The following is a 67,329-nucleotide window of genomic DNA, read 5'->3' as shown; positions in this document are numbered from 1 at the left end:
GTGTTTTACTAATGAACAATTATGAAACCCCTGACAGGCAGAGACAGGTCTACTGACTGCGAACGAGGAAACGCATAGGACACACTCCGCCATCTAGTGGACGTTTTATGAGTGTGTTCACATGCAATAAAAAGTTACATTTATCTGTTTGACCTGTGGTGTTGGAATTTAACAAAGTACATTTCCTCAACTTGGGGGCAAAATCAAACCAAAACCAGATAGACCAGAGAGACCAGAAAGCTGTTTAAATGACTTGACATTCGTACATTTTCTTTTCTGTTCTGCCTTTAATAATAGAAAACAGGGACAAACAAGTAATATTTGTTCCAGAACAAAAATCGCCACCTGGTAATGAACCAGTGCTGCTCTATTTTCAATATACAATATGCCCCAAGGCCAACAAGATACTCTGACACTTTTGAATGTTCGCCAATCTAATTTGAATTACTGCTCCACTTCTGCTTGTCTGCTGCTACCGTGTGTGTTTTTTCAAGGGTGTTAATGTACGGGATAAGGTTGTACAGTGTCATGCCAAATAATAAAAAATAGCAGTCAACACATATCATGACTACAATGTTCTGGATGTGAGAGTCAAATAGAGAGTGTGAGATGAAGATGATGTTACATTTGTAAAAATTGAACTGGGACAAGAGATAAACAGCTGGAGCTTTGTACTGGAAGTGTTACAAAGCAGGGTTTGTAGAGTGTAGTCAGTTGGGTATAGCACGATGTGTTGACATGCTTGTTTTAGCATCCTATGCAGTGTATTTTCTATCTGAGGTGCCATATGTACATTTGTAGCATTGGATCTTATGATCTTTGAGGACTAATAAGGTACACTATTTTGTCATGACATTTCATCAATGTTTACTGTGGGTTTCAATTCAGAAAGTCAGTTGAAATGTATCAAATAAAGGCTTTTAGGACACGTTTTAATCATACATGCTTCTAGGGATGGCTCTGGTGATCAATTGGCTCGTCCCTTTCGTCCATCTGTGCAATTGTACAATATATTTCCTTGACGTATTGGTACAGAAATTCATGGTGCCCAGGGGATGAATCTTATGAATCTGATGTTCTCCTAATTTTTACACTAATACCTACAATATAGTTTAGAGTGATATATCCCTTATCTTTTGGGTGTATGACCATGCATGCACTTTGTTGTAGAAATAGTTATTTGCATCTCTAATGATTGCCTGACTACTCTTCTAGTGCCATCCTTAGGTCAACATTTCAATTTTCTATCAAATAAATACATTTTAATAATACTGTGCGCTAAACACAGATATATGCTTACTTGACCTAACTACATACACACACACACCTGCCCAATTATTCCCCCTATTACCTATTTTATGATTTCAGAGCCCCACTCTCCATTGTTGTTAATGTTGAAAATAAAACTCTAGTTTTCATAACCACTGATTTAAATGCGGAAACTGGGGTTATTCATCAGGATTTCGTAGGACTTAACTTGCTTGACTCTTACCCCAGCAACTTGAGACTTGCACATGTATGACTTACTCCCACCTCTGGTAGGCTATACAGGAGACAGAGGGAGACGGCTCCTGTCACTGCGAGTCTCAGTATGCTCCGTTCGTCTTGTGTTTTGTTTTTTTGGTCTAATTATTGTCTAAACCTTGTTGTGTCTGTATGAAACGTCATTTTGAGAGACCATGCTTTTAAACCTGTGGAATACATTTGCCTTCTGCAGACCATGTCTGGCCATACAACTTTCCAAGACACACCTGAGTGACAGCACGAACAGGTGTGGTGAGGAGCCCCGGCCTCTACGCTGCTACAGCCACGAGGCTATGCTCGAGCTACAATGCGATCGGCCTCCTACGAATACACCAAGCCATCTGTGCTCTTCGTTGTTGGATGACATCCCTCGGGAGCCGCGTAGAAACACCAGGAAAAAGAGACGAGGTCTCTTAACAGGTTAAGACTTCTAGGCATGTTTCTCCCTAGTTAATTTTGTTTTTCTATTCCCTTGTGCTGTTCTCGAAAGTCATACAGAATGTTCGGAGTACTCAACAACATCAAACACATTGAGTGAGTGTGTGTGTGTGTGTGTGTGTGTGTGTGTGTGTGTGTGTGTGTGTGTGTGTGTGTGTGTGTGTGTGTGTGTGTGTGTGTGTGTGTGTGCGTGCGTGCGTGCGTGCGTGCGTGCGTGTGTGTGTGTGTGTGTGTGTGTGCCAGAGAATGCTGGCTTCAGTTGCTTCAATAATAAAATCTAATTAAATATAACCTTGAGTGTCAGTTCATGTTTCCTTTGATATACAAAGTGCTGATTGTGCAATGTCCCCATTGGGATGTTATAAGATTTGAATGTAAGGGCTGACCTATGATGTAGTGCTTGAAGAAAATAACGCCTCACACCTCAGTGTGCAACTAGTACAGTACGTGAGCTTTGTCACATATCACTCTATGAATGGTGTCACTCAAAGCCACCATTGTTGAGCACACGTGTTTGGGTGTGCGTGTCAGTCATTATTGCTTAATAATAGTACATTATTTTTGTTTTACTGAGGGACAGGGGTGGGCAGTGACATCCACATGCAGAGCAGCAGGAATCAAACCCTGTATGTTGCGGTACAATTACGTATTCTTTACCACCTACATTATAACCCAGCATCTCACTACATGTTCAAATAGCTAAAGCACTATAGTAGATACTAGTACAATGATAACACTATATTGTGTTGCATTTACAACTATGGTCAACATAAAGCAAAAATAGTGGTTGTGAATTCTATTCCATTTCAGTATTAAACATTAGAACTACATTGAGTTGAGTCTCTTAAATTATTTCATTTGAATGATACAGCATTTTAATTTGGTACCAAATTAGGTCAGTTGTGTGCTGAGTTATTATTTTGTTATATAAATATATGCAACGTAATGCGTAATGGTTCACTACAGTATGTGATGTGTGCTGCAGTAGCATTTCCATTGCACAGTTGCCAAGGAAAATGTACTACTGAGCAGTGGAGAGCGAACGTGTGGTGGTAACATTAGAGTGCCGTAGAGATTAAGAGGCACATGGTGTGGAAAGGTGGAGAAATGGCTTAGTATGGAGTTGTCAACAAAGCGTAGGCCAGGGGCCGGCTCCAAGTCCTGACGCTGGAGGAGCGTCCTGTGTAGAAGTAAAGAACATAGAACTGTTTGGATCACAGATTTCTTCTTCAGTGCATCTGCAATGGCGTGTGTGTAACTCTAACAATGCAGTGGCAGACTCCAGTGGTAAATCAAAGCTGACAATTTAAAGCTTTGATAACAGATTCAGTTTTTTATGCTTTGTCAACAGTGGGTTGATGGATCTAAAGTTCAAGCTCACTGCGTATTACAGATAAACTGACCATGATCTCTGACCTCCCTGCAGGAGATAAACCAGGAAGCAGTCTAAGATAATTAAGTCTTTTTTTTATTAAGTATGAATGACAGGCTCTGTAATGTTACTATTTTTTTCAAAACTAAATTAATTTTGATGTTTTTTTTAAATCTCTTCCCTGAAAAAACAACATTGGCCATTACATATATATATATATGTCATACTAATGCACCAGTGATTACAATGGTCTGGCCTCCTAGAAGCAATTATATGCATTTTTCTTGTTGTTCTGAGTTTGTATCTTTATGGTTTTTTTTACACTAATTGTAAGTGGCTTTCATAAAAGTGTCAGCTATATGAAATGTATTGTTATGTAATATGCTGTGTAATGTAATCGGATGTGATTGGAAATATTGGCTCTATGTGCTACAGTTCTGTGGTTTCCTGTTGGTTTTCTGGGGGCTGGTCTCAGTCCCCCTCCATATTGGGTCATGGAGATTGTGACGTTAGACTCCATTACTCCTTATCGGCACCTGACCCTCCGCGTCACACTGAGCTTCCAATATGAAAGTCGTGTGATTATTTTCCGAATGAGACCGTGTGCGCATAGTAGACTGGGAGTATATAGCCTCCATGGAGGTTATTTTCCTCATTCAACTGCAAGCAATAGCTGAGAGCACACAGAGAGCCTTGCTGGAGGTTTGTTGCTCCTCTTCCCATATAACATGCAGGTAAGAAGACCTTCATTTATACCTGGTGTACATGTCTTTATTACTTTTATGACTTATCTGACTTTCACTAAAAAGTGTGCCAATAAATTGTCATGATTTTTTGGGGCGAAATATATATTTTTGAAATTAGTTATTTATTATACGTTTGTAAACATTTATTGAAAATTATGCTTATTGAAAACCTAAAAAAATGAATGTCTCCAAGTGATTTAAGGTGTTTTGAAAGACTACTAGTGCGCTTGTTCAATAAGTTGTGAGCAAGTTATGTTCATGTGGCAGAAATAAGAACATAAGGCTTTAAGTGGGATCATACAGTGCCTTCCAAAGTCTTAAAACCTGTTTAAGCTTTGAGTGGCACGCCGTGTTGCATGAGAAGTCAGAGACTGGAAAGTAGTCAGACAAAAAAAACTAAGTCTCATCATAACACAGGAAAGAATCACGTTTATTTTAGCTTTTTCTGTGCCATTCTCCAGTTTAATGTTTTCATCTAAGCTGCAACAATCACTGCGCTCTGTACTCTGCAGGCGGCACCCTGTGCCTGGGGAGCCAGTATCCACGCAGCATCGCTGTTAACAAGTCTGAACCTCCAAAGAGAACAAGGTCAGTTCTGTGATGTCGTGCTCAGACCCAAACAGGACCCGGGTGAACTCTACCCGGCACACAGGTGAGCAACATAAACAGACAAACAAACACATCATGGCAAAACATATTATAAATTCATGTTATTTTGGATGTTATATGTCCAGATGTTCATGATTTTATGCAGCATTACACAAATCCTTATTCCTTGCGCCCCCAGGTGTGTCCTGGCAGCTTCTAGTCCAGTGTTGGCTTCTATCTTGCTCTCTACTGGCGCCCTGGTGGAACTGCAGGCTTCATGTCTGTCTGACTCCGTACTGCCACTTCTTTTACATTTCATTTATACCGGGGATCTGCCATACTCTCGCAGCCAGCACCAGCATCACAACCTGCTCACTGCTGCCTGCTACCTTCAGATGGATGGTCTGCAGGAGGCTCTAAAGGCTAGGCAACAGACTGAGGCAGAAGCCGGAGATAATGCAAATGTATCCACTGGAACCCTTATTAAGTATCTGCCAGAGGATCATCCGTATTCAGCCAATGTGGGCACATGCAATGACATAGATCCATGTAGAAGTAGCAGTAACAATGGTACAAATCATTGTAGCAGAAACAATACAAGCTCTTTGAGGAAGGTAAATACCTGTCATAGTATATCTGAAAGCACTGAGAGCAGTGTCAACACAGGCAACTGCAGACAAGAACCTCAGGATTTGAGTCTAAGTATCCCTTGCATAGTTGAAGTGCTTGGGGAGTCAGGAGACGACAAAGAGGTGCAAAAGGATCAGTTTCATTCAGGTCATTCAGCTGGCTCTGTAAAGCCAAAACCATGGCATGGGAGCACAGATGGGGAGCTAGAGAGGACAGTTGAGGACAGGAGGAGGTCGAATAAACTCTGCACTTCTGAGGATAAAGAGGAGGAGACAAGTAGAAAAGAGAAGAAACAGGGACTGTGTTTGACATTTCTAAGTAAAGCAGAAGACACGCAAACTAACAGAAAAGAAGACACAACTCAGATACGTCACTCTCCCCTGCTTCATTTCTCAACCTCCCATCTTAAGGACAACGTTTCGCCCTCACAGTGCTCCTCATCATCGTCTTCCTCATCACCACCTCCATGCTCTGGGTGTGTGCCTGTTATCCGTCACAGCAGTCGAGCAGCTATGCTCCAGCTGGAAGAAGAGGCACCAATGCCCCCCTACCATCTAGTATCCCAGGCCTCAGCCGGCTCCAGCAGGGCCCCTTACTCTCGGTCAGGAAGCACAGACAGTGACAACATCGATGAGGGTATTACCTCCACACACAGGAATCTTCATGGGGCACAAAATCAGGCTTACATAAACAATAAAGACCCCATTGGGGCACAGAGTTGGGATTACAAGGAAACTTCAGATCAGTCTGACACCCTCAAACAGGATTACAACATTAGCAATACATATCATTTAACAGGACAGAATAGTGAACAGATGAGCATTACAGATCCTAATGATCCTCATTGTGTTTCAGTTAATAAAAAATACATTAAACGTATTAGGGATGATTCACAGAACATGGATTGCAGCAATTTCACCAGAGGGTTAAAGTATAAAATGTATGATACTTTCAAGGATTTCCCCTCCAAACATCAGCGAATGGATTGCTTTGATTACCAAAATGTCTGGATGGCCAATGCAGCAGAGGAACAATCCATTCATTCACAAGATCTGAGGAATAATGTCCCACTTCCTGTACTGGACTCAGACACAGGAAGTGATTCCCTCTGGGAAGATGTGTGTACCCAGGAAGATGTGAAAGAGGAACACAGTCAGGAAGAATGTGAGACAGTCAACAGAAACACAGCCAAGATGGACAAGAGATACAATGTCCTTCAGCTTGTCTCCCGGACACATCAATCATGTTTGGATGATGTCACTGGCGGTCTCTCCAGCTTTGATTGTCTCACATCTGTAGAACCAGAAAATATGCCAGGCATTGATATCAAAGAGCCGCCCTTCACCTTAACAATGCCTGCTGCTCACAACATGTCTGACCCAACATACAGTGTTGTGGGGCCTTCATACCGTGGACACCTTGAGTATCACTGCCTACCAGAGGAGGAAAGACACTTATCACACCAATACTCTGCTCGCAAACACTCCCACCATCATTCATACCCGTCCAGTGATGAGGAGGAGGCTGGGACTTTTGCCAGTCAAGGCTACAGGTCTCTGAGGCAGCACTTTGCAACAAGGACTACTGACCAGATTCTACTGCTGGACATTAGCGCCAAACCTGCCGAGTTCCTATTTGCTAATGCATTGCGCCAAAAGGAAACATTTGGAAACGGGTTTAGGAAGAATAATAGAGAGCAATTAAGTGAAGCAACATCTGTAGCAGGTGTTGACTCTAAATATTGGGCTGGAGAAACAAGTGTTAAAAAAAGTAAATCTGTTGGTAAAGACCGAAGCAGGCCAAAGATTGAGGTTATACATAAATCTGCGGTTGAAAAGAGGGTTTCCAAACATAAAGATGGTGATAACAAGACTCCTGCCATGACAATTTGCTCACCTCCTAATGGGCAAGACTCGATGTCATCAATATTGTCTGTCTGCATACCTTCTTCCCGGTCGGCCAGTATGCCAACAACTATATCTGCTCGAGTGTCTAACCCTGTTCAGCACCCTTTCCAGTGCTCTCTGTGCGAGCGCTCCTTCAGTCAGCGCGGCTCACTAAACAGACATGTGCGGAGCCACCTTGGAGTCCGGCCCTTCCCCTGCCCCCGCTGCCCTATGACTTTTTCCCGCCAGTACCGTGTCACAGAGCACATGCGTGTTCACCAGCGCTGTGTCATCCTGAGTGACTTCTGAAGGCACCCTGCTTCTTAGAGGACAGGCCTCAAAAGTGAAATGTCTTTTCCTGTATGTAGGCCCGTATGGAGCCTACACTTATACTTATACTTATTTTGCAAATGTATGAAAGGCAATTAGATGGACAAATTAAAATAAAGTTCATGGATATCTTTGCACTCCAAAGGCTAACGATGAGAGTAAACAGTGGTCATGTGCAGTGAAATAACATTGTTCATACCAAGTAATGGGAAAAGGGGAATGTCATGTTATGAAGAACAACCAATCTCAACCAGCAGATAAATGCAGTAAATATCAGTCATTTGTAAATATGGAGGAGCACCTTCACTTTAGTGCAGGGCTACCCAGAGGTTTAAGATCGAGTGTCCAGTTTTTACTCTATATTAATTTTATGAGCACCTTTGCTAAAATGTCACACGATCATTAATATCCTCTGATCTCGTGTTTCGAGCGCCAGTGTCCGGCACCCACCCACACATACCCACAGAGCAGAGCTGACAGACCAGAGACAGTAAACACCAAGGGGGAAAAAACACAGTCTGGAAGAGCTAAGGGTGTATGGCTATGTTCGCTGAGCAACATCAGCACCCTTGAATATGGAACAAGAGCAGCCGTCCAACGCATGACTGACATGCCTTGCCTTTTTCATAACCAGGCGATAAAAGACAGGCCCTGTGTTTGGCCCCAGGAGTGATGTGTAGACCGGTTCTTTTCAAAGTATCATGCACTTTGAGTTGGTACATCAAATCAAATCAAATCAAGTTTTATTTATATAGCACATTTATAAACGATATTTGGTCGAGCCAAAGTGCGGTATATAAAATAAAAATATCCTACAGAGACACTTTACAGCAAATACAACAGCACAGATTGTTACATGGAAATATATCGAACCTTTACAGTTCTTTCTGCATAATCTGACGTTGGTTTTTCTGTGACAGTCCGCGACAATACATTCATGTTTGTCTGCTAGTGTTCCCGAACCATAAAAGTTATCTTCAATGCATAACTGTTAGAAAATTATTTGTTTGTCCATTATTACACTGTCAATATCCCAAAGTTAGCTTCTAGATTGTGACCATAGCAGGTACAGAGCAATTTCTCTGCAATGCGAAAACAATGTTACAATGTGAGTGTGTGTGTGTGTGTGTGTGTGTGTGTGAGTGTGTGTGTGTGCGTGTGTGTGTGTGTGTGTGTGTGTGTGTGTGTGTGTGTGTGTGTGTGTGTGTGTGTGAGTAGGTAGGTGGTAGTGCATGTGATTACAATAGTTTACGATATGTTATCCTGTTTTTGCCAACTTTTTATCTTTTGTCAATGCTAATTATTTATCAGATTTACATTACATTTACATTTGACTTTGAGTTCAACAGTGTGTGTATTTACATTGCACTACGTTGTAATTAATCATGAGGTTTTGTTTTATAGACAGCTACTATTTCTTTATAACTTACAGGTTGAAAAGTTACAAAGCCTTTTGTTATTGCGTGTCACATGTGTCTTGAATGTAACTCATACTCCCTGTTTACACCAAGTGGAGGATGTCAGACCTATTACCTAATTCTCCTTCACATTTTGCATTTTATACAGGTCCTTTTAACCTTTGTTTCATGGGAGCCAAAGTGTGTGTAATACAGAAGGGATTCTTACTGTTCATATATTTCATCGGTGTGTCTGATGAATGTGTCTTTATGATAAATGGTGTTTGGTTTTACAAAAAAGCTACATACACTATCTAATGTCGCTGCAACATTAAGACCGTTTTATGTAATGGCATGTATGTTTTATGTGTTAATTTATTCTGTATTTAAACTGTGAAATACTCATTTTCTGATATGCGGACATTAATAATTGTTTATGCTTCTAACCCTAGTGTACACACACTCTTAAAACATATATATATATATTATATATAACATATATAAAGAGATTTTCATTTGTTTTGGTGAAATTAACCATAATTTAAATGAAAATTAAAGTGTTTTAAGAAAACTTAAAGTGACAGTTACACAGGAAGGGTACAGACAATTTATGATTTGAATCACACTTGCCTTCATATAACTTAATTTATGAGTGAAATGTCTTACATGCTGTAAGTGCAGACTGGGGGTACTTAAAGCTGCTGCTGCTGCTGCTGAAACGTGAGCTGACATTGTGAGAAACATCGTCAAGGACAGTGCAGACTGGGGGTACTTAAAGCTGCTGCTGCTGAAACGTGAGCTGACATTGTGAGAAACATCGTCAAGGACAGCCTTGTGGTTCTGTGCAGCTTCTGTCTTGTTCATGCCAAAATCTTCTGTAAGGGATGTGTTAAGATAATAAAAAAATAGAGTTTACAGTTTACAAGAGGCTACATGTTTATGGCTTGAGTTGTTGACATACATTTTCATTTTCAGATGTTACCACTGTGTTGTTGTTTGAATAAAAACTCTCTCTATAAACTTGACATCTCTTTGTGTTACTCTCTGGTAACAATGCAATCCTATAGCTGCCGAACATTAATAAATACTCACATTCTATTGAGCCGTCATGTCTGCGGCTCTAAAATGATTAAGCATTAATGAAGAATTAAGGTTTCAATCAAAGACTTTTAAACGTTTGCGTCTGTGAGTGAGAAACCTTGAATAGTGATAAGTATGCAATACTTGTTCTAATATGATGAGTCTTTTTTTTTTATATACACTATTAGAATTGCTGAAATATTTGGATACAAAGCATATAAAGTCATGTTGGAGAAGAATAACAGCTTCTCAAAACAAAAGATGTTCTAAATAATGGCATACAACTGATACATCAAGTATCAGTAAATGGTCTATAAACCATTGATAAAGATAACTGGACACATCATATCAAATGTGGTACAAATGAGCAAACATTGAACATTCATTTATGTGTTTTTTAAGAAACTAAAACAGCCCACACAAACTTTCTTTAACCATCTCAGAGAAACATTGGTTTGACCTTTGTCCTGTGGCATAAAAGTGCAAATACAATGTGCTGACAGGCAGAACCCAGAGTTAGTATCAGTTAATTGCCTGAGCAGTGAAAGTAAAACATCAATGCTATCACCCCGTTGAATCTGGTGGCAAATGTTCAAGCGAATGAAATACAATGCTCACAGGGTGGTGGAAGTAGTAATATATCACATAAACACCACAAGGCAATACATATACTCACATGTCTGTATTTCATTCTATATAGCCAACAAAGAATTAGAAATGCTATTTTGCAATCGTAAATCCTATTGTGCAGTTCTTATTGCTTCTCTCTGACATTTATCCTGCTTCAGACGTTCCTCTTATTCTTGTTATTCCACTGGTGCTTCAGCCTGTGCAGCAGTCATCACTATCATAGCCTAAAGAGAAGAGAAAGAAGAGAACTGTAATGGTGGCCTACTCATGTTGGGGCAATTCTGTTTAGGCTCATTAAATATTGTAAGACATTCTCAGCACAGTGTGTAATGTGTACAAAAGTACTTCTAATGTATTTTCTTTTTACCTCACTCTTTGTGGAACGCAGGGCGGACACGGCCAGACATGACATTACTATCAAAGTCACTGCACCCACAATACTGTAGAACAGGAAGATTATTTCCACATACAGTTCCATGTCCTGGACAAGCACACGTACACACATGAGAAACACATTAAGAAACACACAACTGAATCAAGGATGCGCACCAGATTAAAATGCATTAAATCTTAAAATGTTTACATATTTATAGCAATATAGATGTGTGTGTGTAGTGCTAGATCGTATACCTCCTGGGTTTTAGGCAGCAGAAGTGACGTAATCGTGGATGAGAAGTCGGCAACTTTTGTATTCAAAGTTTAACGTTTACCCTAAATAGAGGAGAGTTCCGCTCACACACGTCTTGTCACAAATATGAGGTTCATTAACGAATAATGAGATCATACTCTATAACAACATTAAAATGTGTGAAATATATACATTTCAATAATAATGGTTTGATTATTAAATAATGACTTACAGTTCTTATTTGTGTTGCATTTGTGGATAGAACCCAAAGAACATTTAGGATATATAAATACTGGTCAGATATCCACCAGATCTTGATCAGTGATTTTTGTCTCTCTTGGAGAAATTAAATTGCAACATCAAATACAAAAGTTAATCTGAAATAAACTCAAATACCATAATGAAATCAATCCACAAATTATGGTTGTTATTATAACTTAAATGTTATACCTGGAAACACAAATACACAACCGAAAATAATACATTTAATATGCTCGTCTCTTGTCCTGGGTGGCAGATTACGTCACTTCCGCCGCCTAAAACCCAGGAGCCCAGGAGGGGATCTAGCCACTGCTGCACTAGCTAATGCTACATTAGCAAAAACAAACTATAGGTTACTTACGTAACCCCAGTTCTCAGAGTAACATGTAGTGAGATGTCTCACTATGGGATGCGCCTCATCGCGGAGCAAACAGAAGCATCAATCTCATTACGCCAATCCTGATTGGCTGGTGATCATGACGTCAGCGTCAGAGAATCCACCCCCTATAAGCATGCGTCATTCAAAATAAGCACCTCTTCTCGCTTCACCATAGCAAGGAGGGCCGTCTGGTGAGACATCTCACTTCATGTTACTCTGAGCACTGGGGTTACGTAAGTAACCTATAGTTCTCATTCATAACACTACGTTCGATGTCTCACTATGGGAAATTGTAGCTCCCGTATTGCCAGACGACCTTATCTCGAAAATCACCGATCAACCAGAATTTAACAGGTAGAGCTCTGACTCAACACGGGACCCAGCACTGCTCGGGCCACACTAGGAGCAGAGACGTCTAGCCTGTAAAAGCGGACAAAAGTGAGCGGCGAGGACCAGCTCGCTGCTGCACAGATGTCTTGGATGGAAACACCCTTGAACAAAGCCCAGGATGTAGCCAGACCACGAGTCGAGTGAGCCCGCAGACCCGAAGGTGCTTGCAAATTCTGACTCGTATAGGCCAAAGCAATTGCCTCCACAATCCAGTGGGAGAGCCGTTGCTTAGTAACGGGCTTGCCCTTCTGAGGGTTAGCCCAGGACACGAAGAGTTGGTCATTATGACGAAACTCTTTTGATCTGTCCATATAGGTGCGTAAAGCACGGACTGGACACAGCAAATCCGGCTGCTGAGGAGGAAATGCCTCAATGTCAATTGGGGTACATGAACCAACTTTAGGTATAAAGGCAGGGTTGGGCTTCAAAACAACTCTTGTTTGCCCTGGGGCGAACTGAGTGCATGAAGGATGTACAGAAAGCGCATGAATGTCACTAACTTGCTTGACAGGACATTGAAAAGAGATGTGTCCTTCTTGAAGGCACCACTCCTCAAACACCCTCCACTGTCATAAAGAGACCTGGTGGAGGAAGCTCTCGCACTCTGAATAGTGTTTATCACCTTCTGAGGGAGTCCCACTGTATTCAGATTGTACCACTCACGGGCCAGGCCCATAGTGCCAAGCGCTCTGGGTGTGGTCGAAAGATCGCCCCCCCCGCCTGAGACAGTATGTCCCTGCGTAGTGGGAGCTGCCATGGCTGCCCGCACAGCAGCTGATATATCTCCGCCAGCCAGTACATTGCAGGCCAGTGCGGAGCTATCAGGATCAGTGTGTGGCGTTGTTCCCTCACTCTGGCCAGAGATGGGGGTATCAGAGCCAGGGGTGGGAACGCGTACAGAAGGCCCGGAGGCAAAACGTGCGCGAGCGCGTCCACGCCTAACGGTGCGTTTAAATCGCACATTGAAAAGAACAGCTGCCATTGAGCATTTTCTTTTGATGCGAACATATCTACCGCGGCTCTGCCGTAACGCACCCACAGCTGACTCACAATCCTTGGATGTAGAGTCCAGTCTGCATATAGTGGTGCACCTCTGGACAGTAGATCCGCCCCGAGGTTCATCACTCCTGGTACGTGCGTCGCTCTCAGAGAGAGGAGACGTCTGCCGCTCCATAAGATCAGTTTGCGTGCCAGCATGTGTAACTGGAGAGAACGCAAATCCCCTTGGCGGTTTATATACGATATTGTGGTCGTGTTGTCTGTCCTCACGAGGACATGGTGTCCTCTGAGAGAAGGCAGGAAGCGTTTTAGGGTGAGGAACACAGCTAAAAGCTCCAGGTAATTTATGTGCGCCCGCCGGAGGTCTCTGCTCCAGAGATCCCTCACCGGACGACCTTCGTAAATACCTCCCCAGCCTGTCAGACATGCGTCCGTGGTGACCACCTTCCGTGAAAGGACAGCACCCATAGGCACGCCCCGTACTAGAAAAGTCGGGTGCAGCCAGTGGCGCAGTGCCATTACGCATTTCACAGTAACCATTACTCTCCGCGCGCCATGACGCGCAGGGTTTAGTTTTAGAGCGGCCACCCAGCGCTGAAAACTCCCTCATGTGTAACGGCCCGTCTACACTACAGCGTCGACAGCGTCGAAAACTCCAATCTGCCCATTCACTTTCAATGGGGTGACGTCACGTTGCCTCGCTTTTTCGCCGAACTGAATTGTGGGTAGCAGAGCGGTCCGTCTCCGCCGTCTCCGGCGTCAGAAGTTGAACAATGTTCAACTTCTGACGCCGGAGACGCCGGAGTAGCCAGCGCCAGCCAATCAAATCCCGTTTCGGAAAATCTGACAGCTCAAGCCGTAGCCAATCAAACCGCGTCTAAGCTGGGAGAGATATCCCGCCGTTCATTTCTATATTTCAAAAAAAGTTGGAGGAGAAACTAACTATCGCCGTAGCAAATCTCCCGGTTTTGTATGACCAGACCCTCTTCACCTACCGGGATACAAACCGGAGGAACCAGGCATGGAGGGAGGTGGCAGAGACAGTGGGGGAAACTGGTAGGTTTTCGCCTGTTTGGGGAGTTTATATATATATTGCTCCCATAAAATCCCCGGGGGTTTTTGCTTTGTATGTCGGGGGCGGGAGATTCATGTGATTGGTTGTTGGTCGTGTTGCTTGAATAAAATCCCCAAGCTCCAGACACGCCCAGCTCCAAGCTTTTTTTTGAAGCTGTAGTGTGGACGCTCCGTAAGCGTCCCAGTCGTACGACCAGGATGGCTGACGCCATGAGCCCCAGTAACCGCAGGCATGATCTGAAGAGAACATGTTTGCGCAGCTGGAAATGAGCGAGACAAGCTCTGAAAGCTTTCACTCTTTCCGCTGACAGGCGGGCTGTAAAGGGCACCGACTTCAGGTGTAAACCCAGGAAGAGTACAGTCTGTGCTGGGCACAGCATGCTCTTTTCTGTGTTTATCATGAAACCCAGGTTGAGCAGGTGCTTTACGAGGGCATTTGTCTGCGTAATAGCCTCCTGCTCCGACTGTGCGAGAAGCAGCCAGTCGTCTAGGTAGGTCGCCAGGCGAATTGTCTTAACGGGGCTATCGCGGCTTCCGTATATCGTACAAACACTCTTGGACTGAGAGACAGACCAAAGGGGAGTACTCTGTATTCGTAACATATCCCCTGAAATGCGAACCTCAGATATTTCCTGTGTGGATAATATACTGGGATGTGGAAATACGCATCTTTCAGGTCGACTGATGTAAACCAGTCGTTTTGTCGCACGAGACGCAACAGAGATGTGTGTGTGAGCATTCTGAATTTGTATCTTTTTAGATATTTGTTCAGAACCTTCAAATCTAGTATTGGCCGAATCCCGTTCCCTCCCCGTTTGGGAACGAGGAAATACTTGGAATAAAAGCCGCTCTGACTCTGCTCGGCGGGTACTTACGGGTACTTACGTCTCTCTTACGTCGAGGCGTGCAGGAAACTAAACCCACCTCCCCTGAACACTGTCATGCCTGCCTACAAGCAGTAGTGCCTATAAACACACTTTATAAAGTCAGGCAACACTAACCAGGCTTCGTGTGATTCTGTTTATTTGTGCCTTACTTTGACCATCCGTTCACTGTTATCGATCATTGTGGAGAGAGGCAGACGTGTTGTTTTGTATTATTGCAGCTATCGGATGCAAGTAGTCAGTTTAGCTTCGGTTGCTATGCCAACATCACCCGTGTTATACCAGAGAAACTTTCATAACAGCGTTGTGATACCAAACAGTGTCAATTCAGACTGACACACATTCACTTAGGCTAAGGGGAACTGGGGATATGCATCAGCTGCTTGTGTGAGTCGGACAGTGAATAATTTAGAGCGGCCGCTGCAGTGTGAGCTAACCGGGAGCTAACGGGAGAATAAACTCCTGTGGAAGAGCAGCACTGCAGCGGTCGGTAAATGCTGCAGAAACACATTAATAAACAATGAACCACGGCACTCTGGAGCAAAGTATAAGGTTGGAGAAGTCGTTATTCAATTTATTCTGACTTCGTGTGATTAAAAGCAACACGATCATCGACCCGACGCAGTTGTTGTTGTTGTTGTGAGCGCCGTAATGGGTGCCGTTGGGGAGCAAATCAGCGATGTAAACGGTGACGTCATGACGCAGCAGGGGCAGCTCTGGGGCGCCAGTGGGCGGTGTGCACAGAGCGGGAGCTGAAAAGGGAAACCGGAGCTGAACCAGAAAAGCTCCCGCTCGGAGCTAGAAACTGAAAAGCGCTGGTGTGAAAGCCGCATGTATGCTCCTTAGAGCCAGCGGAGATGTCACGTCCCTCTGAGTCTCTATGTGTTGTGTTATGGGGCCATCTAGTGTCTGAACACGGTGGTACCCCATTTCGAAAATCCCCACCGTCATGCGCATGCGCAGTGCCGGCTGGAGTTGTGAAGGCACCACCGTCACTGCGCATGCGCATGACGGTGGTGCCTTCACAGACCCGTCTATTATCCGCCTTTTGAGAGAGGCCGTAGCTGCTCTCAGAAGGGGAACAGTTGACGGACTGTTTATTGTTTTTATTGTTTTTCTTTTCAATTTTTTGAGCTGCGCCCTTGGCCTGAAGCCTGGATGCATCAGCGGAAAATGGTTTATGTGAGAAACAACAACAATATTGTGACATGTGTTTTTGCGGACTTGAGGATGGCGTTGAGGCATCTCGAGGCAGCGGGAACACATCTAGAGCTGGGGAACCGTAGACTTCCAGCTCTGTCACAGAGGGGAGAAGGGGGGGCTGTCAGGCCGCCCGCTTCTTCTTCCTCGACTGCTGGCCGAAATTCTGGGTTGGCTGCGCCTGGGCTGCAGCCGGAACCGGAGATTTTCTAGGCCAACTCGCCCTCGTCTACTGCCTGGGCTGGGGACTCGGGGCGGGCTGCGACCTCTGCTGTTTTGGTACTTTGAACCGAGCAGGGTTCGAGGCAGCTTGGGCGAAGGACTGCCGCTGTGAAGGCAGCGGCTGGACCCTTCGAGGCAGACAGAGGTGGAGGGCCTCGTCCTCCTTCTTTTTCGACTCGCATCTCCTCTGCATGGAGGCGAGAGCGGAGCCGAAAATCCCCTCGGGAACGATGGGCATGTCTAGCACATCCTCCTTTTCCCGGTCTGGGAGGTTGGTGAGGTTGAGCCATCTAGCTCTTTCCTGCACCACCATGATCCCCATTGCCTTGCCCGTGGCCTGGACGGCGCAGCGTTGAACACGGAGACAAATGTCTGTGATCGCGGCCATCTCGTCCAGAACGGCCGGTCCAGGATTGCTTGACAGATCCTCGCAGAGCTCCGCTTGGTATGCGGTTAGCAGCGAGGAAACGTTCAAAGCCCTGGCGGACAACGCTGCGGCTCTGTAGGACCGTTCAGTCATGGTCGACTGGAATCGGTCCGCCTTCGCTGGCAGCGTGGGGTTCCTGCTTGGTGACGGGACCAGCCTCGGTAGGAGGTGGGCTGCCACCAGCGGTTCCATAGGCGGTATGCGGAGCAGGCCGAGCCTCTCCATACCGTCACAGTCTAGGGAGGAGGCAGCCTGGATTGGGGCCTTGTTGCTAAAAGGCCGGTCTCTCCACGAGACCGACACCTCATCCAACATCTCCGGGAAGACCGGAAGGTTTTGCCTCTTTGTCCTCGTTGTTTGGGGAAAATGTTTCCCCTCGTAACGGGACCTGGAGGTCTCCTTGGCCATTTCGGGCCACGGGATGTCTAGTCTGGACGCGGCACGCTGACACACGGCCTGCAGGTCCATGCTCAGACAGGGCGAAGCTGGTGTGCTATCGCCCGGGAGAGCAGCCATCGCTCCCGGCTTTGCAGCCTGAGCCGATGACACGAAGATATCGTCTTCTTGCTCATCCGAATCAGACAGGAGGACCTCAGAGGCACCCTCTTCGTCCTCCATATAATCCAATTCCAGGACATCCTCCGCGGGCGAAAAACCATGGTGAGGTCCAGCCGGGAGCCCCAGCTTGGTAAAGCGTGGGGCTCCGTTCTCGCGTCTCTTGCCGCCACCGGGTCCCAGCCTGACACGGCGCGGGACTCCGGTTCCACAGCTGCCGCTGTTGATGAGCCCCAGACCGACACAGTGCGGGGCTCAATCTCTGCGGCGGACGCCCCCGCGTCTTGATTGCCAGCCGGCAAATCAGCGGACATGAGGGGGTCCTGTCCCGACAAGCTAGCTTGGCGTGCTAACCGTCGGCGGAGGCTCTTTACGGTGAAGCGGGTACAATGCCCGCACGAGCCGGGGTTGTCAATAGCCTCCTGGGCGTGTTCCAGCCCGAGGCAGGACGAACAGACCTGGTGTGTGTGTCTGTGCCTGATATTTTCAATCCGCAGCCGCAGAGCCGAGCCTCCGAGTCCCTGACTCCTCTGGTGTGAGGGAGAGAGGCGTCCATCTTGTTCGCCGCGTGGCGTGGAGAGGACCCGCTCGTAACAGGTACGTTGTCGAGAAGAAAAAAAATTCTTCCAACCTGTCCTTAATCCGGAGAAAAAAAGGACGGTGTAGATTTTTTTCTCAAAGAATATTAACTGGTGTGTTAATATTCTTTAATCTTTTCCTCCTCTGTGAGAGAAAAAGAAAAAATGTCCTCGCTACCGTGGTGTCGGTAGTGAGGGAAAGCAAGCTAGCAACAGGTGTGTTGTTAGCTTGAAAAAATCAAAACCTTACCTTAATTTCCGAGGAAAGAAACGGCAAGGTCGATTGTAATACTAACTGGTGTGTTAGCATTAACAGTCTTCTTGCGAAGCAGAAGAGTAGCCGGCGAGCGCCCGTCGACCGAAAGTTAGCTTTGGGTTCAGTCTGTGGACCGTTAAGCTAGCCCGGCTACCATCGAGATGTGCTCTGAAGCGAGAAGAGGTGTTTGAATGACGCATGCGACGTAGCGCAAGCTACTTATAGGGGGTGGATTCCCTGACGCTGACGTCAAGATCACCAGCCAATCAGGATTGGCGTAATGAGATTGATGCTTCTGTTTGCTCCGCGATGAGGCGCATCCCATAGTGAGACATCGAACGGAGTGTTATGAATGAGAACGCTATTTTTTTTTTGCAAAAGGTGCAGTGGGCTTCAAACACGTTCCTCTCAACTGGTTTCAACCAAGCACTTCATTCAATATTTTCAAACCAAATATGGTTGATAGCAATATAAATGCAGGCCTAGTGTTTATTATAATTGTAGTGCTAATGTTGATTCCTTTTTCAATGTAATGTTAATAATTGCCTTAAAATTCAGATAAAAAAACCCCAATATTCAAAACTACCAATAATGACAAAAATAATAATTACCGCAAAAGATGAACTTGATGTATCACCCGTCTCGTGGTTATACTCGTGTCTGTGGAGGTAGGTGCTAGCTATCGTGGGCACAATGTGCAGCGTAGTCCAACACGCCACCAGTATGCTCACAATACTGAGAGCCAGCGATATGGTTACCTGCATATAAACACAACCAGAGGGAGAAAGAGGAGGAATAAACAAATGTTGGCAGTATATGGACAACATGAAGGAAAATCAATGATATCAATTCTTATTAATCGTTCAAAAAGACTACCATATCAGATAGAAATGATCTTGCTAAGCATTTTTGGGGTCAATATCATTTGTCTGTTATATTTTGTATAGGCACAGGAAAATAGAAAGTTCTGTTTTGTTTAAAAATACAAAATACATCTTACTGTTTTCTTGGTTGGAATGTGCTCTGTCACAATATACAGAGTCCCACATATGATGAACTACAAGAAAGAGAACAAAATACATATTTTATTTTCCATCTCTTTAAGGATAGGCTATGCATTAGATTTGAATTAGAAAAACTAAGACAAAGCTTATTTTCGAGGCTTAAATATTAAAGTGAATACAAATTACTCTCAGCCTGTGATCAATTCTTAAAAAACTGTCAATAATTGCTGGTTTCTTTGTTTTACTAGTTTGCTTCGTCAGTAAAAGAATCCATAAATCCCTATGATTCATCGATTGGATCTCTTATCTTGCTACAAACCAGTGTTCCCAGCATGAAGCCAGGCGGGATGGCTGTCCACATGGAGTATTCTGGTGTGGTCGTGATGGAAACATTGAAGAAGGACAAGCCCAAGACCAGCACCATGATCTAAGAGAGAATAAAAAACAACTTCAAGCATGACCCCTGTTTTATTTTTGATCTGTTTTAGCATCAGTAGTGACCCTCAATGTTAGTCCTTTGGAAAGTCCTTGTGTATATAAATATTTGACAGAGCATAGTGTGAGCATTAGGGAGTGTGTGTGTGTGTGTGTGTGTGTGTGTGTGTGTGTGTGTGTGTGTGTGTGTGTGTGTGTGTGTGTGTGTGTGTGTGTGTGTGTGTGTGTGTGTGTGTGTGTCTCACGCCAACAGTCTTTGGTTGCCTCTTAATGAAGCGGTGTAAAGGTTTGCTGCCCCCCACTGTGGTGCTTTGAAGACCTGCATTAGTTCCTCCTGGTTCACTCACACGAAACAGCTCCACAGACATCTTACGGACAAACTGAGAGAACGAGTGAATATCTTTACAGATATCAATTATGATGGACACGTTTATTCTGGTTCTTATTCATGCTTTGGAAAAATGCTGATAATAGATTTGCCCTCCCTCACAAATGTACTTTGTAAAGTTTCAGTTTATTCTTTTTTGTCAAGATAAGTGCTATAAATCCAAGATTTACTAACACTTGTTTTCGTCACTTGATAAGCATAGCTGAAATGTGTGTTTCTTTCACAAAATATTGACACACTGTATTTTTTACTTATCATAGGAACCAGCAAACCATGAAGTTCTCAATTCTCAATCAGGACGGTTATTTAAATGTTTTATTTACATTTTAAAATATATTTATGTCAGCCTTTTTAGGTTGAAATGATTTCTTCCTCTTTCCACAAAAAGTAGAACAAAAATGTTTGTGTGCAGTACATTCTAATCTACACTGAATGTCAACATCACAGTGTACTCACACATGGTATTAATTTAACATGCAACAATGGCCTGACAGCAGAACATATAATGGCTGATTCTCATGAAATATCTGTGTCATGTTCAACTTTAAAATGGACTAAATAATACAAATTAACTCTCCAGATCAAGAATGAAGTTCCCACGGAAAAAACACCTACTGAGTTAATGACGCAACAGCAAAACAAGTCGTAAAATGTTTGGGATTAAAGCCAACTGCCATCTGCAAACATCAACAAGTCATAAGTCCTGATGTTGACAACAAGCAATCATGCACTGAGTAGACTGCCAAGGAAAAAGTTGCCGCTGAAGTTGCAGAGATTGAAAAGTACGAGTTAAAAATATTACGATGTCAAAGTGTCAAATCCCATCAAAACTGTTAGAAACAAAAGATATACTTGAGAACAAAAGTAGTCAGACCTTGTGTCGTCCTTTGGTCGGTTGTGCAGCTCAGTGCTGGCTCTTGTAAAGATGCACATCGTGTTCACATCTGGATCAGCGTAAAGGGGAGTGGTGGAAAATCGGTTCATTTTGAACACGAACATTCCTCTGTCAGATGGGCTTGTTTTATCTCATGACTAAGAGTTTAGTTGTTCAATGCCCTATATCAAGATTTATTTCATTTATCATTTATAAGAATAACTTTCTTAACTGACACCATTCAAAAAGAAAAAGCAATTCGCTGATCGGTCATTTTAGCGTGGTTCAGTTAAAAAAATTGTAAACAATTACTATTCAATTCAATACAAAACCTTTATTTATCCAGGTAAAATCCCATTGAGATCAATGATCTCTTTTTCATCTCTTATCTCTATGTTGTCCCTTAGATTTTTTCTAAGCTAAGCTATTACATAATAAAGGCAGATCAGTATCTTCTGAACAGATCACAAGACTAAGAAATATTTCCCAGAGCCGACAGAGGTCTTTGCCTCTGGCCCGAAGACCAGGGTGAGACAAATACATGATTATGCAGTTGAGTGAACTTCTCCTTATTTTCGTAGTCTATCCACGCATGAAAATTGGACGCCTCGAGAAGTGTTTGTAGGTTACACAATTCTGACAAAAACAAAGTAAACTTTGTGCACGTGTGTTTACCCTGCACTACAATAATGTTGTAAACATCTGTCCTTCTTTATTTGCTAAAATAACTGATGCTGTACTTTTTGTTGGCAGAGAAGTCTCTTATTTGATGTCAATTTAGTGTTTACTTTTACACACAAACTCAATGTATCTGTAATGCTAATGTGAGAAGTTAACTGTTATTGGAGGCATTTTGACATGCTGTTTCCTCGAGTAAACATCACTAGGAATGTGGTTTATTGTTTTGTGGGCCAACATCTTCTTTTAAGAAACAAAGAACCAACAGCATGAACAACGCTTTCCTAACATGCAACACAATGGTTGAATCCTAAAAAGGATCTGAACTTCCTTTCACTGATGGGGGGGGGGGGGGGCTCGGTTCACATAGGGGCCTGAAATGGAGAAGCAAAAGGAATGTGATGAACTAGTTTAAGGGAGAGAAGGAAAAAAAAAAGGAGAAGTGGTTTCCTGTATTTCAAAATCTGTCACAGATGTGTGCTTTCGTCCAGCTCCATCCATTAAAGGGAAATAAAAAGGACAGAGAAGGAAAAGAAGAAGTGGGGGGTGGGAGAAGACAGGAGACCATTACAATCAACACTTAAAGCATTCATGAAGTTTTTTCAATTAAAAGTTTTAAAAAACAAGTTATTTTACCACTGCAATGCTATTTAAAAGTCTATTGTTGCACACATTAATAAATTAATAATGATAAATTATTACCGAGTGACGAGTAAAACATCTAGTAAGATTGCATCGAGAAATACAGTTTAATTACAACAGATGGTTCATAGTTAATAATTAGATTGAACTACCTACGTAAACATTATTTGTAGCTAATTAAAGTTGCAACTGATTACTTTAATACCTAAATAAATGGCATACTTTGTAAAGCCTCTATACCAGGGGTGGGGAACCTTTTTCCTCTCAAGGGCCATTTCAATTTTTACAATATCCTCAGAGGGCCGTACAAGTTATTGACCTCTGCTTAAAAAAAACTAAAATCACAGCCTATTCATTTCATTCTGTGCAAAGAAAAAGCAACCTCTTAATCCAGATATCTCACCATGACTCGCGTATGCATGCACGTGCAGGGTGTGGCGTGCTCCCCTGGGAAGATTTTTTTTTAAATGTTGAAGTTAAAAGCATCAATCTGGTGCACTTTGAGAGCAACATTAGGAGATCTATGGACACATCTCTCAACACCCAAACACAACTGTAAGCAGATTTTCTTTTAATTTATGGATATTTGACAAATCACTCCCCTTTCAAACTGTATTCTTCTTTATTAATAACTGTCATATAGTATTTTATACCTGTTTACTTTATTCTCTTATTTTTTTTATAACTATAATGATCATATAAAGATGTGCCTTTACCTCACTGGTTGTAGAAAAAGCTTCTTATATTCGTTAGCATAGCTAGCTAACCAGATGCTAATGATAACAACACATTTATTGACTGTCTGATCAGTATGACAGATGAGCAGATCGCCACTGGGCTTTCAACTAAAGACACAGACACGCAGAAACTGCGGCATGTGTATGGACGTATCGGTACTGCAATTTCTGAAGTGCTGGAGTGGCGTTCTGGTGCTCTCCGTCAGAACTGCACCCCTGTCAGTCGAGACTAGTGCTGCGTACCTGGACTCACATTCAGGTTCAGGTCCGGACTCAAGTCCAGAGGTTCAGGTTCAGGTCCGGACTTATAAGTCCGGACCTGAACCCATGGCTTGTGTCAAGTTGTGTGAGTAACTAAAGTGAACTTATTGTGAGCTAATTATCAATTGAAAATTAACTCATAATCAACTCAAATTCAAACTCATCAGGTTTATTGTGCTCCCTTCCAACTTGTGTCTACATTTCTCTACAAAGTACAAATGTGCCACTTAGTCTACAAATGACTTATGACAGCAACTACAGTGAACTACTACAAAGTTCAAACATTTATTTCATTTACCAAACTAAAGTAACCAAACAGTCCCTGAGCTGACTGAGCCTAAATTCCTAAAACGTTGCTGAAAGGTAGAGAGTAGAGTAGACTATACGCATCACACTGTTACACACCTACTATACAGTATAGGCTACACTCTAGTGAATGTACAGTCAGAGTGTACTGTACTGTCTGTGCACCATGTCTTTTCTACAACTCTACATGTGTACATTATACAGTACATACTACATACATAGTGATGTACATACATACTGTTAGAAATTAAAATCAATGTTGATATGGCGTAATTTTGAATTAAAAACACTAATTTAAATCACTTTTATTCTGAAAAAAACGAAAGTTCACACTATTAACTTAAAACTTTTATTCTGAAAATTCTTCACTTCCGGTTAGCATTAGCATGTGGCGAAATTCTACGTTTTCAAACCGTAAATCGAAGGTGAAATGACATGTGATGTTGGACACTGAGCACACTGGGATTAGCACTCATTTATTGACGCTGAATAACGTTTATCAGGGAATGTTTAAATAACCACAGACACCAGAATATACGTAAGTGCTAGTTTTTTTGCGAGTCCAAGTACCGGTTCCTGACGTTCCGGTTTTAACCGGACTTGAACCGAAACTTTTTACAAGTCCAGTACCGGTTCGGCGTACCGGTACGCAGCACTAGTCGAGACCATAGACTGTGGTCGAGACATATACCACGTGATGACACGTTAGGCTCGTGTTGTGTTCAAGGACCCTGACCTTGGCCAGGAAAAAAAGGCACTCGCTTGTTTAATTTTGTTGCGGTCTAGATTTCTTTCATTTTTTTATTTTTTGCGTGTGTTTATAAATTACCTCGAGGGCCGTACCAAATTGTCTCGCGGGCCGTATACGGCCCGGAGGCCGGAGGTTCCCCACCCCTGCTCTATACACTTATCAATGTTTACAAATGTGGAAACCATCTATAAACATTATGCATTACGATGTTTTACAAATTATTTTTTGAAGGTTTACATAATGCGTGCAGCAAGGTTGACAGTGTGCAGAGCTCTTAATAATGTGTCTTCTAAACCAGTGGTTCTCAACTGGTGTTTTCAGCATACAATATTAATTAAAGTGAAGTACAGTGCATAATCCCTTATATCCCTTTACAGAACTAAAGTATGCTTTAAAAAAAGGTTTAATGAGATGATTTTTAGAAATACTAACATATAAACTACGCATTCTGGTACACTCTGAGAAGAAAATAAAAAAATCTATAGGCTACTACCCGACATATTAATAATATGTTATGCCATTGTTTGTTTTTCACTTTGTTCTGAAGCTGAACTTTTCTGTGTGAATTGTGGGTAGGGTAGATAGCCCCCATTGTTCTGTGACCTGTCAATCATCAAACCGGGGGTCATATTTCAATTATGTGTTCACTTGTATCTGAAGTTGTACCCATGGATGTATAAAGAAGAGTTCTTCCGCAAAGTTATTCTCCGTGGGGACTTCCGGCAACAATCTTGATTTTGATTGGCCAGAAGACTCGGAAAAAACATCAGCAAAGATGTTTTATTGAGAAGATGATCACTACGTGACAGAAGTTTTCAAAACCGTTTATGGTGTCCGGTACTTCCAGTCCAACGCCGACTGCATGCACAGCGTTAGACCTTCAAAATAAAAGTTTGACTTTTTTTCAAAAAGAATTGTCTTCACTCATACATCTGCGACCCACTCGAAACGGGTCCGCGACCCACTTTTGGGTTGCGACCCACCAGTTAAGAACCACTGTTCTAAAGTGATCAGAATGGAATTGTTGTTATGTCTTATTAAAAGAAAAGCTTTGCATTCAAAACTGTACATGAACAAAAGCTTTGTCAACAAAGTCATCACAAGTGAAACGTACTTAATATGCAGAACTGTTAAAAGGAAGTGAAACACAGTGTAGCAATCACCTTTGAGTTTATTGAAAAATGTGTCCACTGTACAGATTTATTCAAAATGTTATCGATAGTAGCTTGCACGCTGCTTCACGGTGCCCTGGACATAATCTTTACACGGGAAAGCAAACCGGATCGACATCCAAGTCAACACGGAGACAGATATCTGGTCAAGAGTTCATACGATCTTTCACAGAAAGAATCAGGTGAAAATCATCAAAACAGATGATTTACTTAAAAAAATGGGAAGAGCATTGTGTTCATTAAGAGGAAAAATCAATTCTTACTTCCATATGAAATTGTACAGTAAGTAAATCTCTGTGCTTGAATTAAAGGCAGAACGATTTTACGATTATCAAAGTAAATGACCTCACACGGATCAGAGTGTTTGTTTGGCTTAAATAATCACAAGTCATCGTGTCTGTGCATGTTTGACATACTTATAACAATAACAGGGCATATACTTCCCTATAAAAATCTGGTGACAATCATCATAACATCCACATAAATTCACATCTTTGAATCACAACAGCATGCATCCTCTGTGTCTTTTCTCTGGTACAACTTACACTGGATTCCCAAAAGGCATTTGAACATCAAACATTTTTGATGAAAGGTCATTAGTTTCTCTTTTTGTCGATCACAGCACAGCATTAGACATAATATCCTATGCACCAAGATTATATAGCAGTATAACAGACAATCAATCCTAGTTTAGTCTTCTGTCATTTTGATTTCATTTATTTTTTTCAATATAGGACACATTACTATCTGACTACAAATGAAATGATGAAATTGTTACTGAAATCTGGTGAATTGCTTTAAATCTGGAGAGTTGTAGCATGTTCTCTCCTTACAAAAGATGTAAGACATTCAGAGCTGCTTTTAACTACCTAATATTTACGTTTTAATACAAACAGAGACTTTTTGGGGGTTGAAAGTATCTTCATTATGCTGCACAAAGTACAAGTTTGGCTGTCATGTTAATATCCCTCTTGATACCCATGATGCATTAGATGAATTGACAAATAACACATGATTACCAGCTGACATGACACCCGAAAGGAGACTTATTGTCTTTCCTAAAATACTGCATGTTGTTCTCTTGCTGAAGTGGTCACATGATGAAACGGCCCCCTCTCAGTGCAAAGAGAGGTGGCTGGTTTAAAAACAGATTCATAATAAAACATACAATAGCTGTGAGTACTAAATGAGAACCAGTAACAAAGTATATTAGACAATATATCAGCTCTCAACAGTTTAGCAGAGCTTAAATATTCACTTCATATGTTCACATAAAATAATGTTATTCATGTTACAGTGGTTTCCCCCATTTTAAGTTAGACATGTGGTCAAAATAAACGCTTCCATTTTGAATAAATCCAATACAATAAGTGTTATTTGATCAACGGATGGCAACATAAACACATGATTACAAATGAAAAGAAAATGTAAAAATGACTGAAATAAATGTGTCGAGTCAAACCTCAACCTATTTCACCATGCGTTTCTCCTTTACAGATAAGTGCTCCACATAACAAGTATGCTGTTCTGTGCATTAACAACTTCACAAAACTTAAAATCAGCAGTCATTGCATTGATGAGCATTAGTTATTAGAATAACATACACTCTGAGTTATGTATAGACTACATTCTAGTATATCACCTGTGTTAACTTGCACATATAAAAACAGACATAAAGTCCACACACAGGTATTTTGCATTGACCTGCATTGAGTATTGAAGTTAGAACATTTTTCACAGTAGCACGGTCCACACACACATTTATCTGGACCTGCAAAGGTGTTCGGCACACAAGGGAATACTGGAAACACTTTCTGTGCTGTTTTTGCATGTACTGGATGTTTTCACTGTAATGTATTGTGGTATTTCTGAAGTCAAGTGTCCTGTATTTTTTGTAGTTGAGGTCAGAAGAGATAACTACAGTCACTATACTAGACCAGGTAAAACTGCAACCAGGTGTCTGTTTACTATTTGGTAAATATATTGCATGATGGGTAAAAAAAGTCACTGTTCATTAAAAGATTAAAATGAGTAATGCACCAACAGGCTGAATTGTATATGTCATTTATATTTTGTTAATACTTTTGGAGGCTTCTTGTTTAAAATCTCTGTTTGGTTACAGCAACATTTCTGCAAAAGTAGTTGCCTATTTAATTAACAAAGCGCCATTCTTATTACTTAATATTTCAGGGGATAAAAGTAGGTCTGACTCGATATTGATACTAGAATATACAAGCCATTTGGTGAAAGATAACGATAACTATCATCATTGTCACCCATAGTATTGTGGCAGCTTGTTTTAACCTCCAGTGTGAATTAATAGTAGTATGGGATGAAGTAGAGAATGGGAACCAGCCAAAGGTAAGCATTACGTACTTGTGCTCTGCAATGTAGTGCAATGGAATGCATTTACATGATTTACTTTTGTGTGCTGCTTGCATGTGTGTCTATGAGTCAGTGCACCTTCATATTTTTAATACGTGAGTCTGTGTTGTGCACTTCTCCGGGAAAATAATCAGTTAAATACCCCCTAGCAGCTAGCAACTGAAATTCATCGAGGATTTTTTTTATGTTATTGAAAATGACCCCATAGATTTTCTTGTGTTGTCACTGTTGAATGATGGCAAGGTGGATAGTTTATGTTGGATATAGAAATCACAATGACTGACTTGAATCAGTAGTTACCTATCTTCTAAGTCTTTGATCCTTGAAGAAGCCATGAAGCTTGATTCATTCATCAGGAACAGCTCTTGGATAAGTGCTTCATTTCCTGTGGACATGAGCTACACAATGAACCCTGAAACCACTGACCACAGCGTGAAGGGGGTTCCTCAGCTTGCCACAAGGGGCTGTGGCTCTTCACCTTGCTCGTCAGTGCCTTCAGGAAGTTCTTTGTTCCAGTAGCACTGGTCGAAGGTGTCAGAGCGGGGAAGGTCTGCTCCCTCATTTGGAGCTAGGAGCGGAAAGTCATGATCGACCATCTCGCACAGACGCACATAGCTGAGAGGGAGAGACACAGACGATTCCAACCTTTAACCAGACAGTCAAACATCTGTACATGTGTGTCCTTAGTCAGATCATATGATGGAAATCAAGTGAAACAAAGAGCATAGCTTACGAGGAGATATTGGTTTTGGCATGCTCCTGTATCAGCTCCCCCTTGGGATTGACAGTGAAAATCCTGTTCAGAGGAACGCCCACCTCCTTATAGGAATACACATCCTGAAATCACAAAACATCCCTACCAAGGGTAAGTGTTGGCAACAAATTGTGACAATGCTGAAATATTTGATTTTAAATGATGCATAGAAATAATTACTATTACAAATGATTCCCTTTGAATAAAGAGCAGAAAAGTGAACCCTCTCACCGTAGCTCTGTTTCCAAAAGCAGCGTAGAAAGGCTCAGTGTTGGGGTAGAACAGTTGCTTTATGTCTGAGAGACACTCAATCTTAAACTTCTCTGGTTTCTTCTCAATCACCTCCCTACACAACATGACAGTAAACACATTTTACACAAACAATGTGTTAGCCAATAGATGAAGAAGACTGAGTGAAATGCATGAAAAACCCTAAAGTTCTAGTTACAATATGTGCACATGACGGTTTGTGTTGTTTGTGCGTATATATATACATGCTGCTGGTGAAAAACAATCTTTTTAAATACCAAATTACAGTTACTATTATTCATTGCTGAGGCTATTTTTGTATGGCTCAAGCCCATATGAATCCTGATTGCTAAATGTTGGTACATGTGGTGTGTGTCTGACCTGTGCAAAGCAGAGAAAAGGCTGCTGGGGCTGAGCAGCACCGGGCCCATAGGCAGCATGGTTCCCCTCTCATTGACCCAGTGCAGGTAGCCTCGCGTCATGTCAGCCATACCAATGGCCCTCGCCGAGCAGAACATGAATTTATATCCATTCCTGTGACAGAGAGAGAGACAAAGACACACATTTACCAATTTCAACAGTTGTGTATTCAGGTTTAAAAAGGATTCACTACTAAGATGCTATTATATGTCTGTTAAAGCAAAAATAACTAAACACATATATCAGATATTTTTAATGTAGAAGCTTACATTTGTATTGTAAAATGTCCTTAGCTTAACAACATCACTATGTAAGCAGTGTGGAGATTGTAAAGCAGCACTCACTGGCTGACTTTGTGGTAGAACCGAGCGATACCCTGGTGGGTCCAGTCTTTACCCAGAGTAGGGAGGATGTGACCCAGCGTGTCTGACCTACAGAGAGGCAACGTCACAACATCAATACAGATACACTTCTTTACTTCAAGTAGACACATCACCGACACTAAATCTGTGTAAAGCCTGACATCTAGTGGTGAAAAGTTGAAACTGAACTTCCTTCTGTCACAGGCTGCTTTGTTAATTTCCTATTGGATTATAACAACGACAGGGAGACAGTCTTGTTTTCCATTACCTGGTGATGGTTCCATCTATATCGGAGATAACTATCTTGTCATCCCAGCTCCACAGATAGATTGTGCCATGGCAGCGACATGTGCCCTGATACTGAGTGGTCACACTGAACACCACTTCATTGGCTCCCTCTTTCAGCTGCAGGCTAGCCTACACACACACACACACACACACACACACACACACACACACACACACACACACACACACACACACACACACACACACACACACACACACACACACACACACACACACACACACACACACACACACACACACACACACACACACACACACACACACACACACACACACACACACACACACACACACACACACACACACACACACACACACACACACACACACACACACACACACACACACACACACACACACATTCAAATTATGAAAGTTAATTTGATATACAGTGTTAAGCTTGTTATCTGCAATGACACAAAAATCATCAGGAATTCTGATTTAATTTCTTTAAACAAAATATTAGAATACCATTTTTCATTTTAAGATACAATAAATCTGGGTCTGAGATTATGGGCTCTCCCTCAGACCATTGTTTTCCCCATTCACTGAGCCTCCGATTAAACTGTTTGGAGCCCCATGGGATAGAGAGTGTAACCCAAAAAGCAACATGTTTTCACTCTTTTTAAAAAACATTTTAAGTTTGATGTTTGGTATGTAAGCATAGGTAATGTATGTACTTTGTCCACATTCATGCCATATAGTGCAATATGTAATAAGTCACTACAGAGCTTTAGAGCGGCCATAAACTAAGGTGTGTGCATACTTTATCCACATTAAGGTTAATAAAACCAACTGTAGTAATGCATACCAGCTGCTCTGAGTTGAGCCGAAGAGTCTTCTTGTAAAAGACGCTGCCAGGACTCATGAGGGGCTCCGGCTGGCAGGATCCTGATGCCTGATTGGACGATCTGTTGTCTTCATCACTAGAGGATGACTCATCCTTTGTGCTGAAGACAAACAATTGTAATGAGAATATGAAAACTGATGAGAATGAAGCGTTGTAAGAGACATATGTTGTTTTTATGCTAAAAAAGGGTCTGTCACCTGTTCATTGAGGGCATGGTGAGTGAGCTCTCTCCACTGTCTCCCCCCCCATCCGTCACTGATTCCTGAAGTGCAGAAAGGTCAAAGGTCACTTAATCGCCTGAAATATTGTTGCTTTTGTTGATGTAAGGAACAAACATGGCCCCCAACATTTCCATTTGTCCCTTTCCCTCCACTGACTAGATTTATTGTGTAGATAATAAAGGCTTACAACCACTACAAATGTGTGTAGTTCCAGTAATCCAAAATTCGATTGACAGATAGCAAATAAGCTTGACTCGGACAAGATATACGTCTCAGGATAGTTTGTTTGACTCTTTACTTCAGCAAAAAGGTATCAAATACAAACACATATTTTCGCAGGTCAAAAACTAAGAGGTCTGTGCTTCTTTCTCCTTCTCACACACACACAATCACCAGCAGCTGCCGTCGGCTATAACGTCTCGTAATCACAAGCAGCTGCGGTCGTCTATGCCGTCAATTTCACATGGCTGGTTCGAATAAATGATATGATAGCACTAACAACAAAGGATTATAATATTCAAATATATCAAACTATACATTTTAACATATGGCTCCTATAATGTGGATCCTGGAACTTACTGATTTGGAGTCGCTGTTCCGGGTCCTCCATGAGAACCACCAGCGTCCTCCTTTCTTTGGCATCTTCTCCTTCATGATGTTCTCCACTGAGGCCTGAAGAAAACCATGCATATACAACTCAAAACTGACTGGAAATGTAACTCAAAACTGACATAAATAATGGAATCAAAGTGAAGCAGGAACTACAGGTACACCCATAAATACATGAACAGATAGCTCACAAGAAAATAATAAAGCAACACATTGCAAACGACAATGAACTGCAACTAAATCACCAAATAAAGGCAGTTACAGGTGGGAATTCAAAGGCACATAAACAAAGGAGGCAAAGTAAAGAGAGATGTCTGAAGATTGTGCCTGGATAGCAGTGGGGAAAAGTGCCACAAGACACAGCAGACAGACCGACAGACAGACAGACAGACCGACAGACAGACAGACAGACAGACAGACAGACAGACAGACCAACCGACTGACAGACAGACAGATAGACAGACACACACACATACACATGCCCTGACCAACTCCCAAGAAAAGTATCATACAGGTTGGGAATGACTGGAGCCAAAAAGACCAGGGAGGCAGTATGAGAAGAGGCCAAAAGCAGAAAACACGTAACTCAAACACCAACACTTAGCACACAGAAAAATCGGATGAATGATGGAAGGGAAATAAAAGTGTAAATAAAAGAAAAAAATAAGGAGGGGGATAAAGACATTACATTATTATTGTGTTAGAAAAACAGTAAGATTTAAAGGCAAATGTCACTTTTGTTATCGCTCCTCTGTGTGTTTATAAAAAGCCGATTCCAATTATATCATAGGGAATATCCATCAAAAAGTTCTCTTTATCCAACACAGTAAGTGTAAATAATCAATTTGTTTCATAAAAGGAAGCCTGGACACTGGCAAAAGACAACACTGAAGTGACACATCAGATAGGGAAAATGTATAATTATTATTTGCTAAATGCTGTAAGTGCAGAGTAAAAAGTGATGCAGGGTCGCAGAACACTTACACCACACCATCTAACAATATAACAATGATGTAATCAAAGAAAAATACTTTAAAAAAATTATGACTAAGCTGTATAACTTTACACTGAAAGACAATTATATTGTGTATTGTGTCTGACTGTGGTGGTCTTACCTGGGGCAGTGGTTTCTGATAAACCTGCATGGCCAGCATGACAGGAGCTGCTGTGTTCCAGTTGAAGTACCTAAAAGCAATGGCCGAGAGCTATAAGTGGTCTTTAAAAACTCACATTTATATCTGACAAAAACAGGTGTCATATTTATTTCTAAATGAGGGGTTATCACCCTAATTAGCTTTCTTGACGAACGTTTATGAGATGCCAGTGAGCCGATTGAGGTAACTTTGGCTAGAGGGAGACTTGCTATTTCTCCAGGTTTCTAGTATGTGTGCTAAGTTATGCTAACCAGCTGCTAGCAATAACTTCATATCTATTCATAATGAATATATTGGTACATACTTGTTTCCTATCTTGACAACCAGGTTGGGGTCATCGATAAGAGAAGGGTTTTCCGAAAACTGCTTGTAGGAAATTGCTCTCTCCTGGAACTGATCTGTGACATAAAACACACACACACACACACACACACACACACACACACACACACACACACACACACACACACACACACACACACACACACACACACACACACACACACACACACACACACACACACACACACACACACACACACACACACACACACACGTTTAAAAACAAAGAACAGGGAATTAAGTGTTTAAATTGAACTAAGTGTTTCCCCTTTGTCCTTCCCTCTTGCACATTCCTTGTCCTACCTCTTGTGATCTCTCTGTTGTCAGTGAGTCCTCCACACAAAGAGATGGAAACATGAGGCAGGTCCCCTATGTGGTCGGACAAACTGTCAACACCGCTGTCCATCCCACTGCTGCCCATCCCACTGCTGCCCTCTGAGTGGGGGGACTGATTTGCGCTCCGTATTCCCATCATCATCAACTCAGAGTCGCCTCTCATGGAGCTGCTGCCACCGTCACTGAGGAGAGAGAAATACATATGCTCTCAAACAGATACATCTGTAACATCTGGTGTTGTGATCATGACTGCATCTTGGGCCATAAAATAAATATGTTTGACAATATTTCATAATGTCTCTAAATGTATGTTACGTGGTTTTCCTTCCCTCCTGTGTTTCTCTCTTCTCCCTGTCTTCTGCACAGCTAATCAGCAGCTGATCGGTATCTGCCTGTGCACCTGAGTCTGATGGCTGATTGGATCCTCTCACCCTCAGCTGGCCTATCAGCAACCAGGGCCGACCATAAAGGAGGTACCCAGGAAGTCTTCTCACTCTCTCACTCTGGGCCTGTTGCTGATTGAGGAGCCTGCAATTGACTGCAGTGTTGAGCAACTCATGCTCCTTGTATTGTCTGACCTTTTTGAAAGTGTGTGTGTTGAGAGGTGGAGGAGATAGGTAAGTCTGGGGTACCCTGTACATTTCTCACCACGTAGCTAACTAATGTTTAGACACACTAGGTTAGCGGATTGTGCCACCCCTGTATTTAGTTTTTTCCAGCTCTGAGTAGGTTAGTTAGTGAGGGTTTTTGTTTGAGTTTTGGTTTCAAAGGATAGATGTAGAGAGGCCTGGTTTTGTTATGCTTGTTTCTTTTGTTTGGCACAATACTTTGACTCCTCCTCCTCACACAAAGAGTGTTTCTGTTAAACTTTGGTTCAGTTAGGTTGTTCAAGAAATAAACCTTTTGTCAACTGTTATGCTGACTCCCTCATTTTTATTGGTTGTATGTTATTGTCTCCAGGTCCCCTAGACCTTAGTGGGGACGTAACAATGTAGCACATGAGGTAGATCGGCATATTTGAAATACAGTAACAAATAACTAGATATGAAGAACTTGCCTGATCATGCACTTTGGGGTTGTACTCAAATGGTTATGGCTGCTTTGTTTGGATAAAAGTGTCAGCTGTATAAATGTAATGCTGTGGTGGTTAGCTATTGCCATAAATCCTTATAAAATATTGAACAAGTTATTGATTACATTTGTAAAGCAGGACACAAATAACATAATGTCAAAGAATCCTGCCTAGGAACTCAGTGGGTGTATTACCAAACATAAGTAAGTTATTTTACTGCTATCAAAGCATGCACATGAAATGTTCGGTGCATGATTATGTTTGTTACTGAACCTTTTAGGGAAGTAGAGAGCAGCTACTTCAGGCTGCAGCTCTGTGATGTCATCCAGGTAAATGCCATCAGCGCCAAGGTGTTGGCTTCTTTTTTCTAATAAAATACAAAATTACACATCACCATCAGCATGATAATGAAGCATATAGAAATGTTTAAGTACAAGAAAATCCTTTGTACTGTTTGAGATACTGGTACCTTTCCTCTTTGATGGTGAATCAGTTGATCTGATGGGACTTTCTCCAGCCCCACCTTCTTCAAGATGATCAATGAGAATCCTGGGAGACACTGAGCTGGCTGATAAACCCTCAATCTCCGCACAAAACTGCCCAACATTTTCCACCTCTCCAACTACAGGAAAGAAAGTGAAAAGCGTGTATAAAACAAGCTCATGGGTCACTGATACATAAGGTTCATTTGAGAACTGTCCACAAGGATTTGGGAAATTCTACAATCCTTTTCTCATTTGATTCATTCAGAAGTGACATTTGCAAAAAAAAAAACAGTAACTTAAAAAAGTAAAACACCACTGGAGGTCAGTAAAGGGCCACTTTTTCAAGACTGACAGAGGTTTAAAGTATTTAATAAAGGTTTTTAAAGGTAGCTAGATAATACCATTTACCTAATTATGGATTAGTTTAAACTGTAATGTTCTAGGCTTGCAGATAATACCATTCTGTCTTCCAGATTATGACCATGCTCACCTCCAGGCCTGTCCACAGTCGTCATAGTTAGTCCGGCCCTGGCTCCACTTTTGCTTTCTTCGGTGTCCTTGTCCTCACTGTGAGCAGCAGACTCCCCTGGCTGGGGAGCGTAGAGATTGAGGGAGGGGGGTCCCATGTCAAGGATGGTTCTAAAATGAGTGCTGGAAGACACCGGGATGGAGACCACTGGGGGAGGGTGCTGCTTCTGGTGGTCAGTCAGGAAGGCCGGCTATGAAAGAAAGAGAAAGGGGTGACTTTACACTCTTTTTATGTGTGTGCTCAAGTATGTTCTGTTTTTATATTTACTTATCTCCATTATTACATTTTGGGACCCTAATATATGTTTTCTCTTTTAAGATGAGAAGGTTGATCCCACTCATGTGTTACTGAAGCCAGCAGCCTTATGAAGACATTTTGGGAGAAACAGCTGAAATGATTCTGTCTAAAGGTAAAACAAAAGACTTACAAGCAACTTTAAAGCACACTAATAATTACACGATATCTCGTTTGTTAAATCCGTACTTTACAAAAACAAAGGCATGTAGTAACACTTTTATGAAATCAATGAGCTTTGAGAATACCCCATGGCTTATAGCCTTGCGAGTCCTGAAGTATTTTGTACCTGGGCAGCTTGCGGCAGCTCCCCCCAGGTCCACAAAATCTCAGGGTTTTTCTGATTGGTTAGCTCTGAGTCGCTCTTCGGTGTTGATGGCCTAGAATCGTCGAGGCCGCTGGAAAAGTAGATTAACATCAGTTTGTACCCCGTAGTTTAACAGATATACCATCTTTAAAATATATATTACATTTTAGAATACTAAGATTAAGTAAAGCCGAAATTATAATTACAACTATTTAAATAAGTTTTACTTCCTGCAAACATTAAGCTTTACATCCATTCGTGAATAATTGTATTAGCAGCATTCAGAGAGCGGAACATTGAAAGTGATACCTAACGTGGGGGGGGAAGTGAGAGGTCTGCTGAGGACAAGAGATGGACAGACCACAGGCAGCAGGGATGGAGAGCGACTCCACCGTCTTGATCCCATGACTGCAGAAAGATACAAACACAGAAAGAAGACGGTACATTTTAATTATTATGAAACTGAAAACATTGAGGATGCTTTGTAGAAATGTGACCCGAATGACATAAAAGGAAGGGAAAAAAAGTTTGACAGACAGTTAGACAAAATAAGAAGATAAGTTAATCATCAAGTGTAGTGAGTAAGTAATACCTCTGTGAACGGATCCAGTCAGTGCTGGGGTGTGTGAGCGTGTTGGCTATAGACCCCTGATCACCGTACACAGGTCTGAATACACACACACACACACACATGCATTGAGATGACATTCTTATGCAAACACGCATGTCAAAGCCTGTGCACACGCCATACTATAAAAACACAGTGTACAGTAAGTGCAAGTCCAAATAAAGTCAAACAGGGGATTTGCTTATGCTCATAAAAATGTCACGAAACGTTTGTTTGAGCACAACCAGAGCACAGTATGAGGCATCACATGAGGTAAACACATTCTTTCATCTCCTCAATGGTTTCTAGAGAGCTCCTGCCCTAGTGGTGACCTTCTTTAAACATTTTTTTATTTATTTCAAAGACACACAAAGCACCGTGGGAACAGGAAGAATCCCTGGAGCGCAACCCACAAACTGAGCTGGCTTTCACACACATACATAAGCTCTAACATGTGCACACATGCAGGCACACCCATTCATTGCATCTCCCTCAACTGTTCTTAAGAGTTTTATTTGAGAAATTGGAATGATTTTACAGAATTTAGAAAGATCGGAAGAGGCTCGATCATTCTCAATTGTCTTTGATCATTTCTAAGGAAATATTTGGTATTTCTTTTTTCCCCATTGTCTGAGGTCTCACCTGGAGAAAGATGATTTCACATACTTGCCCCAATAAGGATTTAGTCATATTTTAATCAGAATTCAATAACAGTTTTTTAGGTCACTATAGATCAAATCTGAACAAACCACGCAACCCAGTGAAGAAGAATGGCTACGCTTTCGAGTGTTTAATTGTCCAAAGATGTTCCTTTTTCAACTTTAATTGTTGCTCTTTAACAATAAGCATTGTTATTTTGAGAAGGCTAATCTTTGTAACAAGTACAATTCTAAGATGCTTATTGTCAGCAGGTGTTTTATCTACCATATTCACATAACAGTTTACCATGTTGGCATACTGACCTTTGTCAAATAAGCACAACACACACATACAGATGAATCTGGAAGCCATTGTTATTGCAGGCACCAATATTTTGTTACAAACCTGGATCTGATGATGGCGCTAGATCACCAAAGTCATTACAGCTCATCCTTAGGGGGCATGATTGTTGTTGTTGAATACCATGGCATCAATCCAAAAGCTGTGGAGATAATTACAGACTAACCCAAAGAGGGGGACACTGCCATCTACATTTTATTTTACTATATTTATTTGTTTGCCTGTCCTTGTTTGTCTACCCTCCCTCATACTGTAAAGCGTCTTTGAGTTGTGAAAAGCTCTATATAAATAAAATGTATTATTATTATTATTACATTGCTATATATGGAAACATTCCAATTTCTTCTGTTTCATGCGCTGAAATGCACATGCCCTCTTTTCAATTGCTGGAAAACCCACTCACACTCATTCATGCATGACACACATAACAACACAGTCTTTATGCTTAACACAACTATTGGCAGTGGTTCATCTACTTAACAACCATCATTGTGAATGTTGAGAAGAGCCCATTGAGGTTGTTTACTACAGCAATGGAACAGAGTGACTGTTTTAATAACTCCTCTCTCAAACATTAACAGCTAAATTGTTCAAACTGAAACACACAATCCAATAACATATCATTTACACACACATACACACACCTGCTGTCACCCTCTCTCTCCTCGTCAGAGCTCAGGTCAATAGTAAACATGTCCTGGTCCTCTGAGAACTCTTCATCACTCTCCTCTCTCCTCCCTCCTCCTCCACCTGCCTCTGGTCGTGCCTTCCTCCTCCTCTTCCTCCTCTTCTTTATCATCCCCCCATCACTTTGCAGCATTCCCAGGCTCTGGACAGGAAGTGAACCGCAGGGGATGGTGTCTATGTCATGTGAGAGAGTGCAATCAAAACTGTTAGCACATACGCATTTACACAAATTACCAAATGTATTTTTAAGAGGGCCTACCATGGTGACGGAAAGTGCCCCTCCCCAGCTGGGACTCCATTAACTCTGCACCAGTCGACACGATGGGTGAGGTCGCAAGGTAGGATGGGACTATTTCCTGTAAACACAGAAACATGACATGATAATATGAGGTAATCTATAGTGTAAACATCCATAATTCCCTTCAAACTCTGATTTAAATCAACTATATTTTATTTAAAACAAAGAGAATTTGGAGTGAAATCATTGGGAAGAAGGTAGAAGATAAAGAGTATGCTCTATAGCTGTAGTAAGCAGCAGGGGTGATTTTAGCTACTAGCAATGAATATGCTAACCATTTCAAGCAGGTATAATGTTTACCATCATTTGTTTACCATCTATGCAATTGATGTTCACCAGCAACGATGTTGTCACATTAAAACACAATAGTCTGTTTGTGCATAATTTCTATGTAAGCCATGATATATCCATGTAATGTTTGTTGAGATATTTTTTTTGATATACTTTATTAATCCCGGTGGGGGAATTGTTTCTCTGCATTTGACCCATCCTGTGTTAGGAGTAGTGCTGCACGATTAATCGAAAAAAGATCGTGATCTCAATTCAGACACCTATGCGATCTCATTTCTAAATTACGGCGATCCTATGACGTCAAGCTGATTTTTTTTTTGGATTTTTTAATTATTTTTAATTATTTTGCTTCTGAATAATACCAACTTGCAATGTCAATCATACTTAAACGATGTAAAGCAAATATACTGATACATTTAACATTAAAGTACCATGATCGCATGCAAATGGTAGTGTTCTGTTTCTCCTCCTCTCATGCAGCCACTCGTGTTGCCAGTTTTTGCGGAAGGAATAAGCAACCAGGTCTATGAAAACAAGCGCAAAAGAACATGTGACTATGTCAGTTGTTTGCCTGAACTGTAGAACTGCGTGCAGTGTTGCAAAAGTGCCCTGTTGAATTTAAAATTGAGTGCAAAGCTGAAAATGTGTTTAGATTTTTGGAGACTTGAGCTGAGATTTTGCTTTTGTGTCACTTTATATAATGTTGCTTTATGTGTAATTTTAGTGTGTTTGCAAACGAAAAATACTGTATTGGTCTAATTATTTATAATTTACAAACCTATTGCAATAAAGTGAAGAAATTGAGAAGATACCACAACAAATATGTTTGGGTGAGGTTAAAAGAATGTCCCTTTATTTTGTGTCCATAAAGAACGTGTGCGCTGTTGAAAGAATTCAAAACACTTGAACTTGTGAAAACAGGGATTTATCATTGCCAGGAAAAAGGATAACTTTATTATTATGATATTACACAGAAACGCAGTGCATGACTTGGACTGCAAGCAAATAGAAAATCTTCCTCAGGATAGAAAGTCTGCTCTGCTGGATTTGGAAGCCCCTCTTTAGTTTTTGACCTGCTGGGCCCAGAGTGAAATGCTTTTGTGAGCACAAACTAGAGGGGAACAGCAAGCACCAGTGTGATTTTGGTGACATTGTGACTATCCTGGCCAAAATGACAGGGGGCGCTTCAAAATCCGGCAGCTCTAACAACTGCACTGCCGGATTTGGAAGCCCCTCTTTAGTTTTTGACCTGCTGGGCCCAGAGTGAAATGCTTTTGTGAGCATAAACTAGAAGGGAACAGCCAGCACCAGTGTGATTTTGGTGAGTCTGTGACTATCCGGAGTAAGATATAGGGGGGGGTTCCAAATCCGGCAGGAGAAATACCTGCTCTGAACATGTTATGTAGAGAACAGTGCAGATCTTCCCTATTGACACCAGGATTAACCTGGTCTAAAATAAGGAACATTAATAGTGTGATAGAAAATGAAATGTAATGTAATAGAGGCACAGATACAAGATCAATAATACACTTTATTTTAGGGCACCTTTCAAAGCATTCAATGTCACCTTAAAATACAATTGAAAAAAAAATAGGAGTAGCATTACAATACAAACAAGTGTTGAGTAGGGATATATAAAAATGATATTCAAAGGAGCAATTCAAGTGAGTGAAGCCAGTTTGAACACATTTTTTAGGCTTGATTGAAAATAACACAGTGTCTGACATGATCATGTGATATCATTACTGTTATATCATTGCTTACTATTCGTGGTTATCAGACACTTAAACAACAGAGAAGGTTTTAAGAAATAGGACTATACTGACAAATCACATATTATCCTGTCATTGTCTGTTCTGTAGGAAGGAGGAATATAACAGAGTGGGACTAAACACTCAAAAACGGAAGTTTATTCCAATACGAAGATTGTGACAGATCTGAAAAACGTGTCCTTAAAACGAGCCTCCTCGCAATTGTATGCACATTATTTATTCAGCCGTTTGCTGTTTAATCAACACAGGCGATTACGTCACCTTTGCGCGTCCCCGCGAACAGGGCTTCAATCCACGGCAAGGCTTCAACCTACTGCATAACACCGGCAGTATGTTTACAGAAGCGTTAGCATTAGCACTGATTAGCAAAGAGTGACGAGAGCGACTAGTAGTACAGGAAAAACAGAAATGAGTGACACAGAAATGATTGATGAGGAGGTCGAGGACAATGACAACAACACCGATGAAAAAAAAGGGGGAACATTGTAACTTGCCAGCGTTCCTCCCTGAAACCTCAGAATGTCGACATGTTGGTGTTCTTAGCCAAGAATCTTAAAGTGCAGTAGATGGACTGTGCTAGTAGCTAGGCAGCTAGGCTTTATTTACATTTATTCTGAAGCTGTAACTTTATGTTCTGTTCCGTTTTTATATTCAGTACTGACTGCAGTATTTAAGTTAATCATTTTGATTCAGTGACATTACTACTCAGTGGAGTCTAGCACTTTGTTTAAGTTTATGTTGTTTTCAGTACAAGAACCATTAAGTGCAGTAGTTGAACTGGGTGCTAGCTGGCTAGGCTTTTTTATATTATTATTCTAAAGCTGTGACTGTTTTGTTTTTATATTCAGCACTGTGGTGAGGTATTTTGAGTAACTGAAGTGCATTCCTCCCTGTAACAAACAGGTTGGTGTTGTTGTACAGTAGTTGGGTGTCCTGTCACTGTGGACAGGTGCTACTGCAAAGTTTACATTTTGTTATTATAAAGCTGCAACAATTCTATTTTTTATGTTCAGCACTCAGGCAGCAGCAATATCTTTATTTTAGTTACTGTATGTTTTGTTACCAGAGAGACTTGAGTTCAAGCACTTTGTTTAAAGCCACAGTAGTTGGCTGTCAAATTCATTTTAGTTACTCTATGTTTTTGCTACAAGAAACTGAGTCTTGGATTTATATTTGATGTTGATGGTGTCTGTTAAGCCACAATAGTTGGCTCCAGGTGCCACATTTTGAATGTAGTAATGTTTGTTCAGTATTCAGCAACTACAGACTAAAGACAAAGTTATGTTTTGTTACAAGAGAGACAAATGTTGTCTGTTTAAATTCATTGTGCTCTCGTGACGTCTAAGAGTAAGAGTGCAATACATAATTTCATTGAAACGATGAGAATCGTGTGAGAATCGTGATCTCAATTCTTATAGAGGACAATCGTGATTCACATTTGAGCAAGAATCGTGCAGCACTAGTTAGGAGCAGTGTGCTGCCATTTTGACGGCGCCCGGGGACATTTTATCTCCGGGGGGAGATATTAAGAACAGAGTGGTGGGACAACCGACACATAACGCCATTATTGGAACCGTGCAACTATCTTTAAAACAAATCCAAATGCATATTATTTATACCACAAAAACATACGTATTGTGGAATTGAAGTCTTACTGTTTAATTAAACAGATCCCCCACCGATACAAATCCACATCATCTGGTTTGATGTTGAGGTTGAGCTCAGATTAGTTACATCTCATAGAGACAGAGAGCCAGATAGTAACAGGGAAAGATAAAGAGATGATGGTCTGCAGACTGACACATGTCTTGCAGTTCACTTGTCATGACACAGTCAAAGTCAATGTGAGGGTGAGTAAAGGAACAGTGGTCAGGATGTGCAATATGCCAGGTCACAACTCATCTGTTCAGAGCAATATATGCTGGGAACATACACAATCTTGCAGGATGGGACATGTAAGAATTTGGTTTTGTATATCTTTGGAGACGAATGCATCTACCAAAACAGCTTTGTGCACAGCAGAAATAATGAAATCAAATGATCAATGATCTCAATGGGATTTATCTGTATAAATAAAGGTTTGAAATGAAACACCTTTAATCGTCTTTTTTCACCTGAAAGGGATTTCAACTAAATCAAATCAAGGTTCATTACAACATGTGGATTGTATTACCACAGGTATTCAGAGATTCTGATGTTCTAGCCTGATGATTACATCTTCCTGGAACATTTGGTAAATGTTTCCCTTGCAGGATCTTATTGCCATACACAAGCCCTAACAAGTCCTCCAATTTAGTAAAGGGCAAGTTGGATAGAAGACTCCCAGGAGACTTGGCTTGATGCCAAATAGTTGCCGTATAAATGCAGTGAATCTTTTTCCATTTATAAAAGAGATACATCAAAAACACTGATGGAAGATAATAAATGTAAAAACTGAAACTGACAATCATCAAGCTGCTATATCTGACTGAAAAGTGTTTCATTCCTTGCATGTTTATCTGTGCTTTAATACTGTACATTACATGTTGTATGTGCGGTTTGTCCTGTTCCTATTTCACACTCTGTGTGCCGAACCGCCTCGTCTGTCTGGCACTCAGATCAGTGACCGGCAGTTTCAGAGTGCAGTCTCAGTGCAACAGACTGTACAGAGGTGAATTTGCCCGAGTTATAAATAGACCCCTGGTTTTCCACTTTCCAGAGGAAACGTTGGGTCAAGGCGAGATTATGCCCAAACAGTGGGATATAGATGGCCAAAGAGACAGACATTCAATTAAAAGTACTTTATTTTCCCATAAAGGACGAAGGAATTTAAATATTCTTACAGGACCCCCTCTTTAGAGCACCATGTCAGACCAAAGTAATCCCTCAGATCAGGTTTGAGTTCTTCTCAGAATAATTCTGGGGAACATTGTCAGCTCCCATCATGCTCACCACTCATTCTTGTTTCCTTCAGACGAGTAAATTCCAAAATAGATGAATGTCTGTTCACATTATTTTGTGTTTCCATATATATTATATTTTCGTGGTACTATAACACATTTTTCTATTTAATTTTTGTTCTTTTCTTGAAATGCCTTTCATCCACTTAGTACATTGTTATTTGCACTGTATGAGTGAGACTTATGATCTTATTATAGCCTTTCTGCAATTTAATTTGTGGAGAACTGTGTGCTATCAAGGCCAAGACACTCGTGATTGTGCACTTCTAGGGTTCATAACAATTGGTATCTTTAGGACAATTCTGTTTTGCTTATTTATGGCCAAACATCACATTGCATAATGACGACAGATCAGTCACTATTTAAATACTTTTACGTCTCCATTAGCAGCTGCCCGCACAACTCAGTCTCATGTTTCATTTCAGACTACAGTAAAGAAGGGGCACAGTCTGTGCAGAAAACTATAGATCTAGATCTGATACTGACAACACTATGTTGTGTATTTGCAGATTCACCAGTAAGTGGTGAACTACATTGTTAAGATGATGCCACAGGGCAGCAATTAAAAAATTCTCTACGAGTACCTCTCTTATTCAAGCTCTTTTAAGTTTATTTTAGTTTAGCCTCCAAGACCTTCATGTCTTACGTTATGTTCCATCCTATATTTGTGTGTGTTTACTGACTCATAGAAACGACTGTCAATCATCACTTACCATCGTGTTTTCAGTTTCTTTGACAAAGAAGGCCTCTCCATTCTCTCCCAGCTTCATGTGCAAACTCACCGGCTCTCCGTTAATTTCGATGTCAACCTGCAGGAGAGAATCATGATCTTTAAGCATGTTTAAAACCCGTTTATCATGAATAAATCCTTTATTTGTGATAGTGTGTTAACATTTAGTAAGTGGAAGTTTTGTAAATGAATATCTGTGTTATCTTACAGATAGCATGTGTTTGTGTGATATCCGTCACTTTTAACTTTCCAATAGCAATACTCAGACCGTAGAATGTCATCAGAATTTTGCTGCAACGTTTTTACCAAATGAAAATGTCTGAACACTGATTAAAACTTATGTTATGACCTTCTGTCCTCACAACTTTTTCCGCCTTTGCTTCAATACTGTAGTCAGGATACAAGTGTGACTAATGAGAAAGTGTGATGGAGGCAGCACCCTGTAATCTCACCAGTTTCTCTCTGGAACGCAGCACACCCATCTTGCCGAAGCGGACGTGGAAGGGGGAGCACTTCAGGGTGCCATCGGGCTGCCGGACCACGATGACATCTATACATCCTGACAGGGTTGCAGGGTTGAGTCCCCTGTAAAGCTCCTTGACCTGCACAAACACCTGACCCGCCAACTGACCCACATAGTTCATGGTCTGTAGCTGGAGACAGGCAGGAACACAAGAGAGAGAAATGTATGGTTAATTACTTTCTCACAAAAAATGTTGTACTTCTTTTGTTCATGAAACCTTAAATTGTAAGGCCTTTAACATATGCACATGATAGTGCATGGACCTATTAGCTGTAGTTTGACGGATGGGATGTTTTATGTAACCACAAGGTCTCCCTGCCACATTGAAAAACATTATTGATCCACTAAGTCCAATTACTGCCTGCAGAAGCCAGCCAACTTTGCAATCTCTTCTGGGACCATAAACAATGACAGCATACTGGTGACGTAGCTGAGTATGGGGTTTGTTTGTGGTTTTGACTGGTGTTGGTATGTTTGTGCATGGATTTGACACATCAGGAATAACAAAGCCTGAAAAAAATTACCTGAACAAAGAAAGACTTTAAGTGTATTTAAAAGAAAAAGGTCATGTCTAACTAAATTGTATATGTACAGCGTCTAATGGTCCTTTTGGGGGTTAACATCTTTTCATAGAGTACAATGCACAATGATGAGATAAAGAGACCGAGTAGACACAACCATTAAGAAAGAGAGAGGTAGAAGAGAATGGGAAAAAGAACTCCCCTGGCTGGGGAGCGTAGAGATTGAGGGAGGGGGGTCCCATGTCAAGGATGGTTCTAAAATGAGTGCTGGAAGACACCGGGATGGAGACCACTGGGGGAGGGTGCTGCTTCTGGTGGTCAGTCAGGAAGGCCGGCTATGAAAGAAAGAGAAAGGGGTGACTTTACACTCTTTTTATGTGTGTGCTCAAGTATGTTCTGTTTTTATATTTACTTATCTCCATTATTACATTTTGGGACCCTAATATATGTTTTCTCTTTTAAGATGAGAAGGTTGATCCCACTCATGTGTTACTGAAGCCAGCAGCCTTATGAAGACATTTTGGGAGAAACAGCTGAAATGATTCTGTCTAAAGGTAAAACAAAAGACTTACAAGCAACTTTAAAGCACACTAATAATTACACGATATCTCGTTTGTTAAATCCGTACTTTACAAAAACAAAGGCATGTAGTAACACTTTTATGAAATCAATGAGCTTTGAGAATACCCCATGGCTTATAGCCTTGCGAGTCCTGAAGTATTTTGTACCTGGGCAGCTTGCGGCAGCTCCCCCCAGGTCCACAAAATCTCAGGGTTTTTCTGATTGGTTAGCTCTGAGTCGCTCTTCGGTGTTGATGGCCTAGAATCGTCGAGGCCGCTGGAAAAGTAGATTAACATCAGTTTGTACCCCGTAGTTTAACAGATATACCATCTTTAAAATATATATTACATTTTAGAATACTAAGATTAAGTAAAGCCGAAATTATAATTACAACTATTTAAATAAGTTTTACTTCCTGCAAACATTAAGCTTTACATCCATTCGTGAATAATTGTATTAGCAGCATTCAGAGAGCGGAACATTGAAAGTGATACCTAACGTGGGGGGGGAAGTGAGAGGTCTGCTGAGGACAAGAGATGGACAGACCACAGGCAGCAGGGATGGAGAGCGACTCCACCGTCTTGATCCCATGACTGCAGAAAGATACAAACACAGAAAGAAGACGGTACATTTTAATTATTATGAAACTGAAAACATTGAGGATGCTTTGTAGAAATGTGACCCGAATGACATAAAAGGAAGGGAAAAAAAGTTTGACAGACAGTTAGACAAAATAAGAAGATAAGTTAATCATCAAGTGTAGTGAGTAAGTAATACCTCTGTGAACGGATCCAGTCAGTGCTGGGGTGTGTGAGCGTGTTGGCTATAGACCCCTGATCACCGTACACAGGTCTGAATACACACACACACACCCCATGCATTGAGATGACATTTCTTATGCAAACACGCATGTCAAAGCCTGTGCACACGCAATACTATAAAAACACAGTGTACAGTAAGTGCAAGTCCAAATAAAGTCAAACAGGGGATTTGCTTATGCTCATAAAAATGTCACGAAACGTTTGTTTGAGCACAACCAGAGCACAGTATGAGGCATCACATGAGGTAAACACATTCTTTCATCTCCTCAATGGTTTCTAGAGAGCTCCTGCCCTAGTGGTGACCTTCTTTAAAACATTTTTTTATTTATTTCAAAGACACACAAAGCACCGTGGGAACAGGAAGAATCCCTGGAGCGCAACCCACAAACTGAGCTGGCTTTCACACACATACATAAGCTCTAACATGTGGCACACATGCAGGCACACCCATTCATTGCATCTCCCTCAACTGTTCTTAAGAGTTTTATTTGAGAAATTGGAATGATTTTACAGAATTTAGAAAAGATCGGAAGAGGCTCGATCATTCTCAATTGTCTTTGATCATTTCTAAGGAAATATTTGGTATTTCTTTTTTCCCCATTGTCTGAGGTCTCACCTGGAGAAAGATGATTCAACATACTTGCCCCAATAAGGATTTAGTCATATTTTAATCAGAATTCAATAACAGTTTTTTTAGGTCACTATAGATCAAATCTGAACAAACCACGCAACCCAGTGAAGAAGAATGGCTACGCTTTCGAGTGTTTTAATTGTCCAAGAGATGTTCCTTTTTCAACTTTAATTGTTGCTCTTTAACAATAAGCAATTGTTATTTTGAGAAGGCTAATCTTTGTAACAAGTACAATTCTAAGATGCTTATTGTCAGCAGGTGTTTTATCTACCATATTCACATAACAGTTTTACCATGTTGGCATACTGACCTTTGTCAAATAAGCACAACACACACATACAGATGAATCTGGAAGGCCATTGTTATTGCCAGGGGCACCAATATTTTGTTACAAACCTGGATCTGATGATGGCGCTAGATCACCAAAGTCATTACAAGCTCATCCTTAGGGGGCATGATTGTTGTTGTTGAATACCATGGCATCAATCCCAAAAGCTGTGGAGATAATTACAGACTAACCCAAAGAGGGGGACACTGCCATCTATCATTTATTTTACTATATTTATTTGTTTGCCTGTCCTTGTTTGTCTACCCCTCCCTCATACTGTAAAGCGTCTTTGAGTTGTTGAAAAGCTCTATATAAATAAAATGTATTATTATTATTATTACATTGCTATATATGGAAACATTCCAATTTCTTCTGTTTCATGCGCTGAAATGCACAGGCCCTCTTTTCAATTGCTGGAAAACCCACTCACACTCATTCATGGCATGACACACATAAACACACAGTCTTTATGCTTAACACAACTATTGGCAGTGGTTCATCTACTTAACAACCATCATTGTGAATGTTGAGAAGAGCCCATTGAGGTTGTTTACTACAGCAATGGAACAGAGTGACTGTTTTAATAACTCCTCTCTCAAACATTAACAGCTAAATTGTTCAAACTGAAACACACAATCCAATAACATATCATTTAAACACACACATACACACACCTGCTGTCACCCTCTCTCTCCTCGTCAGAGCTCAGGTCAATAGTAAACATGTCCTGGTCCTCTGAGAACTCTTCATCACTCTCCTCTCTCTCCTCCCTCCTCCTCCACCTGCCTCTGGTCGTGCCTTCCTCCTCCTCTTCCTCCTCTTCTTTATCATCCCCCCATCACTTTGCAGCATTCCCAGGCTCTGGACAGGAAGTGAACCGCAGGGGATGGTGGTCTATGTCATGTGAGAGAGTGCAATCAAAACTGTTAGCACATACGCATTTACACAAATTACCAAATGTATTTTTAAGAGGGCCTACCATGGTGACGGAAAGTGCCCCTCCCCAGCTGGGACTCCATTAACTCTGCACCAGTCGACACGATGGGTGAGGTCGCAAGGTAGGATGGGACTATTTCCTGTAAACACAGAAACATGACATGATAATATGAGGTAATCTATAGTGTAAACATCCATAATTCCCTTCAAACTCTGATTTAAATCAACTATATTTTATTTAAAACAAAGAGAATTTGGAGTGAAATCATTGGGAAGAAGGTAGAAGATAAAGAGTATGCTCTATAGCTGTAGTAAGCAGCAGGGGTGATTTTAGCTACTAGCAATGAATATGCTAACCATTTCAAGCAGGTATAATGTTTACCATCATTTGTTTACCATCTATGCAATTGATGTTCACCAGCAACGATGTTGTCACATTAAAACACAATAGTCTGTTTGTGCATAATTTCTATGTAAGCCATGATATATCCATGTAATGTTTGTTGAGATATTTTTTTTGATATACTTTATTAATCCCGGTGGGGGAATTGTTTCTCTGCATTTGACCCATCCTGTGTTAGGAGTAGTGCTGCACGATTAATCGAAAAAAGATCGTGATCTCAATTCAGACACCTATGCGATCTCATTTCTAAATTACGGCGATCCTATGACGTCAAGCTGATTTTTTTTTTGGATTTTTTAATTATTTTTAATTATTTTGCTTCTGAATAATACCAACTTGCAATGTCAATCATACTTAAACGATGTAAAGCAAATATACTGATACATTTAACATTAAAGTACCATGATCGCATGCAAATGGTAGTGTTCTGTTTCTCCTCCTCTCATGCAGCCACTCGTGTTGCCAGTTTTTGCGGAAGGAATAAGCAACCAGGTCTATGAAAACAAGCGCAAAAGAACATGTGACTATGTCAGTTGTTTGCCTGAACTGTAGAACTGCGTGCAGTGTTGCAAAAGTGCCCTGTTGAATTTAAAATTGAGTGCAAAGCTGAAAATGTGTTTAGATTTTTGGAGACTTGAGCTGAGATTTTGCTTTTGTGTCACTTTATATAATGTTGCTTTATGTGTAATTTTAGTGTGTTTGCAAACGAAAAATACTGTATTGGTCTAATTATTTATAATTTACAAACCTATTGCAATAAAGTGAAGAAATTGAGAAGATACCACAACAAATATGTTTGGGTGAGGTTAAAAGAATGTCCCTTTATTTTGTGTCCATAAAGAACGTGTGCGCTGTTGAAAGAATTCAAAACACTTGAACTTGTGAAAACAGGGATTTATCATTGCCAGGAAAAAGGATAACTTTATTATTATGATATTACACAGAAACGCAGTGCATGACTTGGACTGCAAGCAATAGAAAATCTTCCTCAGGATAGAAAGTCTGCTCTGCTGGATTTGGAAGCCCCTCTTTAGTTTTTGACCTGCTGGGCCCAGAGTGAAATGCTTTTGTGAGCACAAACTAGAGGGGAACAGCAAGCACCAGTGTGATTTTGGTGACATTGTGACTATCCTGGCCAAAATGACAGGGGGCGCTTCAAAATCCGGCAGCTCTAACAACTGCACTGCCGGATTTGGAAGCCCCTCTTTAGTTTTTGACCTGCTGGGCCCAGAGTGAAATGCTTTTGTGAGCATAAACTAGAAGGGAACAGCCAGCACCAGTGTGATTTTGGTGAGTCTGTGACTATCCGGAGTAAGATATAGGGGGGGGTTCCAAATCCGGCAGGAGAAATACCTGCTCTGAACATGTTATGTAGAGAACAGTGCAGATCTTCCCTATTGACACCAGGATTAACCTGGTCTAAAATAAGGAACATTAATAGTGTGATAGAAAATGAAATGTAATGTAATAGAGGCACAGATACAAGATCAATAATACACTTTATTTTAGGGCACCTTTCAAAGCATTCAATGTCACCTTAAAATACAATTGAAAAAAAAATAGGAGTAGCATTACAATACAAACAAGTGTTGAGTAGGGATATATAAAAATGATATTCAAAGGAGCAATTCAAGTGAGTGAAGCCAGTTTGAACACATTTTTTAGGCTTGATTGAAAATAACACAGTGTCTGACATGATCATGTGATATCATTACTGTTATATCATTGCTTACTATTCGTGGTTATCAGACACTTAAACAACAGAGAAGGTTTTAAGAAATAGGACTATACTGACAAATCACATATTATCCTGTCATTGTCTGTTCTGTAGGAAGGAGGAATATAACAGAGTGGGACTAAACACTCAAAAACGGAAGTTTATTCCAATACGAAGATTGTGACAGATCTGAAAAACGTGTCCTTAAAACGAGCCTCCTCGCAATTGTATGCACATTATTTATTCAGCCGTTTGCTGTTTAATCAACACAGGCGATTACGTCACCTTTGCGCGTCCCCGCGAACAGGGCTTCAATCCACGGCAAGGCTTCAACCTACTGCATAACACCGGCAGTATGTTTACAGAAGCGTTAGCATTAGCACTGATTAGCAAAGAGTGACGAGAGCGACTAGTAGTACAGGAAAAACAGAAATGAGTGACACAGAAATGATTGATGAGGAGGTCGAGGACAATGACAACAACACCGATGAAAAAAAAGGGGGAACATTGTAACTTGCCAGCGTTCCTCCCTGAAACCTCAGAATGTCGACATGTTGGTGTTCTTAGCCAAGAATCTTAAAGTGCAGTAGATGGACTGTGCTAGTAGCTAGGCAGCTAGGCTTTATTTACATTTATTCTGAAGCTGTAACTTTATGTTCTGTTCCGTTTTTATATTCAGTACTGACTGCAGTATTTAAGTTAATCATTTTGATTCAGTGACATTACTACTCAGTGGAGTCTAGCACTTTGTTTAAGTTTATGTTGTTTTCAGTACAAGAACCATTAAGTGCAGTAGTTGAACTGGGTGCTAGCTGGCTAGGCTTTTTTATATTATTATTCTAAAGCTGTGACTGTTTTGTTTTTATATTCAGCACTGTGGTGAGGTATTTTGAGTAACTGAAGTGCATTCCTCCCTGTAACAAACAGGTTGGTGTTGTTGTACAGTAGTTGGGTGTCCTGTCACTGTGGACAGGTGCTACTGCAAAGTTTACATTTTGTTATTATAAAGCTGCAACAATTCTATTTTTTATGTTCAGCACTCAGGCAGCAGCAATATCTTTATTTTAGTTACTGTATGTTTTGTTACCAGAGAGACTTGAGTTCAAGCACTTTGTTTAAAGCCACAGTAGTTGGCTGTCAAATTCATTTTAGTTACTCTATGTTTTTGCTACAAGAAACTGAGTCTTGGATTTATATTTGATGTTGATGGTGTCTGTTAAGCCACAATAGTTGGCTCCAGGTGCCACATTTTGAATGTAGTAATGTTTGTTCAGTATTCAGCAACTACAGACTAAAGACAAAGTTATGTTTTTGTTACAAGAGAGACAAATGTTGTCTGTTTAAATTCATTGTGCTCTCGTGACGTCTAAGAGTAAGAGTGCAATACATAATTTCATTGAAACGATGAGAATCGTGTGAGAATCGTGATCTCAATTCTTATAGAGGACAATCGTGATTCACATTTGAGCAAGAATCGTGCAGCACTAGTTAGGAGCAGTGTGCTGCCATTTTGAACGGCGCCCGGGGACATTTTATCTCCGGGGGGAGATATTAAGAACAGAGTGGTGGGACAACCGACACATAACGCCATTATTGGAACCGTGCAACTATCTTTAAAACAAATCCAAATGCATATTATTTATACCACAAAAACATACGTATTGTGGAATTGAAGTCTTACTGTTTAATTAAACAGATCCCCCACCGATACAAATCCACATCATCTGGTTTGATGTTGAGGTTGAGCTCAGATTAGTTACATCTCATAGAGACAGAGAGCCAGATAGTAACAGGGAAAGATAAAGAGATGATGGTCTGCAGACTGACACATGTCTTGCAGTTCACTTGTCATGACACAGTCAAAGTCAATGTGAGGGTGAGTAAAGGAACAGTGGTCAGGATGTGCAATATGCCAGGTCACAACTCATCTGTTCAGAGCAATATATGCTGGGAACATACACAATCTTGCAGGATGGGACATGTAAGAATTTGGTTTTGTATATCTTTGGAGACGAATGCATCTACCAAAACAGCTTTGTGCACAGCAGAAATAATGAAATCAAATGATCAATGATCTCAATGGGATTTATCTGTATAAATAAAGGTTTGAAATGAAACACCTTTAATCGTCTTTTTTCACCTGAAAGGGATTTCAACTAAATCAAATCAAGGTTCATTACAACATGTGGATTGTATTACCACAGGTATTCAGAGATTCTGATGTTCTAGCCTGATGATTACATCTTCCTGGAACATTTGGTAAATGTTTCCCTTGCAGGATCTTATTGCCATACACAAGCCCTAACAAGTCCTCCAATTTAGTAAAGGGCAAGTTGGATAGAAGACTCCCAGGAGACTTGGCTTGATGCCAAATAGTTGCCGTATAAATGCAGTGAATCTTTTTCCATTTATAAAAGAGATACATCAAAAACACTGATGGAAGATAATAAATGTAAAACTGAAACTGACAATCATCAAGCTGCTATATCTGACTGAAAAGTGTTTCATTCCTTGCATGTTTATCTGTGCTTTAATACTGTACATTACATGTTGTATGTGCGGTTTGTCCTGTTCCTATTTCACACTCTGTGTGCCGAACCGCCTCGTCTGTCTGGCACTCAGATCAGTGACCGGCAGTTTCAGAGTGCAGTCTCAGTGCAACAGACTGTACAGAGGTGAATTTGCCCGAGTTATAAATAGACCCCTGGTTTTCCACTTTCCAGAGGAAACGTTGGGTCAAGGCGAGATTATGCCCAAACAGTGGGATATAGATGGCCAAAGAGACAGACATTCAATTAAAAGTACTTTATTTTCCCATAAAGGACGAAGGAATTTAAATATTCTTACAGGACCCCCTCTTTAGAGCACCATGTCAGACCAAAGTAATCCCTCAGATCAGGTTTGAGTTCTTCTCAGAATAATTCTGGGGAACATTGTCAGCTCCCATCATGCTCACCACTCATTCTTGTTTCCTTCAGACGAGTAAATTCCAAAATAGATGAATGTCTGTTCACATTATTTTGTGTTTCCATATATATTATATTTTCGTGGTACTATAACACATTTTTCTATTTAATTTTTGTTCTTTTCTTGAAATGCCTTTCATCCACTTAGTACATTGTTATTTGCACTGTATGAGTGAGACTTATGATCTTATTATAGCCTTTCTGCAATTTAATTTGTGGAGAACTGTGTGCTATCAAGGCCAAGACACTCGTGATTGTGCACTTCTAGGGTTCATACAATTGGTATCTTTAGGACAATTCTGTTTTGCTTATTTATGGCCAAACATCACATTGCATAATGACGACAGATCAGTCACTATTTAAATACTTTTACGTCTCCATTAGCAGCTGCCCGCACAACTCAGTCTCATGTTTCATTTCAGACTACAGTAAAGAAGGGGCACAGTCTGTGCAGAAAACTATAGATCTAGATCTGATACTGACAACACTATGTTGTGTATTTGCAGATTCACCAGTAAGTGGTGAACTACATTGTTAAGATGATGCCACAGGGCAGCAATTAAAAAATTCTCTACGAGTACCTCTCTTATTCAAGCTCTTTTAAGTTTATTTTAGTTTAGCCTCCAAGACCTTCATGTCTTACGTTATGTTCCATCCTATATTTGTGTGTGTTTACTGACTCATAGAAACGACTGTCAATCATCACTTACCATCGTGTTTTCAGTTTCTTTGACAAAGAAGGCCTCTCCATTCTCTCCCAGCTTCATGTGCAAACTCACCGGCTCTCCGTTAATTTCGATGTCAACCTGCAGGAGAGAATCATGATCTTTAAGCATGTTTAAAACCCGTTTATCATGAATAAATCCTTTATTTGTGATAGTGTGTTAACATTTAGTAAGTGGAAGTTTTGTAAATGAATATCTGTGTTATCTTACAGATAGCATGTGTTTGTGTGATATCCGTCACTTTTAACTTTCCAATAGCAATACTCAGACCGTAGAATGTCATCAGAATTTTGCTGCAACGTTTTTACCAAATGAAAATGTCTGAACACTGATTAAAACTTATGTTATGACCTTCTGTCCTCACAACTTTTTCCGCCTTTGCTTCAATACTGTAGTCAGGATACAAGTGTGACTAATGAGAAAGTGTGATGGAGGCAGCACCCTGTAATCTCACCAGTTTCTCTCTGGAACGCAGCACACCCATCTTGCCGAAGCGGACGTGGAAGGGGGAGCACTTCAGGGTGCCATCGGGCTGCCGGACCACGATGACATCTATACATCCTGACAGGGTTGCAGGGTTGAGTCCCCTGTAAAGCTCCTTGACCTGCACAAACACCTGACCCGCCAACTGACCCACATAGTTCATGGTCTGTAGCTGGAGACAGGCAGGAACACAAGAGAGAGAAATGTATGGTTAATTACTTTCTCACAAAAAATGTTGTACTTCTTTTGTTCATGAAACCTTAAATTGTAAGGCCTTTAACATATGCACATGATAGTGCATGGACCTATTAGCTGTAGTTTGACGGATGGGATGTTTTATGTAACCACAAGGTCTCCCTGCCACATTGAAAAACATTATTGATCCACTAAGTCCAATTACTGCCTGCAGAAGCCAGCCAACTTTGCAATCTCTTCTGGGACCATAAACAATGACAGCATACTGGTGACGTAGCTGAGTATGGGGTTTGTTTGTGGTTTTGACTGGTGTTGGTATGTTTGTGCATGGATTTGACACATCAGGAATAACAAAGCCTGAAAAAAATTACCTGAACAAAGAAAGACTTTAAGTGTATTTAAAAGAAAAAGGTCATGTCTAACTAAATTGTATATGTACAGCGTCTAATGGTCCTTTTGGGGGTTAACATCTTTTCATAGAGTACAATGCACAATGATGAGATAAAGAGACCGAGTAGACACAACCATTAAGAAAGAGAGAGGTAGAAGAGAATGGGAAAAAAGACAGGGGGAGAGAGCCATAAATAAGTAAGTGAGAGTTAAGAAAAGGGAAGCAGAGGAAGAAGGGAGACTGGGGGAAATGGATAATGTTAGCTTATTTTAACAGGAAATTGGGAGGAGATATAGAAACAAAAACAAAAATGTCATCACTGTCTTATCTGTGTAACAAACTGCCCTTCAAATCTCCACCCGACACCTGCGTGTGCTTACTCGTCACACTCAATATTTTTGGCAGACCATGTGAGAACATCATGTAACGAGTTTGGTTTGTTTACATCGAAGAAAAGTGAGACACTCAACTATGACTTGTTTTGATCAGCCTGTGATAATAAAAACTATTTTATTAAACAAATGAATACACTGTGTTCAGACTGAGTTTTATTGTACCTCTGCTTGAATCAAATTAAATATGTCCTTGAGATCAAGAAATATATCTTCTAACTCAAATGTATTGTTGCTTTTCCTAGGGACAATTTCTCTAAACTGGCACTGTCTGGACAAGTATTTTAATGCTTTGAAATTAAAAAGAAAAGTTACCTGAATGGCTTGACACGTAAAAATATGGCTGTTATTTTTGTTTGTCATTCGAGTGAAATTACCCTTTAATCTCCTAGTGTGCTTGTTGCTCAATAACTGGGAGTGGGACTGTTTGACCATTAATACATAATTGTTTGACCCCATGGTATTTATTTTCTTTCTCTCACAATCACACTCGAACATACACTCATTCATGGACATGCCACAAACCTGATATCTCTGTCAACATTGACCACGTGCACACACACACACACACACACACACACACACACACACACACACACACACACACACACACACACACACACACACACACACACACACACACACACACACACACACACACACACACACACACACACACACACACACACACACACACACACACACACACACACACACACACACACACACATATATATATAACCAAAGCCTCTCCCACTTTTCCAGGAAAACTTTTCGTATTAGCCAATCACAATGCTTCCTTATTATATAACAGCCAATCACGAGACAACTCGTAGGTCATTCAACGTAATGCTGTGCGATTTCTGTATTAATTATTATTGCAGTAAAATAAATGCTGTTTTATCTGAGGCGATTAGGAAACAACAACAAGGTTATTCTTTATTTTTTTCAATATAATCCTCCAGTGTCACTCTGACTGCAGCAGCACAGATAATGAGATCAGCACATATAAACAGAGAGGGATTTACAGACAGATGATTCAATTAGCCTATCAATTTAATGCGACTGAAGCAGCAGGCAAACACTGGGATTACAAGCCAATCAGAGATCATTAAAAAATATATATTTCTACTCATGTAGAACCATATCATCTATAAATAGGGAAATGTGACATGAACGCGCCTACGCTGAGGCTGAACACATGTGATTCATGAAGCGATAGTCATGCGTGGCCTGGGAGCAAACATGTAAACATCTGCACACGGGGTGAGGCTCTGCTCCCGGAGCTTCATTCAAACACTCGCACAATGTAAATACTGCAAACCCTTCATTTAACCGACTAGGAAAAAACACTGAATGCATAGTAAACAATGATGCGTTTTAATTTCCTAACGCCACGTTACTGTACAGTGCAGTGAAACATACAGTAGCCTACTTACATTATTTATTGATCTCGCTCTTCACTTCGAAATCTTTCCGCCATCCAATTGTTCCACCAAAACGTGCTCTGCAGGGTTAATCCGTTACATGATAGCCTGCGTGCAGATTCATTATTGTCTTTAAAGGCTTTCCTCACATTTGATCTTGACTCTGCTCGAGGCTGCTATGCTTTTTAACTGCAGTTAAAAACAGACCTCCCACATGTACAGGGGCTGCACGAACAGAGCGATCTGATTGGCTGAGCCGGTGCTGATGTCACAGCACCGGCTCAGCCAATTAGACTGAATATTTCCCTCTAAAATCGTTAATATGTATTATCACAGTAAGATTTACTATGGCTTGTGTCTTGGTAGTGTTGTTGATGTTCTATGATGTATTTAACCCTGCGTTAATATTTCTATTATTTTAACTTGTTTTACGTGTAACTTAATGAATAATGAATGGCTTTATTACTGAACAGAACATCTACCATAACCCTTTATTATTAGGTTGGCCTCACAAGTTCTATAATAAATTACATTCTCTATCGTTTTCATGTGCACAACACACAATAAATAACATGTAAGAACCAAGTCCAAATAAAAAAATACACCATATAAAGTAGGCCTATATACTGCAGTCAACATGTCGATGTATCCTTGAGCAAGATACTTAACCCTGAGTTGCTCCCGATGGCATGACCAACGGTGTGTGAATGTGTATGCATGTTAGTTCCTAGAGTAACTTCTTCTTCTTTCGTATAACGTTATATGTCCAACTCGGTGTCGTGTAGCCATGCCCGCATCTCTGGTCCTAGGTCGAAGAGGCTGGCTTCCGAGGGTGGTCTATATAAGGGGCAGATGGTGATTATATGGACAGCGGTCTGCTCAGGGTCACCGCACTCGCATGCCGCACTGTCCGCCAAGCCCCACGTCTTCATCGTGGTTTTAAAGCGACCGACCCCAGTTCGTAGACGGTTTAGAGTGGTCCACTGCCGGCGCGGTAGGTCGTCTCCTCCAATGGTGCCATCTCCTGGGTCCCAGATGTAACGGTGGATTCGGGAGGGCCCGGCTGACACCCACTCCTGCTTCCAAGCTGCTGCCAACCATGCATCTCTGGAGATGTCCTCAGAGGTGGAGTTGAGCATCTCTTGAGCTGCTATGTTGTAGGGGTGGCGGGACTTGAGTCTGTTTGGAGGTGCTGGAGTTATTGTGGTGTGGTGCAGGATGTGCCAGTCATACTTTTGTGCCTTCCTGGCCAGGGCGAGGGTGGCAGCCTCCCGTCGGAGGCCGGCCGGTGCTATTCCCGCAAGGACTGGCAAGAGTGACACAGGGGTAGGCTTTAAGCATCCAGTTATTATTCTGAGGGAGGTATTGATAGCCACGTCGACCTTTTTCGCATGAGGGCTTCTGCTCCAGACTGGGGCGCAGTATTCGGCTGCAGAGAAGACCAGGGCTTGAGTGGATATTCGCAGCGTCTTAGCGGAGGCTCCCCAGGTTGTTCCAGCGAGGCGGCGGATCAGCGCGACCCTGGATGTCACCTTGGCCTTGACTTCTTCCAGGTGTTTATTAAAGGACAATGTCCGATCCAGACGCACTCCAAGATACTTCGGGGCTTGCTGGACCTCCAGACATTTGTTGTCAACGCGCACCTCAAGTTCCCTCTTGGCTTCTCTGGTGCTAAGGTGGTATGCCGCTGCGACTGTTTTCCCGACGCTGAGCTGTAGGCGCCACCTTCGGAGGTATGCTACTAGTGTGCCCATGTCTTCGTTAAGACCCTCTTCCATCGCCTTCCACGTTGGTCGGCTCAGCATGATGGCAAGATCGTCTGCGTAGCCATACTTTCTGGATGTTGTATCAGGTAGGTCGTGGATGTAAATATTGAACAGCATCGGCGAGAGAACAGACCCCTGCGGTACCCCGTTCTTCAGTCTTCTGAGCCTACTGCACTGGCCATTGCTGGTCTGGAGGATAAAGCTACGGTTGGAAAGAGTCTCCATGATGAACTTCACCATGTGGCGGTCCGGTATTGTCCTCAGCAGCTTCAGGTGGAGTCCCCGGAGCCACACAGTGTCATATGCAGCAGTCAGATCCAAATACACTACCCCAGCTTTCTCATTGGCCTGGAAGCTGTCCTCGATGTCCTGGCAGAGTAGTGTTACCTGGTCTGCTGTTGATCTTCCACGACGGAAACCAGCTTGTTCCCGTGGGAGCTGGGAGTCCACCACTGGCTCGATGCGGCTATGGATCATCCTCTCCAAGATCTTAAATGGGACACAGAGCAATGAGATTGGTCTGTATGACTTGGGGTCTTCTGCAGATTTATTTGGCTTTGGCAGAGCTATGACAGAGGCACGGCGCCAAGTCTTTGGGAGCTTTAATCTCTGGTAGCATGATGTGTAGAAAGCACAGAGCCAGCCAGATGTTGTTGAGCTCTGGTGGATGACGAACTCCGGGTGGATGTTGTCACGGCCAGGGGATTTGCCTGGCTTGAGCTTGCTCATGGCCTCACTGAGTTCCTCTGCTGTGAATTCTCCCGAGAGGTTGGAATCGACACTGGCCGCTCCCGAGATGCAAGACACCTCACGCGATGTCAGTCGGGCAAAGGCTTTGTCAGCGGCCGTTCTTCATGAGCTGGGATGCGATGGAGTTTGCTGTGACTGGGCAGCTGTGGGGTGTTGTATTTCTGCCTGTGAGCTGGTTGATGGTCTGCCACCGCTTGCGACTAGAATGGGTGAAGTCGATTGATTCAACGACCTCTGTCCATCTGGCCCTGCGGGTGATATCTAGCTTCTTGAGCAGTGCTGCTGCAGTCACATCCACCTCTTCTCTGGAGCTAGCCCTCTGGTGGTCACACAGAAGGTGGCTGCATTCCTCGTCCCAACCCGGGATGTAATTCCTGTTATAGCCACGTGGGATGGACTTCTTTGCCGCACCCAGGAGGACCTGGCAATAGGCTGCATAGGCCGTATCCAGGTCGGCTGTGCCTGGGTCTGGCAGGCCAGCTGACATTCTTTCAGTCTCCTCAGCATACGACTCCCAGTTGGCCTTTCGGAAGTTCCATCGCTTGACGGGTTTCCCTGGTACCGGTTCCACCAGTGATGGGACTTTAATGATGGATGGTCGGTGATGTGAGCGGGGAAACCTGTCCAGGACGCGTCTCACCGGTATCGGGTCGTTACTGTGGCATGTGGCGAAGGCCAGGTCCGGGTTGGTGGAGGTGTTCCAGCGTGCAGAGAAGAAGGTTGGAGGCTCCTTGGGGTCATACAGCAGCAGCGCATCAGTGTTGGAGGCCCATTCACTCAGCGCCACTCCATTAGGTGTTGTGTAGTTGTAACCCCAGTCTGTGTGCTGACAGTTGAAGTCCCCTGCATAGATGGCAGGTGCAGTTATTGATGGGAGTGACGTCGTGGACAGCTCTGATGGTGGGGGCTTATATACGTTGACGACTGATGTTTCCTGGATTTTTGTAACCAGCCACTCGATGTCAGAGCCTGGTGGGGATTGGCTACTGGCTGACCAGCTTATTTCAGTCAACATACACTGCTCTGTATGAATGGGTGTGAATGGGTGAATGACATTTCGTATGTAAAGCGCTTTGAGGGGTCTTAAAGACTGGATAAAGCGCTATATAAGCACAGTCCATTTACCATTTACCATATTAAAAGTTTGCATAAGACACAATGTTAGGAGCCACATAGTTGGCTAAATTATAAAAAAACACAAATTATATGTAAGTGTTTGGCATATATTTCTTCCTATGTATAACCGATAAAAGACCTCAGTTAGAACAAATCGTGTTCTTATTCTAAAGAAATACAAGTCAAGTATTTGGGGCAGATGAGACAAGAATAGCAGTGACATTAGGAAGACTTGAGGGCATGTGTAGTTGTCTCAGTTTTCAAAATGTAAATCTACCCACCTGCCACGACACATCCAGGCAGCACCAAGACATTCATTTTTGTTATGAGATTGATAACCACATGGCAGACTTCACTGTAGTGAATGGCAATGAGATCAGAATGAAAAGCTTATTTAATTTAGTGTACATTAGGACTCGGTCCCATTATCCCAAATTATCCAGATGCTACATTGTACCCCCATCTACTGTATGTGGAATAACATGGTTTCAGTAAATTTGATTTGAGCCACAATTAAAATATTAGATACATTTGTTTTGTTTTGGCAGTTATGTCGTGTTTGCTTTCTTGCATATGCCTTTAGCTAAGAAGATTGATACAACGCACCTGAAATGAGAGTAGGACTGATCTTATTATATGACTCTTGGCAAGAGGGCTCAAATTGTCAAGCTATTCCTATCAGAGAGACATTTAAATGTTATTTGGCACATAATGCATCTACTTATAGCAAATAATAACAATGTAGTGTTATAGTGAAATGTATAATAGAATAGTAGTGTATACAATTTCACTATAACACTACAATACTATAGTAAAAAGCCAACAGTATGTCAATCATTAGTGTAATGGCCTCCCTATGCCAGCTGATTACAAATGTCAGAGTTACAGACTAAGAGAAGCCTGAGAAGAATATATAGCCTTTACTAGAGTACTGCTGGCATATGTACTCGTACATATATAAATAATGCCCTTTACAGAAATAGACACAGTCACTGTAATACAGAAACAGGAAGACATGAAGATCTGTGTGACATCAGTATGGTGCCACGAGGCAAACCAGACTTAATTAAATGTATAAAAGAATATGAAAATGTTCACCTACAAATAGGTTCAAGGTTCTTTATTTCAAGGTATCATGCTGGAAAAACTAACAATGCTCTTGAGCATAGTCTGTGCAAGGAAAGCCTTTTATCAGTGTATCCCTTTAGCTTTATTTAATGCATGGCTTAAAACCAAAAGTCCATCAGAATTAGTTTCAAATCAAGGATTTCTTCTGTATAGATTAGATAGACAAACAAAATGAATAAAGTTACTCTAGAACTTGAACAAAATGTGTGTCTATATTAAAGTAAAGGCGGCTGTGGCTCAGTGGATAGAGTACTGGACTTTCAATCAGGGTGTACCAAGTTCGATTCCCACTGCATGTCGTTGTGTCCCTCGGCAAGACACTTCACCCCAAACTGCTCCTGTGGGGATTGTCCACAGTACTGAATGTATGTAAGTCACTTTGGATAAAAGTGTTTAACAAATTATGTAAAGTGTTATTCTTAACTGTTGTTATGCATTCATGACTTCTCTGATCAGATTATAGTACAGTTATGTAAGGTGCTAAGAGTCGAGCCAGGACAAAGTTCCAGCTTTAGACAAACAAACACAACAGTTTGTCTCCCCGGTACAGTCTCACAGTGTCACTCTGCTGTTTCTCAATCATTCTGAGAGCCAACCCCACCAGTTACAAGCAAATCCAACTTCTCCCGCTTCTCTTAGTTATTATTGTAATTCTTAGAGAGTTGTTATTCAACACATTTACACACACACAACACACACACACACACACACACACACACACACACACACACACACACACACACACACACACACACACACACACACACACACACACACACACACACACACACACACACACACACACACACACACACACACACACACACACACACACACTCCCCCTATGCTAGCCAGAGAGGGAACAAGGACACACGTGTTGGGTTTTCTAAGAACTGAGTCATTCATCCGGGAGCAACAAGAAGCCAACTAGAGGGGGAGAGGGGGGGGAGAGGGGGACACATTCAGAGAATATGGAGATAGGCGAGTGGGCTAGAGAAAGTATTTGCAGAATGTCAATATATGTAAACACAGTAATAACTTATATATATAAGTCATCTTTTAATTTGTATAGTCTAAAGTAAATTATGATAGACTGGAGTTAGATGAGGAGATGGTTTCTAGCTTATTTTGTTGTATGGTATGGTTAGCTTGTATTAGCACAAGGACTGGAGATAGGTGGATAGCTTGCTTTCTCATTTCAATGACCAGTAACAAAGTCAACCTAACAGCACCTCTTAAACTCACTAATTAACATAATGTTTCGTTTGTTTAATCTGTACAAAAAACAAAGTTTGTCTAGCTGTTTCCCCTTGTTTTCACAGTTCATGCTAAACTATAGCTCTGGCTGAAGCTACTCAGTTCACCTACAGGTGTCAATATTCTCATGTGACAAGATCATTTTTATAATAATTATTAGTTATATAGTATAGTATAATTAAAGAGCTTTACCTGCACTAAAATTGTTTGGACCCATTTTATATCTGGTATGAGATATGAAATTATACCTGGTTTTAGCCCCCTTACTTTTTTTATTTTAACAGGGCTATCATTGAATCAAACAGAAGCATATTCAAGAAAATTACATTGTAAACACTGATAAACGCTTTGGGTAATTTCAGGAATTTCCTTCATTAGAACTCATTTGGTTGTTTGTTTAGGGATAGGTTAGTATTTGCTCTCTGCATACATGCACGTGTAACCGCGGCTCACACGTGCCCTGTACAGACACAGCAACTGAAAAGAAAGTGATACATTTGGCTGCGGCCACACGAGGACGAATTCGGTCGTTTGCGTTACTGTTTAGTGTCATATAGACCGTTCGGCCACACGAGGACGACCAAATACGGCACTAAACGACTGAGGAAACGATAACGGGTCCCAAGGTGGATAGAAAGGCATACGCAACTCTCTGGGGGGTCAAACGGCTCCGTGTGTACGCCCTATCCGAACATTTTCAGATCACTGATAGTGATTGCGCAATAGCCCCACCTCTTCTGCTCACCTCCGCTTACCCCGCGCCATTGCTGAAGTGTTTCGCCACCAACAACAACAACAATGGCGGATCGCAGAGTTGCTATCGTGCTCCGGACGCTATTGACCATGCTACAGTTGTTTGTGCAACATCTACAGCAATAATGATGAGGCAATAGCCCCGCCTCTCCCCACCTCTGCTGCTCACCCCCACGTCAAAGTAAACTGCACCCTGAATTCAGATTATTTATCTTTCTCTCGATATGGACCTAAACGCGAGTGAAGTCTAATCTGACAGGACGGAGACACGCAGCTCTGCTCACCTGCAGCTCCTCCCGCTGCAGCAAAACACACACTTCAAGTCAGATCATCACCCTTAGCTATTTTAATTACCTCTCAAACTCCCTAAACCAGGGTTGCCAACTTTGGGTACCTGGCTGGAGTGAGATTTTGATATCATGGGTTTAATTACACATATGCGCACTAAATGACTGCTATCGTGTCAGCAGCGGGACCTTAGCATATATATAGGATATAGGATATATATACAATATATACAAATACACCAAATTGGACACAGACTATAAAGGGCACAAAGTTTCATTCACTAATGAAAGTCAAACACATGTTTGTTTCCACTGTTTTATTGTGTGCCTGTCGCGATAAGCAATTAATTGACTTATCGTACGATAAATAAAAATGAACTCGATACATTTCCATTTACATGAGGATGTGACTAGCAGTTTGAAAGGATGTACTTCAATTATTATTATATATTATCATTATGTCAGGGGTCTAAAATTGTCATACAACGGTGCCGACAATATTATCGTTTATCGCAATAATTTCCTGGAAAATGTATCCAACAAAATTAATTATCGTGAGAGGCCTATACATGAAACACATACACAAACAAATCTACAGACTTACTCCAAACTGCCAAACATATTAATTAACACACTCTATTTTGGCCTAGTAGAACAATAAGCAGCAGACTTTTACTTTTTTATCATTTCTACTGGATCTTAGATCTGCGCTTGCGCAATACGGGTCGGCAGTTGCCAGAGAGTATTTGTGTTGGGTAATCTATAGGGCTAACCCATACAGTGGTGGGGTGAAGTCAGTATTTGCAATGTAATTACATACACGCTCCCCCTTGACAGTGAAACGCCACGCGTGAAGTTTAGATTATTTCCCTGTCTCAATCCAAATTGAACTGTATGAAATAAAAAGGCACATTTGTCTTGTAGTAAATAAAAAGGGCGACCTGGAGCCAATCCTGCAATTTACCCACAGGTGAAAGAGTTGACATGCTGAAAGCCCAACCCCTGTAGGGGGGTCTGGGGGACTTTTTGAAATACTAACATAAAATACACATTCTGGTACTCTCTTGAGAAGAAAAATAAATACATCTATTATAAGCTGTGTTAATTACTTTACATTGTGGATAAGGGTTGATAGCCCCCATTGTTCTTTGTGTCAACATGAAAGACAGCCCACACACCTATCAATCATCATGGGGTCTTATTTCATTACGTGTTGATTTCTATCAACACGTAATGTTGTATCGATGTATAGATGTACTACAGCAAAAGTATTCTCCGTCGGGACTTCCTGCAACAACACCATGCCGTTATCTTGATTCTGATTGGCCAGAATACATTATCAAAGATGTTCTATTGAGAAGACGATCACTACCTGACAAAAGTTTTCAAAACCGTTTCGAGTCTTCGGTATTCTTGTTTTTGGCGTGAGAATAGTTTGGGCAGAGTGAGAGCGTGAGATTGAGGGTGAAAGCGTGTGTCACACGCCAGATGCGTGAGAGTTGGCAACCCTGCCCTAAACTAGTTATAAATATGTTTATTTGTTACTGTCGGCCGGGTCACTGATTACTGGATGAGCTGCTGCATGAGACAGACACTGACGCTGTCCGAAGAGAAGGAGGAAAAAGAGAGGCTCCGTGTATTTTATTATTATATTATATAGAGTCGTTATTCATTTGTTTTAAAGCTCAATAAATAACAAAGAAGACCTTTGACCGGCACTTTTATAATTTTGTCCGGAAGATTTAAACTGTAATACATGTTGACTGGCGAAAAACGCTGGCAGGTTCCCTCGGCCCCCACCGCGGAGAATAAACAGAAGGGCAACCACGACAACCATGCTTCTTCGCTGCTTTTGTGGAGGAAGTTACAGCGCCACGTACAGGCTCCTGCATATGTACTGCAGCTTCTCCAGCGGTTGGAGCTAAACGAGCGGTCTCGTGTGGACAGACACTATCCGGATAACTATTGCGTGTGGACGGAAGCTTGTTTGTGATTGCGTTTGCGTTAATCCTATGCGTTTAGCCGTTTTCGTCCTCGTGTGGCCGCAGAAAAGGTGCACAATTAACTAAATACACACATACACACACACACACACACACACACACACACACGCACGCGCGCACACACACACACACACACACACACACACTTAAGGGGCAGTGAAGTGCACGTGAGGGCCTAACACTGCTGAATCCCAACTCCCGAGGCTGCCGCTCACGTCAGGGGTGCTGGATCCCTCAACAAAAGACATAAAGCACAACAGTACATCAATACATTGAGATAGTAAAAACACTAATACTCTTGGAGTAAATCCTTGTCTTGAACCGTTTTGTTGACTGCCAACTGTATCGTGTTTCTTTAAATTGAATCTGTGGAGTTTTTGCTGTTTGATCAATTTGAGTTAAAGGGCTAATTTGATCAGTAGAACAGCTAAACTTTAGGCCGTGTGCGCGGCCGCGGTTACACATGCATATGTCTGTTTGTTTACAGTACGTGCACTTGAGTTCTGGGGATATGTTCTCCAGCCAC

General features: G+C 41.5%; 3 protein-coding genes across 5 annotated transcripts; all 3 read right to left on the bottom strand.

Annotated features, from left to right (window-relative positions):
- Positions 1-25,703: 25,703 nt before the first annotated feature.
- On the bottom strand, positions 25,704-45,373 carry LOC117439735 (phosphatidate phosphatase LPIN1-like). Of its 3 annotated transcripts, XM_034075771.1 has the most exons (23): positions 45,176-45,373; positions 44,707-44,802; positions 38,953-39,049; positions 38,651-38,867; positions 36,993-37,067; positions 36,710-36,808; positions 36,383-36,491; positions 35,761-35,989; positions 35,255-35,407; positions 35,059-35,152; positions 33,681-33,895; positions 33,340-33,433; positions 32,997-33,066; positions 32,394-32,480; positions 31,852-31,944; positions 31,249-31,313; positions 31,013-31,151; positions 30,161-30,309; positions 29,875-29,961; positions 29,492-29,644; positions 29,093-29,207; positions 28,841-28,944; positions 25,704-28,722 (listed from the first exon to the last, which is right to left on the bottom strand). In XM_034075771.1, the coding sequence occupies exons 1-23, from the start codon at positions 45,365-45,367 to the stop codon at positions 28,554-28,556; spliced, it is 2,901 nt and encodes a 966-aa protein (XP_033931662.1). In that variant the 5' UTR covers positions 45,368-45,373; the 3' UTR covers positions 25,704-28,553. The 3 variants fall into 3 exon arrangements, with proteins under 3 accessions (XP_033931662.1, XP_033931669.1, XP_033931650.1); XM_034075778.1 differs by lacking the exon at positions 32,394-32,480; XM_034075759.2 differs by lacking the exon at positions 36,993-37,067 and having other exon boundaries at positions 45,176-45,369.
- Positions 45,374-45,862: 489 nt separating this feature from the next.
- Positions 45,863-48,991, bottom strand: LOC139433624 (phosphatidate phosphatase LPIN1-like). The gene is made up of 5 exons (XM_071202707.1): positions 48,783-48,991; positions 47,106-47,180; positions 46,823-46,921; positions 46,496-46,604; positions 45,863-46,102 (listed from the first exon to the last, which is right to left on the bottom strand). Exons 1-5 carry the CDS (start codon positions 48,830-48,832, stop codon positions 45,863-45,865), a joined length of 573 nt encoding a protein of 190 aa, XP_071058808.1. The 5' UTR covers positions 48,833-48,991.
- LOC117442634 (phosphatidate phosphatase LPIN1-like) lies at positions 48,947-57,919 on the bottom strand. Its single transcript, XM_034078599.1, has 5 exons — positions 57,756-57,919; positions 55,310-55,510; positions 54,841-54,936; positions 49,088-49,184; positions 48,947-49,002 (listed from the first exon to the last, which is right to left on the bottom strand). Exons 2-5 carry the CDS (start codon positions 55,499-55,501, stop codon positions 48,947-48,949), a joined length of 441 nt encoding a protein of 146 aa, XP_033934490.1. The 5' UTR covers positions 55,502-55,510; positions 57,756-57,919.
- Positions 57,920-67,329: the final 9,410 nt, after the last annotated feature.

This window comes from Pseudochaenichthys georgianus, chromosome 3 (genome assembly GCF_902827115.2).
Source record: "Pseudochaenichthys georgianus chromosome 3, fPseGeo1.2, whole genome shotgun sequence".
NCBI classification, from domain to species: domain Eukaryota; kingdom Metazoa; phylum Chordata; class Actinopteri; order Perciformes; family Channichthyidae; genus Pseudochaenichthys; species Pseudochaenichthys georgianus.
This window is presented reverse-complemented; position numbering and strand designations above follow the sequence as displayed.

Bases quoted from the DNA above. Each gene is read 5' to 3' on its own strand.
- LOC139433624 (XM_071202707.1), bottom strand. From the start codon at position 48,832: ATGTTTACTATTGACCTGAGCTCTGACGAGGAGAGAGAGGGTGACAGC. The intron at 46,922-47,105 runs GTATTACTTACT...ATCTTTCTGCAG, and splicing joins GACTGGATCCGTTCACAGAG to TCATGGGATCAAGACGGTGG. The intron at 46,605-46,822 runs GTATCACTTTCA...CTACTTTTCCAG, and splicing joins CACTTCCCCCCCCACGTTAG to CGGCCTCGACGATTCTAGGC.
- LOC117439735 (XM_034075771.1), bottom strand. From the start codon at position 45,367: ATGAACTATGTGGGTCAGTTGGCGGGTCAGGTGTTTGTGCAGGTCAAG. The intron at 44,803-45,175 runs GTGAGATTACAG...TCTCTCCTGCAG, and splicing joins TGCGTTCCAGAGAGAAACTG to GTTGACATCGAAATTAACGG. The intron at 36,492-36,709 runs GTATCACTTTCA...CTACTTTTCCAG, and splicing joins CACTTCCCCCCCCACGTTAG to CGGCCTCGACGATTCTAGGC.
- LOC117442634 (XM_034078599.1), bottom strand. From the start codon at position 55,501: ATGAACTATGTGGGTCAGTTGGCGGGTCAGGTGTTTGTGCAGGTCAAG. The intron at 49,185-54,840 runs GTAAGTGATGAT...CTGTGTTTACAG, and splicing joins AAGAAACTGAAAACACGATG to GAAATAGTCCCATCCTACCT. The intron at 49,003-49,087 runs GTAGGCCCTCTT...CACATGACATAG, and splicing joins GGGCACTTTCCGTCACCATG to ACCACCATCCCCTGCGGTTC.